This window comes from Nesoenas mayeri, assembly GCF_963082525.1.
Source record: "Nesoenas mayeri genome assembly, chromosome: 25".
In the NCBI taxonomy this organism is placed as follows: domain Eukaryota; kingdom Metazoa; phylum Chordata; class Aves; order Columbiformes; family Columbidae; genus Nesoenas; species Nesoenas mayeri.
The window spans coordinates 3,617,398-3,678,345 of NC_137549.1; the positions used below are offsets into that span (position 1 = coordinate 3,617,398).

Sequence of the window (60,948 nt, forward strand, 5' to 3'; positions counted from 1 at the left end):
GAGTGCACAGAAATGAATGCAGCGAAGGGAGCTGATGGACAGCCAGACCCAGGGATGAAGGAGTTTTCCAGAAGGGGCTACAACCACCAACAAATGGCCTAAAAGCCTTTAAAGGTCCACATGACACTGTCCCTCAAGTCAAGGGCAGCTGTAACAAGGGAAAAGTGCCTTCATTTTATGAGGACACCAATGATGAGCATCCCACAGTACGGTACCTGCCACAGCGTGTCGAACTTGGTCCCCTCAGGGATCGAGTACTTGCCGGACTTGTCCTGGTCTATCCGATAGTGATACACCGTCTTGCCATAGATGAGGGAGAGGGCGTAGGTGCCATTTTCCTTCCTTTCTCTCAGCCTGGTAGGAAGAAGAACTATTAAAAGAGCAACTCTGGGCTTTTCTCTGCAAATTATCAAGTCTGCAGTGGTGGGGGGTTGCTAAGTGGGCACTTGGTAAGGTGTCCCTGCACCCCAGTGTGGGAATTACACCTTCCCAACACCCCTGCGCAGAGGCTGAGGAGGGACCCTTCACCTTCAGTCTCTTGCCCCTGTCTTCCATCCTCTCCAGATAATTATTTCTTGCTCTAACTCATTCAGAGGATAATTAAATTAAGGGCTGTCCACCTCTGCAGAGATGCAGAGCAAATGCTTTCTCCTGTATTTTATTAGCCATGCACTATCTACATGTCAGTGTTAAATGTCTTCATCTACTGAACACTATATGTCATGTCATCCAGTGCATTAGCAAGAACACTTCATAGAGAAACCTAAATATGAGAAACCTAAATATGAGAAACAAAGCCCAGACTGGCTGTTCCTGGTGGCCAGATACTTTCTGGACAATAATGGGTTTGGGGTGTCACACCCTGGTTTTGAAAGATCTGTAACCACATATTCAGCTAAACCCCCTTTCAGGAACTGTCACATGAAACAAATAACTACAGGGTGGTGGAGAAATGGTACAAAGTACCGGGATCATCTGCCAGGGTTTTGCCCACTCACAGGAATTTCCCGTCAGGTTGTGCCCCAGAGTAGAGCCTGCGCTCCGCCTCGTCGCGGGCGATGCTGCCGTGGTACCAGGGCATCTTCTCATGGGCTGTGGTGGCAATGAGCTTCTCCACCTGCGGAGCTTGGCTTATGATGGCCTGTTCGAGTGCGTCCCCCTGGAAAAGGGTGAGAAATGAGACCTCCTGCCACTCTGCTGCGTTGGCACATGGCTTCAGCACAGGTTATTCGCACTGTTTGGGGCAGATGGCACAGAAAACTTGGAAGGTCTTATAACTGAAGTGCCTGTAGCCTTAATTATGCCTATAACAAGAGTGGGTTGGATTCTGTTCTGCTACAGAGCAAAGTATCTTGCTTATCTGAATAGGTCAGATCCCTCAAATCCAGCTGAGATCCATTGTCTTGCTGGTGAGGGAAGAGAGATGTCATCGTATTTGTACGGGGGATTTAACATGAGGCTCACAGGGTGTCTTTCAGCCCCCATTCCCGGGAGCGCAGGACCCTTTGCTGGTGGGTCTGCCCTCCTGGCTGCTCACTGTCCCCAGGCACTGCAGCTTGTCAAGAGCAGTGCAGTCTGGAAATCATGTGGAAGACCCTAAATTACTTTTTCTGTCCCCACACATTTTATAAGCAAGGTGGGTTTTTGTTTGCCAGTAGGTGGCAATGTCCTTTGTGTTATCTACTGGTGTTCATAGATCAGCTTCTTGGAGAAACGCTATAGAACACCTCATTCTGTCAAGCACCTTTGGTCTAAAATAGGTCAAATCTAGAGATCTTACTTAGAAATACTCAAGAAGGAGAGTGCCTGAGCCATTTTTCTTTCAGGACTTCGAAGTGTCTGAGTAGCCACATTCATGGTGACAGCAGGTAGAAGGAAATTAATTATGTGGCTGCCTATTACCATTTACAGAGTTTTGCCTTATACATATTTATATTCCAGTTTGCAATAAAATGCAGGAACTTCCCTGTAGCTACTTTTAAATGTAAATCACAGACCTGATCCAGTACCTCAGTCTCATAGGCAAAACCTCCACTGATTTCCAAGAGCGAGGGATACCTGAGGAAGAATTTAGTCCTGGTTTCATTACATTCCAGCCCAGTGTTACGGAGGCACAGGTGCCTCACGCAGAGAGCAATGATCTGACTGCAGCGAGTGCCCCGTGTGCTGCAGAGGAGCAAACAGCACGTGGGGAAATGTTTGCAGAGTGTGCAGAGAGCTCCAAGGCCCTGCAGAGCACACACAGCACCGGCTTGGGGAGATGTTTATTCCTGTTTCTGAAGGAGAAACTGGAAAAGAGAGACACTTAAGACTGCTCCTAGTGTCATCAGGCCCCAAGGAGAAGGACCTTGCTTTACTGTGCTGTAAGAGGGGGATGCAGTGACAGAGGACAGGGCAGCGAGCGGCAGTGAACCCCGAGGGAGCACGCCCTGCGCGGTCCCACGACACCTTTGCAATGGCCAGTACCTCTAGTTTCCACGTCTGCCGGACGTATTCGCGCACCATATTGTCCCTCATGCTGTCGAAGACCCCGGGCTGGGGTTCCACCCCGCTGGGGCGGTTGCAGGGTTTGCGGAGGGGGCAGCACAGCCCGTCAGCATCCTTGGAGTAAAACTCGCAGAGCTCCTCCGGCCCGCAGTGCGCTTTGCCCCCCGCGATGGCGTACGTCCCGTTCATCTGGCGCTCGATGGCGTAGTGGTAGAACTGCAGGTTGTAGACCATGGAGAGGACGTACCCCCCCAGGCTGCGCAGGCATTGCCGCAGCAGGAACAGCCCGTCCGACATCCCCGCCAGCTTGAGGTGCTCCTCCGCTTCCGACCTGGCGATGCTGCCATAGTAAAAGGGCAGGTGAGCAGCAGCATCTGGCATCTCTGCGGGGCCGCCCGGGTTGGCTCACACGCTGCTGCTGTTCGATCTGGAAGAGAGGAGCAAAGTTCTTCACCGGCACATCATTTCGCAAAGAAGTGTAATTGGGATTCTGACTTTGCCTGGAGGTTCTTCAGCCCTGAGCTGTCTGTGGGATGGTTTCAAACATCTCATGGAGAGCAGCAGTGGGGACATTCATACCCTCAGCCAGAGAATCCCACAGTGATTTCTCTATCCTGCCCTGAATGGGGCTAGAAAGTATAAGTAAAAATCCATCTGATCTTCATTTGAAGATCTGAAGCACTAAAAAATGCATTGAATCCTACAGTGAATTGTTCCAATGGTTAATTACCTTCACTATTAAAAATGTGCTTCTTACATAGATCCCAAAGTTTTTAGCTTTGACTTCCTACCATTTTCTCTCCAGTCCTGTTCACAATAAAAGGAAATTCTTTTTCCTGTCTGAATAAATCACTTTTACCATGAGAGTCTATAAGGCAAAATCCTTAAATGGAATCCTTAAAACTAAAACATCAAATGTCTGAAAAGCTTTTAGATACTCACTTGCACCAAGCACAACAAAAGGAGGTAAAGACAAACCCAAGTGCTTCTGGGCACACATTAACCATCAGTTGACAGGGAGGAGAAGAAACCTTCCCCTAATTGTCTCTTGAAGAAATGTATGGATTTTTCCCAATACCTGACTCTGGCTGGTTTGTGAATTGGCCGATACTCTGATCCCGTTTGGCGGCTCCTGTTTCTACATGATGCACGTGCTCCGGAGAAAGCCGGAGCTCAGGTGTGGCCAGACGTCACCGCAGGGTCACTTAATCCCACTGGCTCCGTTGAGCTGCAACGTGGAAATGTTACCAGACCCCTGTTCAGAGCAGCCCAAAAGCAGAGACGAACCTACCGCCGAGCTGCTGCAGCACCAGCTCGCACTGGGAGTCCCGCGAGGAACAGCCCTTTGCTGCCTGAGTCACTGCAAACCTGCTTCTGCCAAAGAGCTATGGGGCTCGTATCGAATCATCTAAAATCCCACCCAATTTCCGGTGATTAGTGGAAACATGATCATATTCAAAGGGTCTCATTTGTTCCCCGGAGCCCGATCTTTGATTCTGTCATTGCGCACATGCTCACCCCAAAAAGATCAGAGTGTTTGTCTCCATCTGCATTTCCTGCAAATGCGTCACTTGCCTTCAGAGTAAAGAAAACACCAGTTCTTTGGCCAGCGTGCTGGGTATTTCATAGAGTCACAGAATCATTTTGGTTGGAAAAGCCCCTCAAAATCATGGAGTCTGACCATAACCCAACCCGGCACTGCCCCATGTCCTGAGAACCTCATGTCCATCTGTCCAGCCCTCCAGGGATGGTGACTCCAGCACTGCCCTGGGCAGCCTGTTTCAATGCCCCACAGCCCTTTGGGGAAGAAATTGTTCCCACATCCAACCTCAACCTCCCCTGGCGCAACTTGAGGCCGTTTCCTCTGCTCCTGGCGCTTGTTCCTGGGGAGCAGAGCCCGACCCCCCTGGCTCCAAGCTCCTTTCAGGCAGTTCAGAGATCAGAAGGTCTCCCCTCAGCTCCTGTTCTCAGCTGAACCCCCCAGGTCCCTCAGCCGCTCCATCACACTTGTGCTCCAGCCCCTCACCAGCTCCGTTCCCTTCTCTCAACTTGCTCCAGCACCTCAATCTCTTTCTTGTGAGGGGCCTAAAACTGACCCCAGGATTTGAGGTTTGCCTCCCCAGTGGCCTGATTCTTCCCAGCATAACTCTCATTTCCGAACACGACAGGAGAAGTCACTGCCCACTGGGTTGTGTCCCCTGCGCTGTTCCAGATGTGGCCTCTGCTCTCACGTGGTGGCTGGAGCTGTGCCTGGGCTGCTGGTCGCCCGGCTCCGTCTCACCCCGTTTGCCCAGAGTCTGGGCTGCCTCCTGCCAGCCTCCAGCACCGCTGGAGAGGGGAAGGGTTGGCTGGATACGTGCTGTGTATCAGCAGGAACCGGACAGAGATCAGGAGAAACCGTTCTGCTGTGTGCACCCTGCTCTGCTCAGCCTGCAACAGCAAAGAGCCACGGGGAGATGGATTAATGGCAACCAGACTTTTCCCTGCCTGTTTGTTTGTTGTCTTCATTAAGCCCAGAAATGGCCCTGATGAGAACAGGAAGGGAGAGCAGGCTCCGGCGAGGAGGCGTTTGAGCCGAGGCAGGAAACCACAACAGGAAGCCGTCGGTGGCATTTGCAGCTTGAGTGCGGGACTGGCGTAAACCGTATCAGGCACAGCGTAAATAAGCCTGAACTGTGAAGCCCCTTTCATCAAATTCATCAAATGAAGCAAAGTGGGGTCTTGGCAGACCTGCCAGGCTGGACACAGAGGGCAAGTGAGTCAGTGCTTGGAACCCAAATGTCCTGATACCTTGATGCCTCCAGGCATCAAAGCAGCCCAGACACTGGGCGTATCCAAGCTCACCTCCTTAGACGTGACAACTGCCGGGTCATCCCAACCTGCGCGTGGTCCCAGGGGAGGGCAGGTCCCAGGACCGTGGGCTGAGGGCTGTGGGGAGCAAGGGTTGCAGCTCTTGGTTCCAACTGCAGAGTCAGACTCGTGAGTCACGTTCACGAGTCAAGGAAGAGGAGTTGCTGAGTGGGCAGTGGGAGGTCGATGGCCTTCTTCATGTGTTACTAATTTCCGCTCGCTACCTGGGATAAACAGCGATTAGGTACAAGGATGCTGCACCCAAACATGCTGATTCCCTTGTCTGGAAAGCCCAGGGCCAGAAGATCACAGCAAATGGAACATGTTTGACAATTGTTCAGACAGGTGAAAGTGAGATGGCAGAAGCCATTGATCACCACCGAGATCCCACAAGGTTTCCAGCTGCCTACACAGGCAGTTCTGTCATAAACAGGCTGGTTTTCCTTTCCAAGCACAGGGCTGTGAGTCAAGAAGTATCAGAGGTTGGTTCAGGCTATGCCACCCATTTCATACACGCCTTCTTACACAAATGAACCCTGTTAGAAAGTGACTCTTATTAGAAAAAGCTCCCGAGTCCCCAGCCATGAGGGAGTCACCCCCTAAAGTCTGAGAGCGGATTTAAACAGGAGAATGTATAACCTCTCTAAAGCTCTTGCTTTAAAAAAGTTTGTCCTGCCATCCTGGCTCTTTCTTTCACTCATACACCAGCCCAGAGTCTTCTGGGTGTAGCTAAGCTCAGCTTCCCAACTCCAGCTCTGTTCCTTAACACCGCTCCTGGGTGGACCCTGATCCAGCTTTAAGAGACCTGTACAAACCTCATACAACTTTTTTTTCTGATGCTGCCTAATGCAGATGAAAATGAGAACTGATTTAATAGATTGCTTTTATAAACATTGCAAACTAGTGCCTGGAAGAAGCGGTGCGAGGGACCCTCTACCACTATTAATTTCAAGTAACAAGACCTGATTTTTCCAGCACCTGTTTAATCTCTGTCCCTTGGGCTGTAGTGACTCAGACACTGGTTGTTTCTGTTCACTTTGGGCGCTTCCCCACGGTTAGAAACAGCATTCGGGGAGAGCAACCGTAAAAGCAGGGCTCCTGTGGTAATGGCCATGTTTGCCAGTTGGTGTTACGATGTGAAGATGCACTGAAAAAAGCAACACCCACGTAAAAAGCACTCGGATCTGTGCACTGTGACACACAGGAAAGCCAGGCAGGAAGCTATTGAGATGTCAGTCAATCAGATCTATATATAGCCGGCCACTTGCTTTTACTCAGATCAGACAAGAACCATCAGGAACTGGTTTGATTGTATAATTTCTCAGAACAGCAGAACCACTGTGCAAATCCTGAGCCAGCCTCTGAGTGCAGCGGGTACGCCGATGAAAATGTTTTCCAATGAGGAAGGAGGAGGCACTGACAAACTTTAGCATCCTGTTAGGACCCTGTTTTCTGTCCCATTGTCCTGGCAGCAATAATTCCTCCCAGCTCAGCCCTGGGCTGCCCCTTTAAGGTAGCCGGTCAGAGGAGGGACCTGCCCAGGGGTGGGAACCCTGTGCTGGGGATAAAGGGGCTCAGGTGGGCTGTGTGATGTGGGGTGTTGGTGGAGCTGCTGCCCAGGTTTGTGTTGGCAATGTGGGGAGGGGTTATTTTCACTAATTCTTTAAAAGGTGTTTAATTGGGTGGCTGGAAGTGGGGTCTGTGTGGTAAGCATGCCTGTTGTCAGCCTGGCTGGTGGGGTCTCCAAAGGGCCAGGAGTCCATATTGAGAATAAATCAATAAGGGGGGGTTAGAACTAGATGAATGAGGTAGCTAAACTGAGGCAGGCATTGGGTAGTCTGTAAACCCTGTGGTACCCAACAAGTGGGAAATGGGGGAGGGAATTTGTGGCTGGGATTTGGGGGGGATCTAAGCAAGGGCTATTATATTGGCAAGGTGATAGCTACCTATGCTCTGAGCTCTCTTGGAGGGGCTGCAGCAGCTCTGCTGGTCCCAGGGAGGAGCAGGATCGGGCCTGCTGAGCACAGGCTGCTACAGAGCAGGAGTGTCAGCAGGATTCAGAGGCAGGAGCAGGTGTGAGGTGCAGAGCCATGGCAGAAAGCAGAGCAAGTCTCCAGCTCCCTCTGTACCCGCACAGGGACCTCCTGGGGTCCCCAGGGCTGCAGGGGAGCAGCTGTGCCCTGACCCTTCCCCTCAGTCCCCTTCTGTTGTTCCCAATTGGATCTGAGAATTAGGTTTGCAATGGAGAGCCTGGTTGAAGATGTGAAGGGCTGACAAATGCCTGCAGTGTGCAAGTTCCCTTTCCAAGTCATTCTTCCCAGGAACAGCTGGCGCTGTGCAAGAGGGTGAACTGAAGGGCTGATTCCTGGAGCTTTTTTTAAAAAAAAATCTGAAATAACAAAAGGCTTGACATGCTTCTTAGTTCAAACCCGAAAAACTTAACTTTGGATTGGCCTGGCTACATTCTTCTAATTGTTCTTGATTAATGTTTAATTTTTATTTATGCACTCCACAGCAGCTCTTCCCAAGATTTCCTCATGAGCACTTGCATTCCTGGCTGTAGCTGCTTTCCTAACCTCCCTGCTGGCTGCTCATTAAAACCTCAGCTACTCAACCATTTATTAACACTTGAACTATGTGTGAGTGGGAGTTTATGAAAGTGTGAGCCCATTTATGTTTGTGCTCATAAACAGCGTGCCTTCTGCTTGCATGTGAAGATAGTCATCTTTTCAGCTTCTCAGGGAGTAGTACTGACTCAGTCCTGCCTGAAAGGGTTCTGTTTACAGCAACTCCGCAGAAAAACCTGCCCGATTTCCCCTAAGGACCTTGTCTGCTCTTGCTGGCCTCGAAGCCTGCAGGTAAGTCCAAACTGCCCCTGCAATGCCTGCGGATCCCAGGCCAGGTGCAGAAATACCTCATGTACCTCCCCCTTTGAAGTGGAGCATGGAAGCCGTTTGGCCCTGGGGACAGTCCACAGTCCTTTTTGGAAGGAAAAATGTTGAATTCCACATTTGCAGGGCCCACAGAGGGACCTGGCGCTGTGATGCGCTTGTTGTGAAGGTTCCTAACAGTGACAGGATGGTACCAGACACAGGCTTTGAGAAAAGCTGGTGCTGTGGGTCAGTGCCCCTGTTCCCCCTTCTAAATCCTTGCCCAGAGACCTGGTGCCACCCCATCACAGTGTTACTGGAGATCAAAAACAGAAGGGAAGGTTCTGCTTCAGTGTGTGTGGCCTTGGTGTCACAGTACATGTGTGCTATAAGCAGCCAGTGGTGACCCAGTGCCTTGGGTCCCTCAGCTCCATTAGAACGTGTATCCCCATATGCTGCTCTCAGCTGCTGCTGCAGAGCCAGCCTGACGCTCCTACCTGTGCCCAGAGCCGCAGGAGTTGTCACCTCTGCTCCCATCCTGCAGCTCTCCGATCTTTCCTCCTTGACATTCTGAACCTGCATGAGCGGGCAAGGGTGCTCGTCCTTCTCCAAAAGGGAGAAACAGTGCAGCAGAGCATGGAAAATCGATGACATGCTTGTTCGGTACAGTCAGATGGCAATAAAGGCCTGAGCTCATTCATATCCTGCTGGGGGCTTGTTTTCCTTCTGTGGTTATTTGTCAAATGCTAATGAGCGGAAGCAATTTGCTCCTCGAGCTTTGAGAGCAGGAGACGGGAGGGGGCTGGGAGGGAACGGCCACCTGCATGGGGGCCTGCTAGGTACAGATATCTGCCTTTTATGTTCCAGCTGTTGTTTTAACGGCTGGGATCGCCCTGTTCCCAGAAAGCAGCTTTCTGGTGTTAACCCTGCTTCCTCAGTGTTCACCGGTACCTGTGAGCCTGCAATGCAGATGCTGCAAGGGTAGCATGAAATGGAACTTGGTGCTTCTCACAGGAGCCTGGGGCAGATATTTCTGCTGTGCCATAGCAAGGGAGTTAAATAGACAGCGTGGGCTTCCATCAGCCAGAGCACAGTGAGAATATTGCAGCAGGAAGCACCAATGGGTCTCTGAAACATGCAGATGGTGTGTTAGTGCATGTGGATTAATGCAGGTATGCATGAGCACGTTTCCTATTTGCACGTGGTCATGCCCGTGGTGTATCACATGCTCCTTCTAGTGGGGTGCACCCGTCTCTTCCTAAAACCTTGTTGTCTGGCTCTGCTTTGGCTGTGGATGGAAGACACAACCAAGCACCCAGGGAGAGCAGCACAGAGCAATGCAAGCGGCTGCTCTTAGTCCGCTTTGTGCTGGTCATCATGGGTAACAGAGCTGACTCACCAGCTATAGATGCTTTGGCTAAATACTTGCCTCTTTCCCTAAATAAAAGGGGATTGATTCTTTATCTTGTGCTTATCTTCCATTAAAAGATCCCTGGGCAAGTGTTTACCCTCCATAGTAGCCTGGCAGACCTTGATCAATCAGAATGTAAAGAACCATATTTTTTCCAAACAAGCTGCAGTGAGAGGCACAGAAAATTGAACTGAATGTGTTTTTTTGTTTAAACTCAAGCTGACATTAGTATTTCAGGAACATTCAGTGATGTAGATGGGCGTGAGTCCCCTGACCCCCACCCAGAGCAGAGCTTTGCTGGAGGCTTCGCTGGCTGGATTAGTGTGGGAACAGAAACCTGAGCGTTGATGCCACTTGGAGCTGCCTGGTTTGTTGTATTATATCTGTGGGGGCAGGTCTGGAACACAGGGTGCTGGAGTCCCCGAGTGGGGTGACACAGCTGTGTGATGGGGGAAAACAAAGTCACTGTGTCCCCTAAGGCTCAGCTAGTGCATGTGAATTTGGTTTGGAAGGCTGTGGAAACACCCTGCTGAGCCTTTGTAGAGCCACTGAAAGCACTCCTGGCTCCAGACTCATTGATCCTCAACAGCTTTTAATTAGGATCTAACGTCCGTAGTTAAACACAGTTAGGTGCAGTTTCCTGCCTGGTGTCCCCGAGTGCTCTTGTGTCTGCTAACTCAGCTCTGGGTCATCGGGTCTAAACAAACGGTGTCAAGATGTTTGTCCTGGGGATGAGTGAGAGCAGAGCTTGTCCCTGTTTGTCCTGGGGATGAGTGAGAGCAGAGCTTGTCCCTGCCACTGAGGTGGAGCTGGTGTTGACAACTAACCCAGAAGAGCAGAATCCTCTGGGGTTTGGGTCTGGCAGATAGTTCCATTGAGCCAATGACAGAAAACTGCAGTAACATGCATAAATTGGAGGATGAGGGCTCTGTTTTTTGGTTCCTTCTACCTGGCCTCCCTGCCTTACCATGTTTGCTGAAATAACCTAGCACACAATACCAAGGGCCTAGAGATTGGCTTCAGCCAGTACAGAGGCTCTGGGGAGCAGCAAGCTGCAGAAAGCTTAAATGAGGCATTTATGGGAGGGATTGATGGTCTGCGTGTGGCTTGGGCCGATTCCTTGGCTCTACCATGAGTAGCATGGGTGCAGTGAAGGTGACACGGGGCTTCGAGTCGCATCGCTGCGAGAGCACTGGCTGTGGTGCATCTTGCTGGAAATCACAGAATGGACAGGGTTGGAAAAGACCTCAGAGATCATCAAATCCAAGCCTTGGTCCAACTCCAGCCCATTGACTAGATCACGGCACTAAGTGCCATGGCCAATCTCAGGTTCAAAACCTCCAGGGCCGGTGAGTCCAGCACCTCCCTGGGCAGCCATTCCAATGCCTGACCACTCTCTCTGCACAGAATTGCTTTCTAATCTCCAGCCTCAATTTCCCCTGGCAGAGTTGAAGCCCATGGCCCCTTGTCCTATTGCTGATGCCTGGGAGAAGAGCCCAATCCCCACCTGGCTAGAACTGCCCTTCAGGTAGTTCTAGAGAGTGCTGAGCTCAGCTCTGAGCCTCCTCTTCTCCAGACTAAACAAGCCCAGCTCCCTCAGCCTCTCCCCATAGGGCTTGTGTTCAAATAAGTTTATTATGTCCTGCACTGGCTCAGGTCCTTCTCTGGAAGGACCGAAACCTGCTGAGCAGGGTCGATACTGCTCTGAACAGCTTCCCCCCCTCCCTGCTCCGGGTGGTGAAGTGGCTGACAACTCTGTTTCCAACCACAAAATGATGGTGGTTTTTTTACATAAACATCTGCATTTATGCTTTGCCACTTAGAAATAGATGTAATTGCTGAGCTTAAAGTTTAACAGCATTTATTTTTTTTGCAATGTCTAGAGTCTCCCCGGAAGATCGCAGCCACCGTCTGCACTTCTTAGGGGTGTGCAGTTCTTGTCCTGAAAAGCCCAGGAAGAAGAATGATGGAGGAGGAAGAGGAGGTAGAGGCAGATTGAGGCGAGGAGGACTGTGGTGTGCGCACTTCAGGCAGGTCAGGTGCAGAGCTCCATATTGTTCGGTGTGCAGCGCTCTGCAGCAAAGGGGGTTTTGACGCCCTCCTGATGGGCGCTGACTTTTTGTACTGGGTTACCAGCTCTACTGGGGGAGAAACAAGCTGTCTAGAGGTAACATCGTTCCTGCAGCTTTAAAAGATATAAAATACATACCACCCATGTGGTTCGGTACCAGTTGCACCTTGTTGCTATCGAGATTACTTGTTTCAGTAGGTGATTTGATGCTAGAAGTGCTGGAAACATTGCGAGTTCAGGAGAGAGCAATAAAAGCTATATGAAAGGCCTGACTGGGCTGATTAATGAGCACATTAATGGAGGATGCACATTAGTTGTTGAGCAACGGTGACAGGGAAAAATGTGACAGCAAGGTAGAAGTATCTAAAGAGTATGATCATCTTTCAGAGAGGAAAAGCTGGTTTGCGTGTGCTGATAAGATGACATGGGGGATAAAGGAGAAGATATTAATCAGTGGAAAGTAAGGCAGGTTATCAAGAAACATTTCCTAACAAGAAGATTCATCAGGATGTGGAACATGGGGAAATAGTGCAAGTCCCATTGCTAGTCACTTGAGACCGGATCAGAAAATGCGCTGTAGGGAATAATCCTCTACAGGCAGGAAGAAACTGGGATGAGCTAATAGGACTTTCCCATATCTAATTTCTGCAATTCCGAGTTCCATTAAGGAAAATAATACTTTAAATTTTTCTCTGGCCAACGTAATTTCCAGTTCAGCTAATGTTCTGTGGAAAACTGAACACTGGATGCTGAAGTATTTTGCTTCTGCTGTTGACATTTTTGGTGGGACTTTGTTGGACATCAGTGTCTGAAATGAGAATGAATATGTGTGGATTCTGAACGCTGCTGTGGCTCCTGCTGTTGTTTCTTTAGGAAATCCTATCCTAGGAGCATCAGCAAACTTTTCAGAGATGTGGGACCCTCCTCAAGAGGAAAACTGATGATGAAAAGCTTAAAATACAAAAAACTGTCAATATATTAGGAAGCATAACCTTATAGATTAGTTTGTTTATCCCCCTGCCAGCAAAGGAACCTTCTGCCTGATCCCTTCTCCAGTTCTGCCCGTGTGATGGGATTCCCTTGCGTCCCTGAGCGTTTATTCCACAGCCTAATAGACCTCCCCGTTAGGAAATGTTCTCTGAGGTTTAATCTCAACTTTCCTTTGTTCCAGTTTATTCTGTAACATCACAGACTGTGCTTGAATTGGAATGGTGCCTGTTTGCACAGCAAAGCACTGAGCAGTAACAGATGAAATGACAAAGAAATTAAGGGAAGTAAATGTGAGTTTGCCACAGGCCTCTGTTTTTGAGTCTATTTGCTGTTATATTTGTCAGTAGGAAATCGCTGAAGTCCTTCTGGAGTATTTGAAGCAGGTATCCTAAGTCGTCCTGTGTTACCACTGAGGCTCGCAGGCAGTTTAGAGAGAAATTGCCAGAGCAGACAAGTTTTGATGTCACGTCCAGTGGTCAAGGGAAGGAAATGGCTGGCCATGAATATTGGATTATAAGCCATCACTTCAACATCTCCTGACCCATCTAAATCTTCAAAAATAATATGGTGCCCCCTAATGCAAACCTTTTCTTTTTCCTGAACCGATGGAGTCATTGATAGAAAAGCTAGAGTGATCTTGTGATTAATTAATCTGGGACTATTAACACCAGCATTTCACAAGATCTCCATGCAATCCTGATGCTCCCGAGGTACACAGGAGGGAACGAGGCGGCCGTGTCACGTAAGAGCTGCCCAAGATACCAACGGCAAACGAAGCGCCTCTTACCTGGTCTGCGGATGGGCCGGCTGTCTCGTCAGGGCTTCCTTATGGCGATTTCGAAGAAAGAAAGGGACGAAGGGGCAAAATGTTCTTTGGCGAGCGAGAAATGTGTCGATTTTGGAAGGCGAGAGGGGAACGGGCAGCACCATCCAGTGAGCTGTCTGGCATTCACTAAGCTCGTTTGCCTGTTTCTTTGAAATGTGACCTATTTCCTTGTTGCACAGGAAAGAAAAGAAGAGAAAATAAAAGCTGTGTGGCTCGGAAGAGCTCTGAGACCTTCTCAGTGCCAGGAAATGGGTCTTCTATGGAAGAAAACAAGTCAGAGGAAGGTGGTGAGAGCTGCTCTTGTTTAAAAAATAGTGCAATATTAGGAAAAAATTATTCCCCAAAGGGCTGTGGGGCATTGGAACAGGCTGCCCAGGGCAGTGCTGGAGTCACCATCCCTAGAGGGTTGGACAGATGGACATGAGGTTCTCAGGACATGGGGCAGTGCCAGGGCTGGGGAAGAGTTGGACTTGATGATCTTGAGGGGCTTTTCCAACCAAAGTGATGCTAAGAAAGGCCCTCTGTGTAGGGCTGCTTTGGAGTTGTGGTTTGTGATGGTCAGGACCTCAGCTCAGTAACCCAAGAAGCTTCTCCTCGCTTTATTTTCCCCTGTCTTGCTTTCTGAGCAGCGATTTGTTGTACCAGAACAGCCATAACGCCAACAGCTGGGTAGGAACCACCGACACCAGTCCCCCCAAACTTGTTCCTGGTGGGGTTTGCAGCTGCTCCTCAGGGACATCTCTCCCTTTATAGAAAAGTGTGTGTGTTTAATTCTCCCATTGCCACCCAGCAGCTCATTAACTTGGAAGAGATGCGTAAAGGCTCAGGATTCGGCACCAGCCCTTGGAGAACGGGCAGAAGGGCTGTAGCACCACAGTTTCTTTCTGCTGAATGCAAAGAGGTGGATGGGGAATCCCAAAGTGTTTTATTGTTGCGGGTAGAAGTTGGGACCAGGGCCCTGAATGTGGCAGGTTGAGCTTGCTGATGCTCAAGACCGATTAGAATAAAAACATATAGTAATAGGGTTAGATATGCAAAATGCAAACTGTCTTTGAGTGTTACTCAACTGCAGGACATCTGGTTGCCAAATCCCCCTGGAGGAGCCCTTTGACATTCTGACATGGAGCTGTAGGTGATGTTTACTCAGAAATGCATATTAAAGGCTTTTCCAAGGACAAGGTGAGATCCTGAGATAGAAGGGATGAGTCACTTCAGCAGTTTGCAAGGGTGAAAATGCAGCATCCCAACACACCCAGCCCAGGAGTGCAAGCAGAGCTCTGGGTCCTGAGCCCTCAGCAAGGCTCACCTGCACTCTTGTCTTTTGCCAAAAATCCCCAAGTTTAGGCAATGTACAGTGGTCATGATAATTGCTTTTTGACGGCTGTGCTTTCAAAGCCAGCGGTGGCTCTTTCAAGCCACAGTTACAAGTTTAGGAGACACCAACCCAATTTGATCGAACACCTGGGTTTAATTAAACTGAGTTTTACTGTTGGGCAATTAGTTTGCATGTCTCCACACTAGTGGAACAAACAAACATTTGTTTACAGCTGGGTTGGCTTGCAGACTCTCAACCTGCAATATTTGGGCTACAAACAAAGCAGTGTACTATATTACAGCAGTAGCTAAAAGACTGAATTGAGTGTTATTGTGTTAGGTACAGTACAACCATAAAAAGGGTTATTCTGTGGCCAAGCAGCGAGTCCCAACATGGACTTGGGGCCAGGCTGTGATGTAGAAGCAGAGCTGGGAACTCTGCCCAGGCCCTGCAGTGTAGACAAGGCAAAAAGGAGAATTTCTTTCATTTTTTGTACAAAATGGTTATACAAAATTACCTCGTTAGGGCTCAACGTCATTCACTATGTATTTTAATGGCAAGGAGGATGGAGTTTGCAGCCTTACAAGCCTTAAAATGAGTATTGGCCTGGGTGTCGTGGTGCTGCAGCTGGGCACGCCGGGTGTGTTTGAGCATTGGCCAGCACCACCGGGAGCCCACGGTGCCAAGTTTTGTCTGGAAGCTTTGAACTTTCTGCTTCCCCAGGGTTCCATGCACCATCCTCACAAGGTTTCTACCAGCCTGGTGCTGATCCTGGTCCTCACGGGATCCCGGAGCGCACAGGATCCCCGTCCAGGATCCCAGCGCAGCCTCTGCCACGTGTAGCCACAGGAGGGTGCAGTGTCACCGGCTGCGAAGCTTTGGGGACATGGACCTGGTGCTGTGCTGAGCACGGGGCTCCACTCCATCCCAGGAGGGAGAGGGTTTCTAGCATCTCCTGGAAATGCATCCTCATCTCATCCCAGAAGGAGAGGAGGCATCTGGCTGACACTGTTTGATGTAGGAGGTGAATTGTAGTCGCTGTTTGTTCCCCATGAAACCCTGTGGGTGTCTGGTCCCTTTACCTTTCCCCATTTTCTGGGCTCTTGTGCGGATGATGGAGACCTTGGCTTGGGGTTTAAACAGCTCTGAGGTGGGTCCAGACTGCAGTCAGACCTAGTTTTTGAGCCAAGGGGTTTGCATGGTCTGGTACAAATGAGAGTGTGTCCATTTACTGCATTTGGGGACAGCGCTGGCCCCAGGCACAGATTGTTTGTTTAAAAGACATATAGATGAGGTTCTTATGGACATGGTTTAGTGCCAGAGTTAACGGTTGGACTTGATGACCTTGAGGGTCTCTTCCAACCAAAATGATCTATGATGCTGTGATTGTTTGCCATTGCGTATCGAGAGTCTATCACACCCTATTTACCATCAAGAGGGACTGGAGACATCAGGGAAAAGCAAATTTCCCTGGGAAGGGCCAGGGACAGCCATGCACAGAGCTGGACGATGAGTTCCTGCAGCCTCCCTCTTCATTACACACCGAGTGTGTTCAGAGACAAGCGGCAGCAGACAGAAAGCCCCTGGTATGGCACCAGGCCATGCTTTCAGCAATTAAGCAGCACCATTCAATTAAACCCCAAATACTTTATTAGTTGCTCTTTTAAGCGTGTGCTTTGGGGGCTCAGACAATGGCCAGCATGGCCTGGGGAGGAAGGAAACTGCTCTTTCCACCCAGCCAGGGAACTGGCCAAAAATCCAGCTAAAAGCGCAGTCCCTTTGAACTCAGCTTTAAAATGGAGAGCCAGGCTTTTCTAGTCTGAGTGCCTGCAAGGAAGAGAGGCCCTTGCTCTGGGATGCTCCGGGGGCTGCGAACTCCCACCATCAGGCATCCCTTTCTGGGACGAAAGGATCTTTTCCCTTGTTTTGAGGGCTGTTAGGATGCACATGCCTACCAGGCGATGCCACATCTTTGGGATCCCTCCTGGGTATCTCCTGCTCGGATCACCGGGCTGCTCCATCCGAGGAGTGGAGATGGGAGGACTTCAAATTAGGGTTTACACAAAGCCACGGAAGAAAGTGAATTATGGCATTCAAATCCTTTTAGACTAAAAGGCTCCTTGAGGGTGGTTCTGCGGTCTCTGTGTCCCCAGAGATGGGCTCAGGCTGGGTCCCCAGTGCCTGCTGCCGTCCTTTCCCCTTGTCCTTCCCCAGGACAATTCGGAGCTGTCCATTTTTATAATATTTGTAGAATTGCCAGGTAATTCTCTCTTTAAATTCTCTCCTCACCAAGGCTCACATATTGAGCTTTCTAATCTCAAAGGCGAACGATTTCAGAAGGAAGAAGGAAATGAGCTCCTGCCCTTTATTGTTGCTTATTGTTTTATGTGTCCTGAGAGGGCTTTGTTTTTAAACAAGCAGTATTTTATTATTTGCAGTGTTTATTCTTTACTTTAGAAATACATTGTCCTCTGTGGGACACTCCACGGTGGCAGCAGAAGAGGAGTTACAGCACCACGAGAGCCAGCGGGGCGAGAATGATGTAACTCGAGAGGGAAGGGGCTTTGTAAACCATTAGCAAATTCTTGAGGGCTTTTTGTAAGATTTTAAAGCCCGTAACTAACATTAGTGCAGAGCACGGCTGCTTTTAAGGCCGTTTCATCAGACCGGCTTTTTGAGAGCATTTTGAAGACGATGGTTAAAATGAATCGGGGCGGGGGTGTTTGGGAGGAAACCAAAAAATATCCTGGTTTGCTTTGTCTGGTTTTGGGTTTATTTTTTTTCCTGCTGCCATCATCATGACCTCTTTACTTTATAGCGTTTAGTGGGATATTTACTTGCTTTTATGGGGGTGTTTTCTCATCCACGGAGCCGCCTGCATCCCCCCCGGCTCTGCCTGCACCGCGGCTGCCGGGGGAATCTGCCCGCTCAGAAAGGCTGAGCTTATTAGCTTTATACCCTTGCAGGCAAGACCTGCCTTCTGCACTGATGTCAGCACTCAGGGCGGGACTTTTATTGCCTTGTGGGTTTGGGGATTTTTTTTTTGGATAATCCTGGCAAAATTCCTGAGCAAAGCTTTTTTTTTCTTCTTCTTTTTTTTTTTAAGCAGCCCCTATACATGCTGCCTCCAAGCCGCTCTCTTATTACTGCTCACTTCCTGAAAGGAGACCTTTTAGCAAAGGCTGGAGCTCCAGCGCTGCCCGGCTCTGACAGAAGAAGGTTATTGAGGAAGGCGACATAAACCCTCAGCCTGGAAACTTTCTGACACACGCAGGACTGAAGGGGAGAGAGAAGCTTTTGGCTGCGACTGGGAAAAAGAAAAGGAAAAGCAAGCTTAAGGAGTTAAAAGGGGGAAAAAAAGAAGAAGGGAAAACACTAGAAAAGGTAAAACACTCTTTAAAATAATTTTTCCAGAGAGGTCTCTTTGAGGTTGGAGTGGGGTGGTCTGGGGTGGAGGGAACGCGAATGTTCTTTGAAATCAGAACCGTCTCCCTGGAGAAGGAATGAGCCCGAAGAGCGTTGCACGCTGGAAAAACATTTATGAGAATGAAAACCATGTTCACCCTTCTCCAACATTCAGAGTTTCCATAAAAACGCAGGGTTGTGTTTCAAAGCGTCTGCGGACGGCAGGAGCGGGGCAGCTGCTCCCCAGCCACACGCCGCTCGGCTCTTTTTTATTGCATTAACCCATCTGATGGCGTGTTTGCTGCTCTAAAATATCATTCTCTTAACGTGGAGCCGCCATGGGCGAAACTCTCAATTGCAGAAAGCAGCAGCTATAATCCCTGTTGCAGAATTCTGTGTTCCTCGCTGTCTTCGTTCCTGAGAATAAACACGCACTGCGCTCCTCGCCCTCTTTCCCCGTCTCTCTCCATCTTCAGGAGCTGCCAATGGCTCTTTTCCTCCCGTACGATGTGGTCAGAGGATTACAAACCGTCTGCCCTGAAAAACTTGTGATGTCCTTAACTTCATGCGCATCACCAGGCGCTTGGCCCTCTTGCCCTAATCGTATATTTCTTTGCTCTGATGATGTTTTTAGTTTATATTTTTTTTAAAAAAAAAGAAAATCAATCTTTCAGAACATGTTATTTTAAACATCAAAGTAAATATTAGTGATGGTGAAATGCCAGAAGATTATCTCATTAGAACTGAAGGAGCTGTGCTATAAATAGAAAGGAGTTTATAAAATAACCTTGGCAAATATCTTCCAGAGGCAAAGAATCACCCGGAGGGCTGCGCGGAGCTGCTGGGAGCACGTTCGGGGCAGTTCCCCCCAGCCCCAGCTGTGCGGCAACATTGACAATTTCACATGGAGCCTCATTTTTGGGGGACTTTTGTTGGTCAAGCATACTCGGGGGTGTTAACTCCAAGGGCCGCTTGTTTCCCTGTGTATGGCCACACCAATACCCATGTTGGCTGGAGGCAGCTCGGCCACACCAGAGATCTGTTTCTGATTCTGTTCATTAACATTCTCGTTAGCGGAGCTCACGTGGTGACAGCGCGCGATCTAGCGCATGACGGGTGAGAGCAGGGAGATTTTTAAGTCTTTTGTTCATTCCTGTTCTCCCCCCAGTGCTAGGGATGGTAGAAGGGGAAACACTTTGGGCGCCCAGGTACCTCCCCAGCTGGTGCTGGGGTGTTCGCTCCACTCTGTTCCCCGCAGCCTTGCCCGGACTAGTCTGAAATGTCTCTATGAGGCTTCCTTGGGTTCTTGGAAGGTTGTTCCAGTGTCATGAAGTTTCTCCATATATGGAACATGCCGAGTGCTCCAGTTGCTCCATCCTCTGCTTCCCGTTGTTCCCGCTTCGCCCCATGGCAACACCGTCTCCTTTCCTTCTCCTCCTTACATCCCTAAAACCTCCTGCGCTCATCTCCGGCTGCGTTGCCCTGGTTGGGTGGATGGGAAAGGTCCTGTCATCTCCTGTAAATCATGCTTTTCCCAGATAAGACTCAGGGGGGCTGAGCTGTTTCATTTGGCAGAGGAAGATCCGATAACAGGACTGAGCGGTGGGGTAAAGCATTGCCCTGGGGGAAGGTGTTGCCTGCTCAACATAAACAGTGTCTGTTCCTCATGCCAAAGGCCTTTTAAGTACCAAACCTGTAATGCGAGAGGCCCTGTTATTGCTGGTGGCTCAAGGCCACCCAGAAACTCTTATGGGGAGGAGTAAGATGATTATCATTGCGTGAAACCCTGGTCTGGAGGCACTGTGGGCTCAGCTGCCCAGAGGAGCAGCTCCATGGAGGGTTCTCAGCACAGGTTGCATCAGGCCCACCCAGGGGATAATTCTGTTCAAGCACTTATCTAAAGATTATCCGAAACCCCCAACTCCAAAAACCACTTTTCTTGCCAAGTTTGCAGCAATGAGTTCATTCTAAGCCAGAAACACCGCAGGATGTGTTTGTCACGTCCTGTCCTGCCTAGATCTCAATGAACTTAAAAACAAACAGAATTTGGACCAAATTTGTCAAGTTTTCAGAAACAACTCGTTAGTGATTGGGATGATGTCAGCTCAGATGTGCTGGAGATATGCAAGTCAAAAAGATCTTCCCTTGACCTCACCACCGTAGGAAATGTTTGTAAGGCGAGTAGTTGCAAACGTTTCCTGGGAATCTATAAGCAGGTCAGATCTCATGCGGTGATTGGGGAGTGAGAAACATGGAAAACCACCAGCCTGGATGCAGACTCATTTTTCAACACTGAAGGAAGTTTTAAAGGGACACCATCAAAGCAAATTTTCCCATCTTGGTTACTGTGAGTGCCTCCAAGTCTGCAACCACTTCAAGAATTTGGAGATTCTCCACTGAGGAACTCGACCAAAATATTTTAGCTCCATCTGACTTCAGTGGAGCGATGTCAGTGGCACATGTGAAGCGCAGGGTCCGGCTGTTCCGTTGCTGCTCTCTTACCTTCTCCCAGGTCATGAAAAGAATGCTTGGGGTACGTCATGTCTGAAAATTCAGTGTATTTACACACCCATTTAGCATCCCAACCTACCATTATTGCTATTGTATGTCTTACTCTTCTGTCGTAGCTTAATTTTTAAAGGGAAAATTACTTAAGAGGAATTATTCCCATGTGGGTCTGCAAATCCTTCGGAGCTCAAACATCCGTTAATGTTGGTTCCAGCTGAGCTGAGCTCATGGGTGATATCCTGGCCTCCTGCTTTAGGAGTTGTGCCACTGACCTCAACAGGACCAAGGCTACACCCTGAAGTGTCTTTGGTCAAAACCACAGAGCAATGAGTTCAGTCTTGTCGGGGTTAGAGGCTCCTCATTCCCTGGCCATGAAGGAAAGCAGCTCCTCCATGGCCAGGCCCAGGGAAAAGTATTTGGTGGCCTTTGGGCTGCAGCTTCCTCATTAGGAAGCCACACGTGCTTGTGAGTCCATCGTACCCTGCCATACCCCATCAAATCCAAACCATCTGGGCTGTGTGTTTCCCTGAACAGAGAACCTGCAGGGAGAGAAAAAGGGCCCGTAAACTCTGCACAGCAGATCTGACGGAGCTCACTTGAAGGGAGAAGGAGCCTGGAAACCATCTGCAGATCTTCCAGATCTGTAGGGGCTGGAGGGCGTCCACAGCCCATTGCCGTCTGCAAGACTTCATCTGCATCCCCGCGCTTTTGCACAGACTGTTGCCAAGTCGGTTCTCTGCTTGCCTGGGTTTGCCCTGCTGGGAAATGGAGCCAGGAGCCTTCACCTGCTTGCGGGGACAGCGGCAGAAGCTGGGCTGTGTGTAGGCTGTGTGTAAGCTGTGTGTTTGTGCTCTCGGTGCCCTGGCAGGCTGGTTGCTGCCTGTTCATCTGCAGAGGGGAATTCTCCATCCCTGGGCGGTGGAAGCACAGAGCCAACAAGCACCGAGGAAGGCAGAGCAGATCGGGACGAGCCTCCTCTCTGGCCAGCTAGGGCTCCTCGCCCTTTCTCCGTGTCACCACGATGTCTGAAAGGACACGTTTGTGATTTCCTGGCAGGACAGTGTGGTCCAGATTGATTTGGTGCTTTAGGGTCCTGCTCCACAGCTCACTGCGATTCCTCCAAGCCACTCCCCTGAGTCAGCTTGGGTTTTGTGATCCAAGCCTGATCTAATGTCAAAGTTAACCCTGTTCTGGGAGCGGGGTGGGACCAGAGATCCCCTCAAGTCACTTCCAGCCTCAGCTACTCTTTGGTTCAGTGTGGCAGGACCAAATCAGCGCCAGTGCTGGAGCCAGGCAGTGCTGCAGGTCCCCTGCCCACAACTGTGCTGCTGTGGGTGCAGCCTCGGGTGCTGCTGTGCCGTGCTGGGGGTAGAAGATGCTGCTGTTCTCTCTGCTCACTACAGGTCCAATGGTGCTTCTCAGAGCCCTTCTGAGTAACAGGAGTCACCCCAGATGCTTTTCCTGGGAAGCTCAGTGAGGCTTTCTTTGTCTCTCCAGCTTCAGCATATGAGCCTGTGCTGTATCGTGGATGCACGTGCTGTGGCAGGCGATGAGAGGGGCTGCAGTGGCTGTAGACCAGACACGTCTTTGTTGGAGCGTCCCAGCACAGGTACAGAACTGCAGATGTGCGATTATGGCCCTGCCCTGAGGCCACGTTGAAGAAGGGGTCAGATTTAGCGTGCCGCGCTCGACACGTGAGCTGTGACGGGCCTTTGTCAGGTATAATTGCATAGAACTGTATAAAACCTGCTCCTACCTGAGCTGGGACGAACGGCACATCCCTTTCTCCGAGCAGATCCCTCCGGGAGAGGGTGGTTCTGCAGGTGAGCAGAGCTCAGCGTTGGCACAGGTGGATGTTTGTCTTTACGCAACCGCAGGGCTCAGCGCCTCGTGTTGCTGCGTTGTGTAAGCACAAGGGCTGCAGGCGGCTGGTGCAGCGTCTGCTTCCCTGCCTGCTCGGAGCTGTGAGTGCTCCTGGCCTTCCCGAGAGCCCGGGACACTGTCCCACATCCCACGCACAGCTGAGATGTTCCTTGCTCCATGCTGGTGCAGTGGAAGCTTTAGGAGGACAGGGACAGAGCTGTGGAGATGCGGATCTGGATTCTCTCTTGCCCGTGCCGAGCCCCACAGAGAGAAGGGGTAGTTTAGTGAAGGCAGGAGATGGTCACGCAGACGTGGGGATGCCAGTTATAAAAACAGCATTGTGCATGTGTCCAGAGGTATCGATGGTGCGTGATGGCACGCGGAGGAGTGTGTGGGTACTGAACACAGCCATGCCTGTGGGTAGTGAGCATCCTCATTCAGCTAGAACCATTTTGGTTGGAAAAGACCTTTTAAGATCACCAAGTCCAACTGTTAACCAAACACTGCCAAGTCCATTGCTAAACCATGTCCCCGAGAAGCTCCTCTAGCACGTGTCCTTGTGCACAGCCGCATTCAAACAGCTGCAGCCATGATCTGCATGTGTGCGGATGGCATGTGCGTATTTACACGCGCTTTGCATGTGTGTAGTTGGCAGGGGCACTGCATGGTAGGTGAGATGCACTTTCTTTTACCGCCCGTTCGGTTGCCTTTTGAATTCTGCTGTTTTGTGCGTGGCTGGAGCCAGCAAGGAGAGTGGTGGCAGGAGGCCAGCAAGTCTGGGTCACATGGAGCGGCTCCAAACTATTGCATAAGTCCCGTCTGAAAGTGGACCTGCTTGGTGGAGCCATCTCCTAAAAGCAGAAGAAGACTGAGGGTGGCAGCGGGGTGGCCGGTAGTCACATCTGGCTGAAGGTGGCCGGTCTGGCGGCCACATTGGGGCTCAACCCTGGGGCTCAGCTGCCCCTGCCCAACACCCCTCCCTGGTGATGATGATACGAGCTGGCGCTTCTCTCACGCTTTCCTGTTGAGGACCTCCGAGCATTTTACCACACTTGGAGAAGTGTAATGACCCCAGCATTCCAGATAGGGCCAGGTCCTTATGTAACACAGAGATAGTATTTCCAGAAAGCAAAGCAGTCGGTGTCAGAGCGAGGCCAGTGCTCCTAGCTCTTGCTCGCGTGCCCTCACTTTGTCAGGGGCTTCTTTTGCCCCTTTGCGGGTGAAATTCAAGATCCTGCTGGATTCTGGAGAGGAGCAAGAGGGTCGTTCAGTCCTTTCCTCGCTAAGATTGCACTGAATAGATTGGACTGTAAAACAATTCTCATGGTTTTTGTTTCTTTTAAAAACTACTCCCACACAGTACTGGAGCGAGCCCAGGGCCCTGTGCAGCTCGCTCGTACAAAGGGACAAAGGGTGTGCCCGCCGCAGGGCCTGGACCGGGGCTGCAGCACTGGGGACAGCGAGGGGACGTCCCCGGCTCACCCGGGCTGGTACCAGGTGCTGGCAGAACGGGGACCTGGGCTTAGACCCCTCACCTTGGGTTCAGACTGGCAGCATCAGTCTGGACTGCCCATGTTGCTGGTGACAGTTGGATTTCATTTTAACGGTGTGAAAGCAGCATCTCCGCTCTGGACAAAGTCTGAATTTGACCCCGCAGTCGCTGGGCTGGGTGTCTGCAAAGAACAGCGCTTGGGCTGGGGTGAAACAGCCCTTACAAGTGATGTGTCGTAGGTCCCTTCTCAGCAATAAAGGGAAAGGCAAAAGCCCTTGGCTTTCCTCCAGCACAGACTCAATAGCGGGATCAGCCCCAGGGACGGCGAGTGGATCCTAAAGGGTTGCTGTAGTGCAGCGTGGGCAGGAACTGTCCCGTGGCTTGGAGCTGCTGTTTTCTGGTGAACAGCGATAGCTACGTGTTTCTAATTCTTTGCTTGCCGTGCCCCCAGAGAGGCCAGGCTTGGAGCAGCAAAGCAGATTAAGGTTCAAGCTCTTGTTTTCAGTTCTGCAGACCTGTGACTTTAACCCATTTTTTGCATTCTGCAGCCGACGCTCCTGGCAGTGAGCTGCTGATTAGTTAACGCTGATGGTGGCTTTCCGAGTGTCCCTTTATTAGAGCAGCGTGAGCTGAAGCCAGCACAGTTCCTGTAGAACACGCAGAGGATTTGTCCTTCTGTCCTTTGCCAGCGGTATTTGGGAACTAGGTTTCAACCAAAGGTTTACAGCCAAAACTTGTAGTGACAGCAGGTGAGAAGGGGGCTGTTTTTTTCAGAAAAAAGGTGATTTTAGGATTGGCATCCACGAGCCCCGGGCACCGGGAGGTTTGCTGTGATAACAAGCGGCAGGTCAGAGCCCGGTGTGCGGGGCAGGGGGTTTGGTGCAGGTGCTGGGAAATGTCACGATGTTGCTGCCAAATGTCTCTCCATGCATTGGCATGGCCAGAAAACATATAATCCCAGCACCCTGCGGTCCCCATGGCATTTAGCTTGGTTTGCAAGGAAAATAAGGCCCATGGAGCAAAGCCACGTTTGCAGCTCTTCCCCTGATGATAACATCTCAACTGGTCGGACAATGCCAAGTTGGAGTGGATGGACGGAGGAGCAGGAATCCCTGCGGTGCTGTGTTTGCAGGGGCTGCCGTCCCAGGGGGTCTGATGTTGGTGGGGTCAGGATGGAGTTGGGGATGAAGCTGTGGGACGTGGCATCACAATAAGTGGTCAACAAGTGCCGGTACCCAGTTCTACAGAAGAATGAAGTAACCATGAGGGCTGGTGACTTTTATTCATTCGTTAATGCCGTTGCTGATAGCACAGCCCAGAATGGCTGTTTGTGGTGAAGCGGTACCGCTGTCCCCCCTGTCCCTACTCACAGGTGCTGCATGTCAGGAAGGTGTCAGTGGAAGGGCCTAGGGGGGATGCTCTGCAAGTATTTCCTCCCATTGGGGAAAGCTGAAAGAAGAAATCTGTGTTTGTATTTATTTCTCTGTGTCTTAAAAGGAAAAAAAAAAAAAAGGAAAAGGACACCTGAGCTCATAATTTGCAAAAGTTGGATGAGAAACCTGGAAGCCACCGGGCCCTGCATCTTTAAAAGCAGTTAAATTCCTTTTCTCTGCACTAGGAGGCACCTTGAACCTTCCTCTTGGCCCCGAGCAGAGCCCATCTGCTTCCTATTACCTTCCCATAAAGCTGCCTCCCCGGCCAAAAAGCCAGGCTTTCAGGGAATTCTGTCTGCAGCCCCGATGTTGAAATTAGTAACAGTTGTCATCTGTTTTTTTCCTTTTTTTTTCCTCTTTGCTTTATTCCAGCTTAAATTTTAAACCCCCTCCCCAGCCTTCCCCTTCTCACGTGTTCTTGGGGTGGGAAGAGGTGACCTGGAAGCCACCCCCGGCCCCTCGTCCCCGCTCCGGGTTCACCTTGGCGCGGGAGCGCCGGCCGCTCGCGGGGCGCCTGCCAAGGACAACGAATTCCTCGGGAAAGAGCAAATCGGAACCAGCCCAAGCGAGGGAGGCACGAGACCGGCGAGGTCACCGCGTGGCCCCTCTGGCCCACTGTCCCCACCGCCCCCCGCGCGGGCTCCTCGGTCACTGCCACTTAGGAAGCAATATCTGAAAAGTGAGGCTATGGAAAACTTCATACGTATCGAAGTGGCTGTGGAGCCCACGCTCCTCCGGCGCTTTCCTCCTTGTTCCGCGTCCTTCTCTTGCAGGATTCGGGTTCGTCAGGGTCTCAGTGGTGAAACGCCGCTGGGAAGGGGCCGTGTTTTCCTTGCTGTGTGCAGGGAGGAATCAGAGCCGAGCCCTTCCCCCCCAGCCCGGCTTACGGGGAATTTTGCGGCTGTAATTCCTGGTTTGTGCTGATCTAATGTGCCTCCTTCCCCTAAGGTCAGGATTTTGGCACCTTGAAGCCTGCAGCTCCCTCCCAGCCCCTGCTCTGGGGATGCTGAGAGGGCAGGAGGGAGACAAGGGCACCGGTTGCGACAGCTCAGGGTCACAGAGAGGTGGAGGAAGGACAGGAAATAGCGACAGCCTTGAGGAAGTGGCTTCAACAGCTGGAAAACAAGAAAAATTAGTAGTGTGAAGCCCAGGAGAAAATACACTTCAGCTGAGCAGCTTTCTGTCCGCAGACCTTGGAGCCGTGACAGAATTTAGAAGCTGGAATCTCGAGCTTTAGTAGATGCTGAAAAATGCTGACTTAAGAGAGGGGCCGCAGCACGCCCAGCTTTCGTTTCGCCTTCTCCCTTTTCCAGTCCCTGTCCCGCGGTGCTGGGGGAGCAGCGCAGAGCAGCTGCGGCGTCCCGGCTCTGTCCCCTGTGCCCCAGCCGGGATGACACTGCAGAGGATGCTGTCACCGTGACCTCACGGACCCATGGTGCTGATCTCTGGTGGTGGAGAAGCGCAGAATTCCTGCCCAGCCCTTTTGCCTCTGCTGCCTGCTTCCCTTTGCCTGTCCCAGGAGAGCAGAGCAGCCCAAGATGAGGTTTAGGTGATTTTTCCCCCATCGGGCAGTTTATTGTCACAGTTGCCGGTAGCGCGCAGTCCTTGAGGGGCCATTGCGGGTGTTGCGTCCGGGCTTTGCCGAAACCAACTTGCAGGTGGCAGCAGCTGTGACAGGGGAGACCAGCCCAAGGCCTCTCTGCTGGTCTTTGACTGTAAATGAACCTTAACATTTAAGCTATGGAACTCCCAAGTTGTGATTTAAAGATGCATGATTAATCTTCCCAACATTTCTGTCTACTAGGAAAAAGCCAGTAACTTATTTAGATTAATTATTGGGGAAAGAATTGTCTCTCTGCTTTCTTCTTGTACCTCACCTATGTAGCCTCTGGCCTGTGATGGGTGTTATTGCAAGCCCCCACAGCACAAATAACATTAACTGCACAGTAAAAATGGGAAAACAGGAGTAGAAATAGATCGCAGGCTCCCCTGAGGACGTGAGGTGAGAGTGGCAAAGCCAAGGAGGATCCGGGCTCTCCCATGTGCTCTAGCCAGCCAGTAGTCTTTGCTATTTAAAACGCACAAAAGCAGAGCAAGGTGAGGCTTAATGACATTATTCCAGGTGTTTCCTTACTGGGATGAGGACCACACACGTGCCATGGCTATTGACACCTTTGCAAAGAGCAGCATCCTCCGATCTCCAGCCCAGGCTCATCTTCTCGAGCGCCCGTCCTGCCTTTCCCCGCGTGTCCCAGCGCTGCAATCGGCATTCAGCCCATATTGATCTGTCACCTTTGCAGGGATGTTTGCGTTTTGCCATGGGGCTGCTCTCGAGCAGATATTCGGGATCCTCCGGGCGGTAGTCAGGGATGTGCCGCATTCATCACACGCATCATCTCATCGCTGGATAGAAACAAAAACCACAAGCTTTATGCGACTCTCCAGCACTATATGAGTTTTGTATAATTGCCTCAGACTGAGTGGAAATTATCTGCAAGCCAAAAATCTTTCACTGGAGCAATTAGCAAATCATTTTAAATACCAAATACAATTGGAATCTCACGATCCAGTTGTGGATGGAGCTGAGGGTAAGGGTGAGTTCACTGAATGGGTCCTTTGTTTTCCATCACTTTTTCAGGTTTAGCCAACACACTCCGAGAGCAAGTGCTCGTCTCTCAGTGCAGTGACAGTCATTCAAGTGTATTTTAAAGCCAGGGAAACTGGAGTAGAGAGGATTTCTAGATTGCTGCTTTTATTCCCTGCTGTCCTTTAAGAGCTCGGGTCACTTAGAGCAGGTTGCTCTTCAGTCTGTGCTTCCTCACGGGCATTGCCACGGGACAAAGGGTTCTCATTTATTCTGAGCTCCTTTCCTCAGCTATAAGGTACATACAAGCCTTTCAGTGTCCCCAGGAGAGCACTCGGGTGTGCAGTGTCCCCGTAGCAGGACAACGTGGCTTTCCACTGTTGTGAACTGATGCGCATTTGCTTCCCGTCCTTTCTTCTTTCTTCCTGCCTTTCTTTTCTTCCTTTATTTTCTTCCTTTCCATCTTCTCGAAGATCAGGCTTTCCTCATTCACCTTCCACACCATTTTCTCCCTCGTGTCTCTCCCCCATCCTTTGTTTCCCCATTTCTCCGTTGGTTCATCCCCCCGCTCTTCTCCGCAGGGGTGATGCCACCCACAGCCTGCACCTCGAATTAGCCCATGCTGACCCCAGCACAGCGAAGCGCAGAACATCACCGGCCTCGCTGCTTTGGGGAGAGCACGGAGCGGCCAAGGATGCCTGCGGAGGGACCGAGGACTCCTGTCTCGACATAAGGGGTGGCCGAGGGAGAGACATGTTGGGACAGCGCCCTTTGAGCCGGCACAACACTCCCTGCACCGAGACCAGCGTCGCTAACCATGGCAATAGCTTGGAGGCCTCTCATGTGGACTGTCATCTTCACCGCGGCTCTGTGCAACTGCCCCGGTGACACGTTCCAGTCACAAGGTAGGGATTGCCGTGGGGAGGGAGCTGGATCTACCCACCTCTGCTGGCAGAAACCCTCATGCTGTCCCCAGGGGAGGAATCAGGGGATGCTGTGCTGGGGGGTACATGGAGACACCTCAAAATCTGCTCATTGTGTTGCAGCAGAGCTTCTGCTGCTGCAGGACCAGAGGAGCGATTGTGCCGCTGTACTGGGCGCTGGGGAGGCCCACATTGAATCCTGTGTGCGGTTTTGAGCTCCTCATCACGAGAACAGCATTGAGGTGCTGGAGAGAATGCAGAGGAGGCGACGGAGCTGGTGAGGGGCTGGAGCACAAGGGTGACGGGAGCGGCTGAGGGACCTGGGGCTGTTCACAGAATCACAGAATGTTAGATATTGGAAGGGACCTCAGAAGATCATCTAGTCTAGTCCCCCCAGATTAATTGCAGCAGGGCCGAAGTCAGCGATGTACCTGTGTTGTTGATTAATGCAGTGCCATCGGGCTGTAGTTTTGGTGGCTGTGGGCTGTCTTGTGAAGCAGAACTGGCAAGAGGAATGGAGCTAACAAAAAGCCACACACCCCCTGGGTCTGAGCGCTGTCTCGTTGCTAAACAGGAGGCACCGCTGTGCTGGGCGAAACGAGGGGCAGTCGGACACGACACACAGGGTTACGCAGGCGGATTTTCTCGAATCTGAAACAAACACGATTCCTGGTCCTTTTTTGCCAAAGCCTCTGGCAATGCCTGAGGTGACTGTTCTGGGCGTCCCGCGTCCGTCAGTTCACACCTCCCTCCATCTGCAGCGACGCTCTGACGAGGCCTTTGCTGCCAGATCGCCTCCGTCTGCTCAAACCCTCCCTCGCCAGCCCCTGCACCACTTGCTAACACGCCTTGGTCTAAAACAAATTCCAGTTAATGCATTTGTGCTTCCCCTGAGCGGGTCTGGGGGATGAGTCCCAGCCCATGATGGTGCTGGGAGCACCAAACTGGGGACTGAAGTCTGTCCCCTCCCCGTTCCCATCCAGTCCCAAGGCTCAGGCTGCCCTGTAGGTCCCTATTGCTGCCAAAGTGCTTTTTTAGGCTCCCTGCACCCTGAACAGTTGGCGTCAGGCTATTGATGTTACTCAACACGTCTCTTCACCAGGCTGCTGAGATAGTAAGTACATAATCCTCATAACACCCTTTCAAGAGGGTGAAATGCTGTTATCACCTCTTAGCAGTTGGAGGCACGGAGAATAAAGGCCAGTGTTTTCAACAGGCCACTGATTTTGGCCCAGTGACTTGTCCCAGTTAGTAGTGGAGCAGGATTCCTGTGCCCTGTTTGCACGATTCCAGATCAGCGTGTTTATTTTATGCAGGAAAAAAGATTAAGGTATCATAGTTATAAGCTGTAATTATCTTTGTGGGAAATAGCAGCCTCTTCAAGCCGGCAGAGATGCAACAAGATTCAGACGTAACGTGCACGCTTGGGCTGCAGTTTTTAACACTGCAGGGACCGGTGGCTGAGACGATTGTCCAAAGATTCAGCACATGTTCAGCATTGCTGAATGGCTTTTAATGTAAAGGACGTTTTCTGCTGGTACCTTAGTTTACTTGTAGGGATAGATTAGACATTCCCTGGTTTGCAGAATGGTTGGTGAGGTCGGTTGGTGCTCCAGAATCACAGGTAAGCCGATGGACCCTTGGCCTGGGACTGCCACAATGGAGCCGTGAGATCTCACAGTGTTTTCCATCCCTTAGGAACCGCGCCTGGGCTGCAGCTGCAGCTCCTCTTTGCTCTTGTGACAAGACCAGAGCAAACATCTGCTTCCTTTTCATCCTTCAAGCCACTCTGTAATGAGAGAGGCAATAGCGAGCACAAAAGGAGGGAAGTAAATCCTCCCTCCTCCACTTCAACCTTCCTTCTTTTCTTCTTTTTGTCTCTCTTCTTCTTTTTGTTCTTTTTCCCTTCCTCTGCCGTCCCTGTTCCTGCAGTTCTGGGCTCCCTTTGCAGCAAAAATGGGGCAGCGAGGAACCTCTCCCCACAACGCATCCCTCCTCCCCAGCTTTCCCCTCTCCTCGGGGGCACCCGCTGTCCTGCTCAGCCACAGGTTGGTTTTCCTGGAGAAAAGCTTTTTATAGCCCCTCTTCCCGAGCAGTGTGACAGCAATCTGGGAACACCAGGCTGCTCGTCGCCAGCGCAAAGCCTCTTGATACGGCGGCTGCAGGACTGCGCGCTTCAGGCCAGCATCTATTAATACAGTGTGAAGTGGCTGAGAGGTCAGGGGGCACATGGTGGCTGTTGTGGAAATCCTCATCTCTTAGAACTTAATCTAATCTTTTACGTTTTTAGAGGGGAGCATGGAGCCAGCAGTAACACTGCGTGAGGACACTGGCTTCTTCCTTGTTGAAAGTCTCCCTTTATTATTTTTTCTGTTTGTGGCATCCTAAAGCATCGCTTTCTAAAACATTCCTGTGATGCAGGGCGCTGCTTAGACCTTCCTGTGTCTCAGTTCCCAGAGTGACATCCCTGAGAGGTCACTCAGTGCCCAGCACCACAGCAAAAGCAAGTTATCACACAGCCTCAGGCCCTGGACTTTCTTTCCTCCTGGCCGTACCTTGCAGGTCAGGATCAGAGACCGCAGCCCAGTGTTCCAGGGCTTTTCTAGCCACCCTATGCACAAGCCTCCTTCCAACTCACTATTTTGCAAGCCCATGTGGCCTGCAGAGAGGGAAAAAGAAAAACAAGGCCCTTCTGATGGCAAATTTTTCAATGCACGAGATCATTGCTTAAGTGCAAATAGTCGCTCTTGTTTGCCCGGCTGCATCACACGTGAGGTGCTGTGATGCGGGAGAAGCTGGAGCTAATAATTATTTCTGGCTTGTTGAGGCAAGGGAGAGGTGCCAGAAGCGCTTATGGTTTGGAAGGATGGGAGCTAACCCCTAAACCCAGCTGGGAAGGACTGTCCCATCCCTGGTGGCCAAGGCAACCGCTCGGTCAGGCTCCCACACTGGAAAACACGCTAGAGGAAAAGGCAATTTTCCAGTGCTGCCATGTGGTAAGAGTGTAATTTGCAGTCCAAGTTTATGACGGCTGGGAAGGCTTTGAAGATGGGTGCTGTGGAGCCAGGGGAAACGCAGCCACCCTGGAGCAGCCCGGCCCCTCCTGTTCGCTCAGGAAACAACTACAAATAGGATGCAGAAAGCGCAGTGAGAATCTTCCCGAGTGAAAAGAGGGCGAATCCTCTCCCAGTCCATGAGCAAACCCCTTTCAGAAGAACACGCTGTGATGGGGGGAGCTATCCAGTCCATGCAAGGTATTTTACATCTTCCAACGAAGCCTCTGGTCCTGAGTGCTGTCAGCCCTCCAGTCACATCCAGCCTGGAGCTCCCTGTCACATTTTGCTTGCAAAATGAGAAATTTCTGTAAAAGCCGCAGAACGCCGGTTTCTTTAACAACCAAAAGTGTTGCGTTACCGTGTGAGCACAGGCAGATGTTCTGGACAGTGACCTTGCCAGAGCACATTTCCTAAGTGGTAAGACAGGCTCAAAAACTCAAGTACCCCAAGAGAAGCTGCTAAGCCAGGCTGATATGATAAAGAGCACCAGGCTGGTGAGCTACGAGGTCAGGATGGTGTCATAGATAGAGACCTGGCTGGGGAATTGGGATGTCAGAGTTTCTTCTTACTGCCTTTTTAGCACAGCTGGGGAATTCTGGTTACCCTCTTTCTTATTTTGGTGGCAAGACTGGCATTGCAAGGGCGCTGTCTTTGTGCCTCTTAGGAGGAATGACTGGGCAGGTTGATGTGGTGCTGCTCTTATCAAAGCAGAGTGATCAGGTCCATGTGGCAGATATAGATATTCTGGAGAGCCCCGCGGTTCCTTACGAGGCTGTTGTCTCCTGAGACATCACCACCCTGAGGCTTGTTCTGGACAGTTTTTAAGAGACCTTGTTAGCTTCATTGCTGAAAGGATTGAGGTTAAAATAACCCTCCAAACCACAGAGCGCAACCTGAGTCCCTCTGCCCCATGGAGATGGATTGATGGGAGATAGTCCAGGGCCAGGATTTGGGTGTCCTACATGTCCCTTTGGACCTGTCTGTTGCTCTCCATCACCTGCAGAGGAAGATGATGATGCTCTGTAGGCTCGAGTCGTATCAATACCCCAGGGACCTGCAGCCTGTTCTCCAGCTGAACCCCCCAGGTCCCTCAGCCGCTCCCATCACACTTGTGCTCCAGCCCCTCACCAGCTCTGTCACCTCCTCTGCACACTCTCTAGTCCCTCAATGTCCTTCTGACGATGAGGGGCACAAAACTGAACACAGGATTCAAGTTGCAGCCTCACCAGCACCGAGTTCAGTGGCACAATGGCCGGGTGCTTTGCTCTGACTCTGTTGCACGGTGTCATTCCTCCTGTGTGTTGCTTTCCCTCCCCAGAGGAGTTCCTCTCCAGCCTCGATCACTATGAAATCGCCTTCCCCATCCAAGTGGACCAAAACGGGGACTTCCTCACCTTCGACGTAAGAAGCCAGCTGAAGCAACGCCCTCGGCGCAGTCTGGGCTCTCTGCCCTACGAGCCGTCCGAGCAGCAGGTTTTCTACAAAGTCTCTGCCCACCGAACCCAGTTCCTCCTCAACCTGACGCTGCACTCCAACCTCCTTGCCGAGCACTTCACCGTCGAGTACTGGAAGCGAGATGGTATGGACTGGCAACACGATTTCCACGAGGACTGCCACTATGCCGGCCACCTGCAGGATCAGTACCTGAGCTCCAAGGTCGCCATCAGCAACTGCAATGGCCTGGTGAGTCTCCGTATTTTGCCCAGCCAAGGGCAAAACCAGAGCTGCCCATAAAGCAGAGCGTATTGCATCTTCTTTGGTCTTTGCTGGAGATGTGCAACCTGATTTGGGTCCCAGCAGGTGGCTTCATGGTGGTGGGGAAGGGATGGGGTTGGTGTCAAGCTAAAATATGGGCATAGAAACTGGTGAAGGCCACATCTCTTCATTACATCTGTGAGGGTTCCTGAACTGTATTTGGCTTGTACTCCATTTTCTGCCTAAGTCAGTGGACATTTTTCCATTGATTTTAATTGGAATGGGATAATAAAGGCTCTAGAGCATCATTCTCTCACAGCAACAGCCAAGAGGTGTGTTCTGCATGTGCTAGTGAGGAAGAAATGCGGGAGGGCGGGAGTTCCACAGCACAACTGGGATCATCAAAAGTGCGTTCAGATCCTTACAATTGTAGATACGTTGCTGGGGCTCCCAGTCACTTCTGTCCAGATTTCAGGAGCTAAAAATGGGACTTCTGGGGGAAGTCACTGAAATAATCACTGAGTTTTTTTAATGTGAAAAAGAGAACTCCAAGAGGGGACAAGACGACATTCTTCAGAAACAGCAAGGCTGCTGCAACGATGGTGCAAATGATTTATTCTGCATGTACTAACAGCTAGGACTAGATGGTCTTAAATATCAGCAAGAAAGCTTAACGGTAGACAGAAGTGATAAGGATAGCTGAGCTCAGGACTAGATTGCTTGGAGAGTGCATGGCCCCTGTATTATTTGAGATAAAAACAGGCCAGACAAATGCCTCTCAAAAATACTCCAGGTGTGATTCATTGGCTCTTCCAGCACTGAGAATAGACTAAGGAGTTCCATCCTTATTTTTCTGATATTTCTGGCTCACAAGGCACATTTCATGACCTGCCAGATGGAGGGATGGAGTGAACATACCCTGTTAGTGAATCCCAAGTATGATGGCTCCCTTGGAGGGGTAACATGTAGAAAAAGATTCCGTAGGCCAGATTCATATTTATGCTACGGCCGCACCTCTGAGCAGTGTTCTGGCAGTGTGGAAGAGCTTCCAAATGGGAATGCATTCACTTTTGATTTATTGCTAAATTACACTGCCAGAACAGTGCTGTGGGTTATTAACAGAAATGAGAATCTGACTCATTATATCATAGAGTCTAATGTTTCTATCTCACGGCCAAAAATCAGAGCTGCGTAAACTCTCGGTTCCCTGGTTAGCCCTTTGTTTAGATAAGGGAACTCTGCTGAAGTCCTAGACAATTTACTGGTGTTCGCTAAGGCACTGGAGGGTGTGCTGGCTCGGGAGGGATCTGGCATTAACCTACCTTCCCATTTCACAGGGCAGCAAGTCCCAGGCAAGCACTGGCAGCCCTTGCATTGAGGTGGTTTAGTCCCCAGGCTGCGTTTAGCTCTGGAGAGGTACTGGGGCCGTCTGGAGGAAAATGCAGCCAAAAAAAGAGGGAGGGTCATCCAGGAACCTCTCCTGGTGCTGAACTCTGCCCTGGGGAGCTGCAGACGTTAGCAAGGACTGGGTGGTCAGTCTTCTGAGCTACTGAGGATGATAATGTCGGGAATGTGGACAAGAGGAGACCAGTGTATTTTTAGGTGGTGGAGTCGGGGCTGTACTTGCCACCAGAGAAGACCTGTCGCAGAGCTCTGGTTGATCAGGAACAGCCGGTCCAGTCGTGCTGTAAACAGCTTTGTTTTCACCCAGGGAATAACTCGCCCCCATCTTCGGACAGCCAATATCTGGGCACTATCCTGTAGGATCGTCCTTCTGGCCACACACACCGTCACCCAGGGCTCAAAGTTATTGGGGGGGAAAGTCATCCAGGCTTAAGCTGTCGGAAGCAAAGGGCAAAATGGTCCATTTTCCAAAAGGCGCGGAGCTGTGAGCGGCTGCAGCCTGCGGGGAGCAGCACGGGGAGCTTTGCGTCAGCATGGCTGGGACAGGAAATCTCTGTGTTAAGCAAAGTCATGTTTCATCTCACCAGCTGCATGAGACCCATGTCCTACCATCCAAAAAAATGGTAGCAAGGAGAAGACATCCTTAGGAGAGAAATGCCACTCTCTCACCTCTCGTATCAGAGCTCATCAAAGGACAGATTAAAGGCCAAGTTTTCCACCCTGTGCTGAAACTCTGCTTTCATTTGAAAAGCCCTCCTGAAGCTGGTGTGAATGTTAAATGCTTGGAGCAAGATAGATGCTGAGGTTGACATGGAGCTGCTCGTGTGTGTGCGAGGAGGTGGGAGAGCAGAACTGCAGCATGTGGCCGGGCTGCTCTTAAGTGTGGTTATAAGCTAATAGCATAAACCATCCTTGCTCTGCAGATGACCTGCGTGAATCATAGACAGGATATCCAGTTTAACTCCCCCACGAACCACAGGGATCTCTCTAAGGGCTTCTCGCCGCCCTCTTGCAAGGGGCTTGTGTCACATCCAGCCGCCGGACCTCAGCGCTCAGGCTTTGGGGTCAGCGATGGGGCAGTTTTCAGCCTCATATGATGGCCGAGCTTTGTTGCCGAAGGACACCAGGCATGCGGTGGAGCCTCCTGTGCTCTGCGGAGGCTCCTGGTTTAAGTAAGAACTGCCCTTTTCCTAGTAGTACATGGTTTTTAGGCAAGACGTGCTCTCCTCTGCTGCTCTGCCCCAAGCCGGCGGTGACCTCCTTCTCCCCATCCCACAAAGCGGCAGCCAGCTGGCTTCGCCGGCCGACACTCGGCTTTCCGCCGCAGCCCTCGCCAGACTAACCTCACAGTACCTTGCTTGTGTTCGAAACGGTGGAGCTGAGCCAAGAGCAACAGCGCCTGGTGCAGAAGGAAATCCCCCAGCACTCTGGAGATGGGGACTTCTCCGCACACACTGCCCCGATTCAGCTGTCGTGACGGGGAGGGAGAGGGTGAGACACCGATGACGGAGGCAGCGTCCACCCCAGAGAGGCTCTCCCAGCAATAACGCTCTTCCGTAGCTGGTGCCTTCCATGCAATGACCTCGAGATGTTTTACATCCTGGCAGATCGGGGCTCCTGTTCCCTTGTGCAGAGAGGAGCTGGTGAAGTGCTGTGACGTCCAAAGGAAGGTGCAGAGCTGGCGGCAGGACTGGGGTGTTTCTTCACCCAGAGCTGTGCTGGCATGCAGGGGGTGGGAGGACAGCCAGGAAACGTGGCTTTTAGACTTTTGGGTGACTTCTTGGCCTGTCGAGCAATCCGAGCACATTTCTGTGCCGTGGTTGCTCACTGGTAAAGTTGAGCCGATAGCACACCCCCAGTTCTTGGAGTTAGACGAGATTTGATACCAGAAGGGAATTGTTAGAGTGATGCAACTTCTGCTTGTGTCATGTTAGGCTGCCAGAGTTTTTCAGGTTGCTGAGGTATCTTAGGTAGGGGGAAAGCTTGCTGCAAGGGTAGGACCAGCCACAGAATACAGATCTTGCAAGGAGATGGCGGGTTTGGCTGCTCATGCTGCTGGGCTCATCTCCTGTCACTGTCTTACGAGTGGGTCCTGTCACAGGGAGCAAAGTTTAAAGGCCTTTGAACATCTCCACTTCTCTGCAGCTCTGTGCTTGGATTTCTTAGCTGGTGGTAATGGTCCTGAGCTGCTTCTGAAGGCTCTTCAATGAGGCTGGAAAGCACAGGCGGTAGATCTCACTGCTGAGTTATGCCGCTAGTTGAAATTATGGTATTTAGGATCCCACAGACAGCTCTCAATTAAACCGAGTGGGTGGAATAGGAAACAACTTATTCATAATTTTGCAAGGAAAGATTATGATTTCCAGAGGACTTTAGTGAACACAGATGTCCCAAGGCATCCGTGACCGTCTGGCTCGGTTTTCTCTGGTCTGTAGGTTCATCTAGTTCAGTGTTTGTGCATGAATGAAGGATTTCTTCCCATTCCCAGAAGTATTTGCCAGCCCCCAGACATCCAGTGGTTAATCATCAGAAAGCTCATTACGAGAAGACACCAGTAAGTCACCCAGTTCTCTCCCCACCTCTCTCATTGCCTCCCGTCTCTTTCCTTCCGCAGCACGGGGTGATCGTCGCGGACGAGGAGGAATATTTCATTGAACCGCTGAGCCCTGGAGCCAACGTCAGCGCGGGGGTGGAGGGCAAGGGCAGCCCCCACGTCGTGTACAAGCGATCGTCTCTCCAGTACCCACACATGGATGCAGCCTGCGGCGTGCTAGGTATCCATGCACACCAACACATGCCCAGTCCATCCCAGTGCAGGCTGGGAGAATCCCAGTAGACCAGGCTTTGAGGGACCACACTGCCCTGTATGGCAAAGAACCAAATTTATCTCCCGCAGTCAAGAAAGTTTTCTGTATTTGCTTTTACCCATGTTAAGGATTTCTGGTGGCCTGATCTCTGGAAAGTTCTTGTACTCTCTTCTTCGCAGCAGGGCTTGTAAATTGTAAATAGAGCATGGGATAGAAGAGAAGAAAAATGCCTCTTATTGTTCTTAAGAAAATCCTCCCAGATTTGGCCAATTTACAAGGTATTGAGAAATTGTAGCTTACGCATGCTCAGAACAGACTTGTCTTTGGGTTTTAGTCACTCAGGATCATGTCTGCGCTGAGATACATCTGCTGCTGCTAGAGACCAGATGGAAAGATGTCTTGTATGGTGGGCTGTGGGGTCTGGTTAGTCACAGTGGGCTCCAGGAGATGTTGATACAGAATGAAAATTGCACATAGAATCATAGAACTGTTTGGGTTGAAGGGATGTTCTCAGCTCCCGCAGTGCCACCCCTGCCATGACAGGGACATCTTCACCAGCTCAGGGTGCTCAGAGCCCCGTCCAGCCTGGCCTGGGATGTCTCCAGGGATGGTTCATCCACCACCTCTCTGGCCAACCTGGGCCCTTCTCTGAACTCACTCCAGCACCTCAAGGTCTTTCTTGTCATGAGGGGCCCAAAACTGACCCCAGGATTTGAGGTGCAGCCCTGGGCAGACAGGAGGACAGACAGGAGGACAGCCCCTGGGCTGCAGGAAGAATCGCTCAGCAGATCCACCTGATGGCAACAAGGGCATTTGCTGGGTCTGGGCCTGGTGCACAAAGAGCCTTGCAATGTCCTTTCCTTCCCTGGAACCAAGCCTGTCCCTCACCTCCCCGTGCTGCCCCATTGCTGCTAAATAAATCTCTTTACCTCCTCAGATGAGAAGCCCTGGAAGGGGAGGCACTGGTGGCTGCGGTCACTGAAGCCGTCCCCTCTGAAGCCATCCAGCAACCACAGCCAGCGCGGGCAGCTGCCCCTGAAGAGGTCAGTCAGCACGGAGCGCTACGTGGAAACATTGGTGGTGGCCGACAAAATGATGGTGGGGTACCACGGGCGGCGGGACATCGAGCAGTACATCCTGGCCATCATGAATATTGTAAGTGTTATAACCACATCGCGGACCTTGGGGGACCCCAGGTGCTCACACGCTCGGCAGCAGGCAGGAATAAATCCTGGTTTTCACCCCAAATGTCTGAGTTTGGCAGAAGGTGCCACGTGCTCTTCCTGCAAGGACACAAGCAGGGCGAAAGGAATGCAGTGGGGAAAGCAGATCTGTTCCAGGGTGGAAGTAGCTTCTCCCCATCCCCAGAGCGAGACATTTGGATCAAAAATCCTGGTGTGTTGTTGCTACTGTTGAGCAACGATACTCTGGGCATGCAGGGGCTGTTGTGCAGGGGATGCGCTGCAGGAGAGGGAAACTCTGGGCACTCTGACCATCCTTGAGGCCAGATCTGAACTGGGAAAACAAAGCCCTTTCTCTGAACAGCATCTCTCATCTCAGATTAGCATTGCAAATAGGGCCAGCCAAGCTGAGAAACACATGGGAAAGCAGAAGGACGGGGAGCTCTCACGCTTGGGGGTTGATCCGTGTGAGGGGAAGGGAGAAATACCCTCGTTCTTCCATACGGTGCTGCCCGCAGCTCTGCGTTACTGCAGAGGAGCTTCCCCTGCAGCATCACATTGGGGTCGTTGCTGGCAACAGGATGCCAGGCTGGATGCATCAACAGCCTGAATTGGCCATGCTGAATCCTCCTGTGAGGTGAGATAGGCTTGGAAGTTATCCATCAAATGGCTGAAAGCCCCTCTGTTATGGTTCTTTGTCCTGTCCTCTGCAGGATCTCTTTTCATGGCTTGCTCTGTTTGCATTTCTAAAGCAGATGCCAGATTTTTAAAACAATACCGTTTCGAACTGTTTCGTCTGCTGTAAGACACCCATCGTGTGGCAGCAGATTTTTGAGAGATGCTGTCGTTCCCTGTTGATGGGCAGTCAGCAAAGCTTTGTCCCTGTGCCTGGGTAACGCCAGGACCGCGGGATTCCCCACCTGACTGTGGGCAAGGAGCAGGTGCTGCAGGATGTCAGCGTGGTTGGACATGACCAGGCAATGTGCCCTTGCAGCCCAGAAGGTCAATTGTATCTGGGGCTGCGTGAAAAGCAGCGTGGCAGCAGGTTTGGGGGAGATTCTGCCCCTCTGCTCTGGTGAGACCTCCTTGCAGTGCTGGTCCAGCTCTGTGTCCTCAGCACAGGACACACATGGAGAAGGGCCAGAGTGCCATGTGCTCAGTGTGTACCAGCCAATTGCACCATCACCTAGCCAGCGAGCTCATTTTTAAGACTCGTCTTTTCTTATTTCTTGGAGGTCAGGTTGCCAAACTTTTCCAGGACTCGAGTCTGGGCAATATTGTCAATATCCTGGTGACCCGGCTGATTCTGCTCACCGAGGATCAGGTAAGGTGGGCTTTGCTGAGCCCCTTCCATCATGTCTCTGCCGTTCCTTTGTGGGTCTGTGTGTTCCCCCTGGATGTCACCCCTGGGAGGTCCCCCCAGTGCGATCTGCACCACATCCTCTCAACTGTCACATTGCTTCCATTCCAGCCCACCCTGGAGATTAACCACCACGCCGGGAAATCCCTGGACAGCTTCTGCAAGTGGCAGAAATCCATTGTGAACAGGAACGGCAATGGGAACGCTATCCCAGAGAACGGCATCGCCAACCACGACACCGCAGTGCTGATCACCAGGTAAGGCCGAGCTCCTTAGGGAGTTGTCCTCTGTGTCCCTGCCCTCCATCTCTTTCCAAGCAATGGCTTCTAGTTGTGCCAGGGAAGGTTCATATTGGAGCTGGGGAATAATTTCTTCCCTGGGACCTCCTGAGAGCTGCCTGTTGCATCCATCCCTCCCTGGAGCTCATGAGATAAGAGCCCACAAGCACCAAGGAAGGAGTGAAAGGCCCTCCTGCCCCAGCTTCACCCTCCCACGGCTGCGGCGTTTGCTTTTCCTCCCCTCCTGCCGCTTGTGCAGGATGCCAATGCCGGCTCTGAGTCCTTCAGCCTCCCAGCAGATGTTTGAGCTCACCCGAGATGACTCGCCGGGGCTGCGCCGCGCTTGGACGGCACCAGCGCATCCGGCCCTGTCGCTAATAAATTCCCCGTCTCCCGATAACATCTTGCTGAGCTGCGGACTTTTTTACTCTCGCAGGGACGTGTCAAACTAGAGCCTCCACACGCATTACTGGTATTCACTCAAAACAGAGTAACAAATGTTTTTCACTCCCTTGGTTTCCTGCTGGGGGTGAGAGGTTTGGACCCTGCGCCGGGAGCCAAAGGGACAGGAGCCGTCACCGGGAACATGTTATGTTTAACCCATTGTGGGGTCAGAGCCAGGCTGGACAGGGCTCTGAGCAACCTGGCCTAGTGGAAGGTGTCCCTGCCCATGGCACAGGGTTGGAACTAGATGATCTTTAAGGTCCCTTCCCACCCAAACCGTTCTATGATTCTATGAAACGACACTGAGTTTTGAAATGGAACATGTTTTAAAACCGAATTTTTTCCTTGGTGGTTTGTTTGGGGTTTTGTTTGATTTTATGTTGGTTTGGGGGGGGTTTAAAATTCAGAATTACATATTTGTTTGATACGATTTGCTGCAACGGACTTGACGTAACAGACAAGAGACCGGCCCTGTGCTGCTGGGGCAGATCCCTGAGCCCAGTGTCTCCCAGGGGATCAGTGGCTGGTTCCTGGGCGGGCACTGGGGGAGCTGGAACACCCACTCAAAGACCTTCAAGGCTGGAATAACATTGTCCTTGCTGACTTAACCACGCTTCATCAAAACTGAACCTCCAGCCCTGTTTAGCACTGCCCCATAGCTACAGGACAGGACCTATCCTTAAAAATCTGGGGAAAGTGAGCGTTATACAAGACAGATCAGACACATCTTACCTGTTACAGTCACTGCTTTCCATTCCAGAACTGTCGCTTGAGCCGTTTGTGCTGTTTTGAAGCCAGTAAAATGGAGATGTGCTTACAAAAGGTATTGGAGCAGTCAGAATTGCAAGTATTCTTAACGCTGCCTTCTCTTTCTTTGCAGATACGACATTTGCATCTACAAGAATAAACCCTGCGGCACCCTGGGTAGGTGGGATTGTGCTACCCCTTCAGCTGTGCGTTTTTGGGAGAGGGGCGAGCAAGGGCAGCATGGGGAGAAGCAGCGGAGCCAAGAACAGACCCATGTTTTCCAGCCCACTCCACTGTATAGCCTCCTTACTTCTGTAAACACTAAAAAGCAGCAAGCCGGAGGACGGATGGGCTCTGGAACGCTTCTCTGTTATATCCCTGGGTCGGGTCCAGCCTGATGATTAAGAACCGCTCGCATCTAGGGCTGGTCCATAGCCTAGTGGAGTATTCCTGGCTTAGCAGAGAGAAATAAGACTCTTTTTTGTGACAACTATAAAGGGAGTTCTTTATTTAAACTGCTAGACGCAGACAGACCCTGCAGCTCTCTCTGGCTGTAGCTCCTAATTTGTCTTGCCCTGGTCTAGACTAAGCAGTCAGGGAGGGATTACTGCTCTGAATCACCGCAGTTAAAAAGAAGAAGTTGGTGGATCTCTGACTTGATGTGGCTGCAGACGAGGTGCCTGGAAGGAGGTTGAGGCCGGAGGTGCCATGTTGGGATTTGTTCCTTTAACAGAAGCCGTTCCTTCCATGGCCCTGTGCGGTGGGCACAGCCCAGGGTGGTGGGACAGTGTCCCTGGGCCAGGGGAATCCTCCACTGCAATTTGAGGGGGATTTCTGCAAGATCCACCCCCCCAAATGGAGTCAGGCTGCATTCCTGGTCATGGTGGGTATCAGCCAGGACCAAGCTAGCTGAACATGAGCCAGCGTGTGCCCAGGTGGCCAAGAGGCCACCAGCATCCTAGCTGGTACCAGCCATGCTCAGCGTGAGTGTGAAGCACATCAGTTGTCCCCAAACGCCACCCACGTCCCCTGCAGATGCTTTGTGCTGCCTGTGTGTGACAGTTCCATCTGGCTTCCCCAGGCCTGGCCCCCGTTGGCGGGATGTGCGAACGAGAGCGAAGCTGCAGCATCAACGAGGACATTGGCCTGGCCACAGCCTTCACCATCGCCCACGAGATCGGCCACACGTGAGTCCTGTGCCAGAATTGTCCCTGGGAGCAGCCGTTGGGTTGTTCCTGCCAACGGGAGCTGTAAACTCCTTCCTGCAGATGATCCAGATGTGTCAAAAATGCAGCAGCTGATCATCTCACTCTTGCCTTGGTGATGCTTTCTAGGTTTGGCATGAATCACGATGGGGTTGGCAACAGCTGTGGCTCCCGCGGGCAAGAAACAGCCAAGCTCATGGCTGCTCACATCACCATGAAGACCAACCCGTTCGTATGGTCCACGTGCAGCAGGGATTACATCACCAGCTTCCTGGAGTAAGGAATCCACCTCACCTTGCCCTTCCTTCTACCTCTCAACATACACACACCTCCAGGTTCTCACAGTTGCTTGTGAGGAGGGGGTTAAAGCCAACGAAAACCCCCCAAAGCACACAGCCCATGTACCTACTGTCTAAGTTACCAAAGAATGAGCCTGTGCTCCACAACCCCGAGGGCACAGACTTCAGAGCACTTTCTCAGCATCAGTTTGTGCTGGAGGAGGCTGTGGAGTTATCCCCCCAAGCACACGAGAGCTCAGGCATGTGCGGATCCAGTTCTGCTGCTGGGGCTTCACCACGACACTCTCCCAACAGCCTTCCTGAGCTCTGATTCTCATCTCTTTGTCTCCAGCTCTGGGATGGGATTATGCCTGAACAACGCTCCTCCCAAACAAGACTTTATCTACCCAACGGTGGCTCCAGGACAGGCCTACGATGCAGACGAGCAGTGCCGTTTCCAGTACGGAGTTAAATCTCGCCAGTGTAAATACGGGGTAGAGAGCCTTCCTGCTTTACTATCGGTTCCCAGGGGCTGGGGGACGGGGGCTACAGGGGCAAAGGGCTGTGGGACTGTTCCTCTGCTGCCCACATCGCTTTGCCGTGTGCTTCAAACGAAGGGCACTGGCACATTCCCTGTGAGCTTTTTGCCTTGCTTCCCTGGGAGAGGACAGAGAAGGTCGTTTCTCATCCCCAGAGGTTGACTCCAGCTCAGTTTTGGTCAGATTAGTCTCTTGCCTCTGTCTGACACCTTGGCTGGTGCTGGGCCCCAAGGTTTGCAGCTGAAAGCCAAGCTGCAGTCCCCTCATCCCGAAACCTCTCAGCGAGGGTTTGTTCACAGACATATTTTTCATGATCTTTATTAGAAGTCATGATGCTGCTCACACAAACTTAGGCAGAGAAGCTTCTTTCTTCCAGGTGAGGTGGGTCGATGTGCTGTAGGTACGTCTGAGTGACAGCTGCCCAGCTAAGCCACCCTGCATCACGCTGAAAAAGCTCCTGTCCCTGTGTCCCAGCCCAGCTGGTGCTTCCCAAGTGCACCCACGTGCTGCTGCCCCGGCCTCGCAGCCCTGAGCACAAGCAAATCCTAATCTCGGCTTTATTTCTTTGTCTCTTTCTTCCTCCCTCCCTCTCTCTCCCTCCAAAATCTCGCTCTTTCCAGGAAGTCTGCAGTGAGTTATGGTGTCTGAGCAAAAGCAATCGCTGCATAACCAACAGCATCCCTGCTGCCGAGGGGACCATCTGCCAAACCAACACCATTGAAAAGGGGGTAAGGAAGCCTGGGGCACCGTAGCGAGTTGACAGTGAGTGGTCAGATCCCTCTTCCAGCAATAACCAGGGTTGTTGTTTGCATTGGTGAGCACGGGGTTGATTTAAGAGCACCCACCAGCCTGTCCTTCCTGAACATGAAGCCACCCCGTCCCTCCATAGATGGCTGCAGTTAAAAGGGGCTGATCAGAAAGACGGTGCCAGACTTTTGAGCAGGGTCTGTTGTGATAGGACAAGAGGTGATGGTTTTAAACTAAAGGAGGGAGATTCATGCTGGACATGAGGAAGGAATTGTTGGCCCTGAGGGTGGTGAGAGCCTGGCCCAGGTATCCAGAGAGGTGGTGGATGAACCATCCCTGAGACATCCCAGGCCAGGCTGGACGGGGCTCTGAGCACCCGAGCTGGTGAAGATGTCCCTGTCATGGCAGGGGGGGCACTGGGGAGCTGGGAAGATCCCTCCAACGCAAACCATCTGTGATTCTATGATCTGGTCTTGCAGCCGGCACATGTCCGTGGTTGCTGCAGGAGATCCATCTGGGGTCTGCTCCCAGCAGCCAGGGTGCAAGGGCAGAGCCTGTCACAGATGTTCTGAGGTTCCTGGAGTACATGGAGGGATTTGCAGGGTCTGGGCAGGCTCCTTTGTCCTTCCTGCAAGAGCAGCAGCCCCAGTACCTCTGGTCTGGAGCAGCAGCAGGGCCAGCGCCCAGGCTGTGCCTGCAGAGCATCTCCTCTGCGTGGGTCGCACCCTTGGGTGCTGCTGGGCATGGTCTCCAGCTGCGTGTCCTGGGAAGCCGTGGCTCATTTTTCCCTGCCCATGGAGCTGGCTCAAGAGCCAGGAGAAGCTGTGCCAGCAGCTCCAGGGTGGGTTCTCAGCCCCTGGAAGAAGCACACAGCAGTTTCTTCCTTCCTGGGATTATCTCAGCCCCCAAGGCACCATGTCCGGCACCGCGCCCGGAGAGCGGCAGCGGCTCTGGCTCTGTCCTGCTCCATGTGTCACTGCTGACTCCAGCGGCGCTGGACATTTCCAGGTCCGAGGGAAGTATTTTATAGGCAACTTTGCATGAGCATCTGTCACCAGCAGGACAGACACAGGCTGATTCTTTAGGGATCCTCGGCACAACAATGACACAACAGCACTGTTGTTACGATCAAAACTTTATTTTAACCTGGACCTTCTGCAGATTGGATCATTTTAACACATTAACTGCAGCTTGAGCTGCCAGTGCATGTACAAAACTCCATCCTGGGAGGAAGCAGCTGGTGGTGGAGGTGTCTGTGTCCCCCAGGGATCCTGGTCCTGCCACCCAGCAGCAGCAGTTCTCATCCAGGTCCCACCTGGGACTCATTGCCACACGGTTTTATAGGCAGTGACACATCGCTGGTCACAATGTGTGTCACCCTGATTGACCCAGGAACCCTTCAGAGGAGGGAGCAGACAGTGTCCTCAGGGTGTTCAAATAGAATCACAGAATCACTGTGGTTGGAAAAGCCGCTCAAGATCATCGGGTCCAACCGTTCCCCCACCCCCGGCACAGCCCCATGGCCTGAGAACCTCATGTCCGTCTGTCCAGCCCTCCAGGGATGGTGACTCCAGCACTGCCCTAGGCAGCCTGTTCCAATGCCTGACTCTCTGTCTCTCCCCAGTGGTGCTACAAGAGGGAGTGTGTACCTTTCGGCACCCGACCGGCCGGCGTGGATGGTGCCTGGGGAGCCTGGTCATCCTGGGGAGAGTGCAGCAGGACGTGCGGCGGAGGTGTATCGTCATCCGTTCGCCACTGTGACAGCCCGCGGTGGGTGGATGTGCTCGTGGCCATGTCACTGTGGTGCTGCCGTGTCCTGGCTGCACCGCATCCCTGTTTGGGTCAGCGGGGAGGGCAGCAGCCGGGTGCTTGTGCAGCTCTGCGCTCAGTTCCTAAGAGGGTTTTGGCTCCTGCACACAAATAATGGAATAATTTTGGTTGGAAAAGCCCTTCAAGATCATCGAGTCCAACCATAACCCACCTCGGCACTGCCCCATGTCCTGAGAACCTCATGTCCGTCTGTCCAGCCCTCCAGGGATGGTGACTCCAGCACTGCCCTGGGCAGCCTGTTCCAATGCCCCACAGCCCTTTGGGGAAGAAATTGTTCCCACATCCAACCTCAACCTCCCCTGGCGCAACTTGAGGCCGTTTCCTCTGCTCCTGGCGCTTGTTCCTGGGGAGCAGAGCCCGACCCCCCTGGCTCCAAGCTCCTTTCAGGCAGTTCAGAGATCAGAAGGTCTCCCCTCAGCTCCTGTTCTCAGCTGAACCCTCAGGTCCCTCAGCCGCTCCATCACACTTGTGCTCCAGCCCCTGTCCTACTTTCACAGCAACTCGGTGCTTTTGCCGCTGGTGCTGGCTCTGCAGCCTCACACCCAAAGCCACTTGCACAACTCCACTGTGCACTTTGCAGCTGAGCATGTGAAGATTTTTAGGGGACTGCACTTCTGCAATAGCCCCTCCAGGCAGGATCTGTCCTTGCAGCGGTTCAGGGTTGGGAAAACCCACGGTCTTCCTGCAAGCTTGGGGCAGCTGCCTGCCGCAGCCATGGCTTGCTGCCCTGAGCTGGTTCTCCTGTCTCATTCCCTGCTTTGCAGGCCCACGATCGGAGGGAAGTACTGCCTGGGCGAGCGGAAGCGGTACCGGTCCTGCAACACCGACGTGAGTGCCCGTGGGCTCGGGGAGAGGGGCGGTGGTGGGACAGCAGGGCTTTGCCGGTGGGGCGGACAGGGCTGTGGGGCGTTAGATGTGGCTGTGGGACACACAGAAGGAGGTGACAGGGACCAGGGGAAGAGGTGACAGCACTGGTGGGGGTGAACGGGGCTGTCCCGGCAGCAATCCCACAGCAGGGAAAGTCAAGCGGGACGATGCACACCTGCACCGGCTGCGAGCTGGTTCGGAGGGCAGGTGAAATGCCTGTACCTGCGGGGATTTAGCATCAAGAAGGGGCCTGTAAAGATAACATGGAAAATGGGGAGAGATCAGAGCAGCACTGGTGTGACCGCCATTGCCTCTCGCACACTGCCAGTGCAGGGCTGGCCAGGAGAGAGCAGCTCGTGAAACAACTCCCTTCCCAGGGCCACGGGTTAAACCTCAAGGGGAGCAAAGAGAAATAAGTGTGCTGGGGAGTTCGGTGAAGCTTTGAACATGGGAAATGGTAGTTTTAACATCCACAGGCTGGTTGGGAGGAAAATAGATGGCTCCCCATTGCTTCCCCTGGGTTTGCACCAAGCTTTTAAAGGATTGCTCGCAAGAGCGAGTGTTGCATCTGCAGACAGACCCGCTGGGGCCCGATGGCTTGTGCTGTTAGTCTTCAAATCACGTTTAGCTTTGCAGGAAGGATGCTCCTGCCATACACAGTGTCCAGTTGTCAGGGCTGTATCCATGTCCCAGAAGGGCTGGCGTTAGTCGCGGCTGGGAGCCCTGCAGCAGCTCCTGCCCCCGCGCAGATGGGGCAGGCTGGTCCCCCAGGGTGATCACTGGCTGTGTGGCCACAGGACTGCCCGCCGGGCTCCCAGGACTTCCGAGAGCTGCAGTGTGCCGAATTCGATAACGTCCCCTTCCGAGGGAAGTACTACACCTGGAAGACGTACCGTGGAGGTGAGTACCGCGGGCTGAGCATCCCCTGGCGCGGGGCCGTGTGGGGCTTTGCTCCCTGCCGTTCTATGCAGGGACATGTCAAGTGGTCCGGTGGGCTCTTAGTCACCAACTCCACTAGCCCAGGTCCCCCAGGCTGCCTCTTCTATGTCCCTGGGGTGTCCTGGATCTACATGCATCCTTCCAGGCATCTGCCCACAACCATCCCACCGCGCCCTGGGTCACTTACCCCTGTGCAATTGCTCTGTAACTTCATTCCTCTGCTAGAAACAATTCCAGCTGCATCAGAGCTGTTGTATTTTTTTTTCCCTTGAGTGTTTCCTTAAGTACTCAGTGAGCAAAGAGGAAGACAGACAAGAGGGGGAGTTGCTCATATGTGGTACCTGATGGGGAGCAAAGAGTGGCTCTCGCTGCACAGGCAGGTAAAACTTCCAGTCTGTGCACAGGCAGAACTGGTGGATCCTTCACAGAGCATTGCTCCTCTCTTCCCAAGGTCAGTCCTCCTGCGTCCTGCACAAGTGTCAAAGGAGGAGAGGGGGCAGGAGGCAGAAATCTCTTAATAATGAGAAAGAACAGTGCGTCTCCTTCATGTAGTTAATGAACTTGACTGGGGAAATCCTTCGCAGCTGTGTAAATAAGCGCAACCTCCCAGCGGGGCTCCTGCAGCTGGACCAGATGTGCTGAGGCTGCAGGGGATGGATCAATAAAAATGTAATAAAATTGCAAAGCAGTAAGTCACACAAAGACCCCGGTGGATGTCAGGTTGGGAGACATCCCCGCAGGCGGGATCTGCCCTCGCTCGGACCTCTCTCTTCCCCAAGAATGGCCCAGTATTGGAGTCCAGAGGATGGTTAGCCAGTTGAACATCGGCCCTTGACTTGTGATCTGGCCTTGACACTGATCTTTGCTTTGGCTTTCAAAAAAAGCCCCTTCTTCTCTCTCTGCTTCAGCTTCCTCTTCCATAAAACAAGGTGGTGAAAGGTGTCTCCTTCCCAGGAGGCTGTGAGCATCGGGACGATGGTGTTTGAAGGGATCTGGGAGGTCCCTGTCTCAGCTCCCCGGGATGGCGGTGGGGAATGGTCACGAGGAGCTGTGCTGTTCAGCAGTTTGGTTTGTTCGGTGTCAAAGGGATCCACTGTCTCCCTCTGTGGTGGCCCAGGCAGGGAAGCCCTTCAACCCAAACTGTTCTGTGTTTCTATGACTTCAGCACCACTGGTACTCACCTCTTGACTTGCCAGCAGGATTGTGTGACACTTGGTGTCATTGGGGTGTCAGAGGTAGATCTGGTGGGGCAGGGAACATCTCTTGCACCTCCACCCTCTCCTCCATGTCATAAATCAGACCCCTGGGGAACAGCCCCCTCTTGTCTTCCTCTTACCATTAGTTTTGCTCTCAGGACCCATGTTTATCGCCCGCAGCCCCTGTGCTACCAGCCCCCCCAAGCCCAGCGCTGGGAAGGTGATGAGGGCACCATCATCTCCCTGCTGGGCTCTTCCAGCGGTGCCCTGAGAGCTCTGGGGTGGCAGGTGTCCATCCCTCCCTCCCCACGGGCACGAGCAGCCCCCCAGGACCCATCCTTGTTGGTGGCCTCGTCCCCAGGCTCTTGCCCTCCATCTGGTCACAAATCTGCTCTTCAGGCTGCTGAAGAGGGCACCAATCCCACCGGGAATTTGGGAAGAAGCCACCCGCTGACAGCCTGACGCCAGCCGCTGGGTCACTGGCAAGTTGAGGTCGGGTTTTTCACGGGGCCGGTACAACGTGTTTTCCTGTCAATGATTTATAATGGTCCCGGAGCCCAGACCCCAGGATCGCAAGACACAGCCCCAGCGAGAAGCGCTGAGCTCAGCTTTTCGGAGCTCAACAGTCAGCAGATACCTCGTGGAATGTGGCTTTAATTGTTTGTTTATTTTGCTTTATTCACTTAGTTATTCATTTTGCTCTTGGCGGATGCGAGAGCCAAGGGAGAGCAGAGCAGCTCACGGGGCTGGGGGAGGAATGGGGAGGAGCAGGGGCTTGCAGAAAACAGGAGATTGCTCATCATAAATTGTAATGAACTTTAATTCCTCCACGGGACGGGGCAGGCAGGAGGAACAAAACATCCTCAGAGGCGCCGCATAGCCAACTGCAAATACTCTAATAGCTAGATTAAATATTAAAAGGAGTACGCGGCAGACCTGGCTGTTGCTGACCATGGAGTGCTCAGCCCCAAGCTCTGAACTGAGCCTGCGTTTCGCTGTTCAGCATCTGTGCCCTGACATTCGTGACCCAGTTTGTCCCCAGCTTGACACCAGTAGGGCCCTGCTGCCTCCAGTTCATCCTTTTTCTCCTCTCAGAGACACTTAGAGTCATTGGAAGTGTCAGCTGAGGACTTCTGCCTTTCCTGGCTTTGAATGTCTCCAGGGATGGTTCATCCACCGCCTCTCTGGCCAACCTGGGCCAGGCTCTCACCACCCTCAGGGACAACAATTCCTTCCTCATGTCCAGCCTGAATATCCCTCCTTTAGTTCAAAACCATCACCCCTTGTCCTATCACAACAGGCCCTGCTCAAAAGTCTGTCCCCATCTTTCTGATCAGCCCCTTTTAAGTCTGAAAAGGCCACAATAAGGTCCCCAGAGCTTCTCTTCTCCAGCTGAACATCCAGCTCTCTCAGCCTGTCCCCAACAGAGCTGTTCCAGCCTCGGGTCATTCCTGGGGCTCCTCTGGCCCCTCTCCAGCAGGTCCCTGTGTGTCCTGTGCTGAGGACCCCAAACTGGACGCAGAACTGCAGGTATTTGTAGCTGGAAACAGGGAAGGGAAAGGATAGTGCATGTAAAGAGTTTAGCAAACCCATCTGAGAGCTCTGAAATGCAGCCCCAAGTTTCTGGCTGTTCCTCAGCTCTGCTGCATTGCACAGTCTGCCCTGCACCCCAGTGTCGGCCGGAGAGAGCGCGGCTGGAATGAGCTGCATGCCGACCGGGACCAAGGGCCAGTGCAGCTGCCAGGAGCGAGGCCACCGGCAGGAGAGATGCTCCCGAGCCAAAAATCCCTGGCTAAATCCCAGCTGCGTCTCAGCATGGCCAGCACAAGCCCTTGTCACAGGCTGGGGGGACAGTTGCATGTGTGGGTGTCCAGGTGCCGCTGCACGGCCACTCTGAGCCAGGAGGTCCCGTGGCCACCGTGGGTCCCTTATGATTTGAGTTTTCCTACCTTGCGGGTGATGTTTTGCACCGTGGGTCTGGCTGGGCAGGCCTGGAGCCCAGGCATGTGGATAGTTGGCTGTGAAGTTTTGTTGTGGTTGTGTTGTCCCCCTCGATGGCCCTGGTGCTCCCTCACCTGCTATGGGGGGGTTGGCTGTACAGATGAGGATTGATTGAGCACCTTCTCCAGGGGCTTGCCCGGGCGTCCTGCTCCTCGCCAGCATCCCTCCAGGCAGCTGAATTCCCCTATCCTGTCTCCTCCCTCTCTTTGCTTTGCTCTTTCTTCTCTCCAGCTGCGTTTGGGTGCTCCCGGGCACAGCTGGGCCCCCCTCCCCTCCATCTGCCCCTTTGATCTGCCAGATCGAGTTGCAGGTTGTGCAGATTTCCTTTGCTCCCGACCCCGGTGCTTCCCCGCTCTGGCTCACGGCTGTTGCGGTGCCTGCAGGGGCGAATTGCTGCAGCTCAGGTGTGCGTCTCTCGTGTGGGCTGTCGAGTCTCCTTGAGGTGCTTTGTAAAGGCGGCAAATGGCACAATCTGCACCAACGTTTGATGAAATCCAATGTCAGAAGTCAGGAAACTGCTCTGCTCTAGGTGTCTCCTGCCATAACCGCTCCCGAGCACCATAGGTCAATATCCAGATATCCAGCCTCTGTTCTTAGATGGTGCTTTGAAAAGGGATGTTGGGAAGTGGGTATTTCAGCTATAACTTGATCATCGTCCCCTTCACCCTGCTTTGGAGGACTTGGTATCTACCAGCCTTGAACAGAAAGAAATAGTTGTTCTGGCTTAGTAACTGGGCTAGAAGCTGAAAAACTTGTACACTCTGGTCTAGTAGCTGAAAAGCCTCAGACAAGTCACTTACGAGCTGCTGCCTCAGTTTCCCTGTCTGTGAAATGGACACAAGGGTGTTGACAGCCATTGTAAAGTGCCAGGTGACCCAGGACTGACCAACACTAGATAAGAACAACTCAGTTTGTGACCTTCTCTGTCACGTACTCCCTGTGTTTCCCGCGCTATGGAGAAGGGACAGGCTCTCGTGATGTGCCAGTGTCAGGTTCAAGGGTCTTGGCTCAGTGCTGATCAATAAGGACGTGCTTGGGTCCCTCCACTTGGCAGGGACATTGTCCTGGGCACCTGGAGCTGTGCCGTGGGGAGGCCAAGGGTAAAATAACCATTACCCAGCCCTGGATCTCCACATCTTTCCTCTCTCTCCTTGCTGGCATCGTTTGGACCTCGTCCTCTCTCGCAGGGGGTGTGAAAGCCTGTTCTCTCAACTGCCTGGCCGAGGGATTCAACTTCTACACAGAGCGAGCGGCGGCCGTGGTGGACGGGACGCCGTGTCGGCAGGACTCCAATGACATCTGCGTCAACGGGGAGTGCAAGGTGCTGCCGGGGACAGGGGGACAGGGACACAGACCACGGGCAGAGGAGCGCTGCCTGACACGGACATCCCTCTGCCCCATCACCCGCAGAGTGGGAACGTGTCCATCCACCTCTGGGCTCATGTCTGTCCGCTCTCCATGCACCGGGTGCCCGTGTTAGCGCCGGGTCTCTGCATTTACAGCCCATGTAGTTCCAGGCACTTGATATTTCCCTTGAAATGGGATCTGGAAGGCTATAAAAGTTTAATTATAAGAAAGTGCTGTGGGAGCGGCGCATGTCCCCAGCAGGCGGGCAGACAGGCTCCCTCTGTCTGTCTGTCTCCCTTCCTGTGCCTCTGGGATCTCTTTGTCTCTACGGGGCTGAAATTACAGTGGAACAAAAGGGGGATTGCACCATCGGTAGCCACAGCCATGCTGGTGACCCACTTGCCAGCCCACGTACCGTGGCAGCGGGGCAGAGCCGGAGGCTTCACGTGTGCTCTTTACCGCAGGGACATGGCTCTCCTGGGGCTGCTGCAGCTCCACCAGCTCAGTGCGGGCACCCCAACACCTGCCGTGTCCCAACGTCACGGGATTTCTGCCTGTGCCCCCTGCCTGCCTTACAGAGACCGCCCCCCCCAAGGACTGTCCCTGCAGAGAGGAGCCACAAAAGGGGGCTGAGCAGAGGGGATGGTGCAGAGCAATGGAGGGGAGTGAGGAGGAGCCCAGGGGAGATCCCTTCCCCCCAGGATGCTGCATGTTCTGTGTGGGGAGGACAAGGCTCCACCAGAATTGCTAAATCCTGCTGCTCCTTCCTCCAGCATGTGGGCTGTGACCGTGTCCTGGGCTCTGACTCAAAGGAGGACAAGTGTCGTGTGTGTGGGGGAGACGGCAGCTCCTGCGAGACCATCGAGGGCATCTTCAACCAGTCCCTGCCGGAGGGAGGTAGGAGCAAGCGGCTTGGCCAGTGTCACCCACCCTCGAGTCCCTCGTCGGCTTCACATGCTCCTGGGGACGCACAGGACAGGCAGGAACGTGCCCCAGGGAATTACCCCCAGGGGCAGGACCAGGCTGTGAGCAGGGAGCAAATCGCTCCTGTTCACCAACCCAACTGTGCCCCGGCCACCGCTGGCACCCAGGGCCCTGGCACAGAACACCCAGCTCCCTCCCTGCTCCCAGCCCATGCTGCCCTCAGGCCAGGCTGTGGAGATGCCCATGGGGCTCCCAGCTCCACAGCAGCTCCCCAGCACAGCCAGTCCCACCACGAGAGCCCACGCTGTGAAGCAAACAAGCCCGTCCTGGCGGGCCATAGCACTTGTTCCATTAGGTTGCAGTGGGTGGCTGAACAAACACACCTCTGCAGTGCCTGCACCTGGTTCAGTGTTTAACCCACGGGTGACAGGGTGGCACACACTCCCACCCAGCCCAGGGCTCGGAGGCTGAGCGTTGCTGCTCACCGCTCCCGGGTTGTCTCACAGGTTACGAAGAGGTGATCCAGATTCCCAAGGGCTCCGTCCACATCGACATCCGGGAGTTGAACCTCTCCATCAACTACCTCGGTGAGCTGGGGCTGGGGGACACTGAAATCCCAGCCAGATGCCCCTTGGGCTGCCATTTCCCTGCAATTAATAGGGCGTGGGAAAGGCTCAGCACGGAAAACCTCCCAGGGCAGCAGAGGATGGGCTTGGGCGTCCTGGGCTGGGGACAGAGGGAGACAGCAGGACAGCGTGTCCCGGTGTGGCACACACAGCCCCCGTCTCGCTACACTCCCTGTTCAGCAGCGTAACCCTGAGCAAACCCCACACCCCGTCGTTCCTGGCACTGTCCGCGCCTCCTTGGCATTCCCCCCTCCGCCAGCATGTTGGGCTGGGGATTAAAATAGACCTGCTCACATTTTCCTTGGGTTTAATTTTCCAGCCAGACTCTGGCTGGTTTTTACAACAGGATTTTTTCTTTCCCCTTGTCTTCTCTTTCTGTCCTCCAAGCGATGGGCAGCAGTGGGGGGGGGTGGGCAGGGGTGCTCACTCCTGGCTTGCACCAGTGGGAGGTCACAACGGGGCTCTCCTGGGTTTGGGAATGCTGATGTCCCTCCCTGCCCAGCCCAGGGATACTGGGGACTCCTTGTGTCCGTCCAGACTGGATTTCTGCACGCTGGAGGCACAGCCCAAGCTTGTGTCTCTATCGACTGCTGCCACCAGTCTCTTGCACTCCAGGATCTGTCTCAATGGGAGGAGAGGGAGCATCCTCCATCCTCAGCAGTACAAAGCATCCTCAGTGCAGCTCTGGGTGCCAGCGCCGTGTTGGTGGCGGAGCGCAGGGAGGGAGAGCGTGGGAATGCAAGCAGGAGCGAACGAGCAGATCCCCCTCTAGTGACTCGCTCGGGCAACCACAGCCAGGCTCCCGGGGACCAGCCTCCTCCAGCAGCCCCAGCAGCCAAGACCCAGTTTGCACAGGTGCACTTGAGCCTGGCTTTATGGCCACGGCTCGTCACACTGCCAGGTGTCCCCAGCACCACCCACGCAGCTGGCTGAGCTCCCCGCAGCACTGGCCTTCCACAGCGCGGTGACAGGCAGGCTGAGGCAAGATGATGGGTACATTAGTCCCACCTCTGCTAGTGACTTCCTGCGTGACCTCACCCAGGCACCTACTTTATTTCCTATCTATTTCACCCCTATAAAATGAGGCCGATGACGTTTACCCAGAGCTCTGAGCGCCCAGCCGGAGCTGGATGCATTCAGCCTTTCTGCTAACGCTTGCTCCCCTCTCCTCGCAGCGCTGAGAGGGGAGAGCGGCAACTATTATATCAACGGGAAGCTCTCCATCGACCCTCCGCGGCGCTTCGACATCGCAGGCACCACTTTCCACTACAGGAGATCCCCAGACGAGCCTGAGTCCCTGGAGGCTTTGGGACCCACCAACATCACCCTCTTTGTCATGGTTGGTAACATGGTTCCTTCATACCCTCACCTGGTCTGGCCTAAAGACACCTTGTTGTGACTACATGGAATTAAGTTCCTCAGCCCCTGTCCTTGCCGTCTGGAGTAAAGGGGCACAGATATCAGAGGTAAATTGGGATAAATTCTCAGGTCTCACACCCTAACCTGCCAGGCTTTGGAATGATTCATTTTTTAAGTGCATAGGAGCACTTGTCCCCTTCATGGCTGCACCACTGTCATCACTGGTGGCTGCCACATCAATGCTGGAAGGGACTGGAAAGGGGAGGTGGGGACATTTCAGCTGCCCTGGACTTTAGAGAGCACAAAGAGGTTGTAGGATGCCATCTGGATGGTCACAACCCTGCTGGGCTTGGGTGGCACTGACATCTTGGTGGTGCCTTTCTCCACAGGTGCTTGTGCGGACAGAGCTACAGGGGATCCGCTACAAGTTCAACGCACCCATCGGCAGGGACGCCTCCAACCAGTATTCCTGGCACTACAGCCCATGGACCAAATGCTCGGTGCTGTGTGCAGGGGGTGAGCTTTGACCCTGTGTTGGTGTGGGGGACACGTGTCTGCACCCCTGTGACTCCTCCTCTCTTCCCCCCTCGCCTCTTCTTCTCGGCAGGCAGCCAGATCCAATCTGTGGTGTGCAAGAAACTTTCCGACAGCTCAACTGTCTCCAACCATTTCTGTAGCCCTGAAACCAAAATGCCAGAGCGGCAGAGGCCGTGCAATACCGAGCCGTGCCCCCCCGCGTGAGTACCATGCCTTGGAGCGGATCAAGGGACTGTGGGTGGAAAAGCCAGTGTGAAGGAGGGTGAAATTCACCCTTTTCTGCCATTCCCAAGTCAGCGTCCCCTGCTGCAGTCCCCAGGGGTGACACTGCCCACCTGGAGCAGCTCTACTGGGGAGGGGGGACAGTGTTTTCCTCTGTCCCCCCGATGAGCACAATACAACCCACAAGCTGCACAGCCCAAGTGTATCGCTGTGGGGAAGAGCAGCGGCAATGCAGCAGCAGCAGTTTCCCTGTTCCACGGTGCTCCGTGCATGAGGCTGCACCGTGCCCTTGCTCGGTGAAAGGCGTGCCAAGCTCACAGTGTGTTGGCCAATGATGCCAATGCATGACGTCCCTGCACTGCTCTGCTGCTTGCAGAAAGGAGCCATCCCTGTCTGGTCCCTCAAATATTGTCCCAGTCCTTCCCTGGCTGGTCCTTGCCCCTCTCTTGAAGAGAAAACGGAGATGACCATGAGCCAGCACTGGGCCCTTGTGGCCAGGAAGACCAATGGCATCCTGGGGTGTATTAGAAGGGAGTGGTTAGTAGATTGAAAGAGGTCCTCCTTCCCCTCTACTCCACCCTGGTGAGACCACATCTGGAATATTGTGTCCAGTTGTGGCCCCTCAGTTCCAGCAGGACAGGGAACTGCTGGAGAGGGTCCAGCGTAGGGCAACAAAGATGATTAAGGGAGTGGAGCATCTCCCGTGTGAGGAAAGGCTGAGGGAGCTGGGGCTCTTTAGTTTGGAGAAGAGTAGACTGAGGGTTGACCTTATTAATGTTAATAAATATATAAAGGGTGAGTGCCACAAGGATGGAGCCAGGCTCTTCTCGGTGACAAACAATGATAGGACAAGGGGTAATGGGATCAAGCTGGAACACAAGAGGTTCCACTTAAATTTGAGAAAAAACTTCTCAGTGAGGGTGGCAGAGCCTGGAACAGGCTGCCCAGGGGGGTTGTGGAGTCTCCTTCTCTGCAGACATTCCAACCCGCCTGGACATGTTCCTGTGCAACCTCACCTGGGTGTTCCTGCTCCAGCAGGGGGATTGGACTGGATGATCTTTTGAGGTCCCTTCCAATCCCAAACATACTGTGATACTGTGATGTGGAGGAGCTCTATGGTTCAATCAGAGCTGCCTGGGAGGCTGTGGCCAGCGTAGGACTAGAGCTGTGTACAGGCATCTGGGGACAAGTGTGGACAACCGTGCCCCTCGCAAGCTTTGCCGTTTTACCTGTCTGCAGCTGGGTGATTGGGAACTGGTCTGACTGCAGCCGAAGCTGCAACGAAGGTGTCCGCACACGCAGCGTCTTCTGCAAGCGTAAGATCTCTGCCACTGAGGAGAAGACTTTGGATGATGCTTCTTGCACCCATCTACGGCCAAAGATGCTTGAGCCTTGCAATAACCAGACGTGCCCTCCGGAGTGGGTCGCCCTGGAGTGGTCTGAGGTAAGTGTGTAACGTCACCCTCACCTCTCTGTTGGCACTGGTCCTTAGAACAGTGTCACTCACTAGGCCAGAGCATCACTGGTGGCTGCTGACTGTGGAGAGTGGAACATGGGAAATGGTCTTGTAGCTCAGAGACAAGCAAGGCCCTGGGGAGACCTTATTGTGGCCTTTCTGGACTTAAAAAGGGCCGATCAGAAAGATGGGGACAGACTTTTGAGCAGGGCCTGTTGCGATAAGACAAGGGGTGATGGTTTTAAACTAGAGGAGGGAGATTCAGGCTGGACATGAGGAAGGAATTGTTGGCCCTGAGGGTGGTGAGAGCCTGGCCCAGGTTGGCCAGAGAGGTGGTGGATGAACCATCCCTGAGACATCCCAGGCCAGGCTGGACGGGGCTCTGAACACCCTGAGCTGGTGACAATGTCCCTGTCATGGCGGGGGGGCACTGGGGGAGCTGGGAGGGTCCCTCTAACCCAAACCATATGTGATTCTATAAGGTGGGAGCACCCATGGGGAGCATCAGTGCTGCTTGTCCCTGCTCTGTGCAGTGCACCCTGTCCTCTCCCTGCAGTGCACCCCAAGCTGTGGGCCAGGTTTCCGCCACCGCATCGTCCTCTGCAAGAGCGGTGACCACAGTGCGACACTGCCCACCTCCCAGTGCTACGAAGGCTCCAAACCCCCGACCAGTATGAGGTGCAACCTGCGGCGCTGCCCCCCACCACGCTGGGTGACCAGCGAGTGGGGAGAGGTAGGGACAGTCCTTTCCATGGGGTTATTGAAGGAGAAGACTCTGCTACTCCAGCCCCTCAAATCCTGGTGCACATGAGGCTTTTACCTGCCAGCAGAACCTGATGTGTGGGGCAGCAGGACGGTGCGGGATGGGGAGCAGGGCAGTGGGAGCACTGGGCCAGCTGCCACAGCCCTACCTGGCAGTGGGGTGACACTGACAGTTGTCCCTGCTGCTGAGTGACACTGAGGTACAGGAGGCCTGGGAAAGGCCAGTGATTCAGGGCTGGATGGAAAGACCATCATTGAGTCCTGGAGGTTTGAAGCAACTTTTTGGGAAGTGGGGCCATAGCACCCAGCTGGGCCCCCCTGCGGGTGAGGGAAGGGACGGTGGCATCCAGCACCCTTTGCACCTCCTTAGACCCGGCCTTGGCCTCTCCCCCTGCGTTATGAAAGCCGTGGTGGCCGCTGCAGCTCCCTGCTGTGCTGTTTCCCCCAGTGTTCTGCACAATGTGGCCTCGGCCAGCAAAGAAGGTCCGTCCAGTGCCTGGCTCACACCGGGCAGCCGTCCAGCGACTGCATGGAGTCCCTGCAGCCCCCCAGCATGCAGCAATGCGAGACCAAGTGCGAATCGGGACCCACAGATAACCCTGAAGGTGAGGGGGATGGGGGGCTTCCAACCCAAACCATTCTGTGATTCTACGATCTTGCTGCTTCCTGGCACACAGACCCAGGCCCTCAGGGTGCACAAGGAGCTTGCAGAGGGCTGGTTAAAGGCCCCCCTGGGACTCCTTGCCCCCAGGGCAGCTGTAACTCTGCTTCCTTCTGTTGCCCATCCAGAGTGCAAGGATGTGAACAAGGTGGCCTACTGCCCGCTCGTCCTGAAGTTCAAGTTCTGCAGCCGGACCTACTTCCGACAGATGTGCTGTAAAACATGCCAGGGGCACTAGGGACGCAGCGTGACCCCCGTGGGAAAACTGGAAGGCAAAAGCTCCGCCGGAGGGAGAGAGGGCTGCCGAGCCGGGCTCTCCCTCTCCGCCCCGGGAACCTCCCCTGGGTCCAACACAGACACTGGTCGCGCTTCCCGTGGGAGCCGGCGTCACCCAAACCCGTCCCCCAAAGCCATGCACCCTTCGCCCCGAGCTTCACAATGCAGGTTCCCAGTTAAACCACTGCCAGCCGCTGCAGACACCACCACGGCCCAGTGCGACCAGAGCCGGCCGATGGAGAGGGAGAAGCTGGGCAGAGCGCGACAGCAGGGACATTACTTGAAATTCTGACATTGTTATTTATTAGTAGCGGACCCAGGTCCTGCAGGCGCCGACAGCCACCGAAGCGGCACCGCTCGTCCCGCTCCTGCCTCGTCCCCTTGTGCACCCGTGTCCCCAGGGCACCGTGGTCCGTGTGGGGTGTCCCCAGGGAGGCTGAACACACTGGGAGCTGCTGCTGTTCCCTCGAGGACCCCAGGGGAGACAGGGAGGAGGTTTGAGGTGCCACGGGTGACAAGTGTGGCTTGTGGCTTCTGAGCAATGGATGAGGATGAACTGCTGTGGGGTGTGGAGCTGGAATGGGAATTTTTGTTTCCTTGATTTGCACCCTGTCACCTTGGAACGTGCAGCCAGGGACAGAGAGCAGGTCACTCAGTGAGCAGAGCGGTGACACCAGTTTAACTGGGAGGAGGGGGTTATTTACACTCTCTTAACAACCTACTTTGATTTGGGGTCTCCCCCCTATTTTTCCTTAAAGGCCTTGTCACTATTATGACCATTTTTTATTCCAGAAACATGTTGAAGCACAAGCCGAGGTCAGGGCTGAGCTGTGCTCGGGTTTGCAGTCAGTTAATGGGCGTCAAGACGTGTCGGGCTGCAGGGAGCAGAGCAAAGGAGGATGCAGGACGAGAACTGTCTCGGTCACAGTGTCCCCACTGCCGAGCTGTGACTTGGGCCCCATCCGCCTGGTCCTGGCAGGGCCACCCCCAGTGAACGCCTCGGCTTCCGCGGCTGCTTTGCCTCCAAAGGTGCTTTACTTTCAAAGGTGCTTTTGCCTCCAAAAGGTGCTTTTGCCTCCGAAAGGTGCTTTGCCTCCAAAGGCAGCCTCGTCACGTGCCGCTGTGGGCTCGGTGCCGGTCCCAGTGCCACCCGCTCCTCTACCCTCAGGAAACCTC

At 53.0% G+C, this 60,948-nt stretch overlaps 2 protein-coding genes across 2 annotated transcripts in view; one reads left to right on the forward strand and one right to left on the reverse strand.

Annotated features, from left to right (window-relative positions):
* The window catches only part of ZAP70 (zeta chain of T cell receptor associated protein kinase 70), a gene marked incomplete at both ends in the record, with an annotated part of 9,370 nt that extends 6,502 nt beyond the window's left edge, over positions 1 to 2,868 (reverse strand). Inside the window, 3 exons of the mRNA XM_080359306.1 lie at positions 216 to 354; positions 999 to 1,159; positions 2,467 to 2,868. Coding sequence (XP_080215432.1) covers positions 216 to 354; positions 999 to 1,159; positions 2,467 to 2,868 — 702 coding nt within the window. The remainder of the gene's footprint in view (positions 1 to 215; positions 355 to 998; positions 1,160 to 2,466) is intronic.
* A 26,030-nt stretch (positions 2,869 to 28,898) lies between these two features.
* ADAMTS10 (ADAM metallopeptidase with thrombospondin type 1 motif 10) lies at positions 28,899 to 59,734 on the forward strand (the record flags this gene model as incomplete). The annotated part of the gene is made up of 24 exons (XM_080359389.1): positions 28,899 to 29,010; positions 33,403 to 33,767; positions 37,798 to 37,957; positions 38,928 to 39,145; positions 40,412 to 40,495; positions 40,643 to 40,788; positions 42,134 to 42,177; positions 43,082 to 43,187; positions 43,335 to 43,481; positions 43,836 to 43,977; positions 44,643 to 44,750; positions 46,394 to 46,539; positions 47,364 to 47,427; positions 48,264 to 48,366; positions 52,790 to 52,923; positions 53,723 to 53,846; positions 54,380 to 54,460; positions 55,675 to 55,838; positions 56,248 to 56,374; positions 56,466 to 56,595; positions 57,857 to 58,061; positions 58,630 to 58,806; positions 59,284 to 59,440; positions 59,625 to 59,734. Exons 1-24 carry the CDS (start codon positions 28,923 to 28,925, stop codon positions 59,732 to 59,734), a joined length of 3,330 nt encoding a protein of 1,109 aa, XP_080215515.1. The 5' UTR covers positions 28,899 to 28,922.
* Between the last annotated feature and the right edge of the window lie 1,214 nt (positions 59,735 to 60,948).